The 71,481-nt window shown below is 38.8% G+C and overlaps 5 protein-coding genes and 2 long non-coding RNA genes across 8 annotated transcripts; 3 read left to right on the forward strand and 4 right to left on the reverse strand.

Moving 5' to 3' along the window:
• The first annotated feature begins 4,251 nt into the window (after positions 1-4,251).
• On the forward strand, positions 4,252-6,752 carry LOC133718242 (dynamin-related protein 4C-like). The gene is made up of 2 exons (XM_062145065.1): positions 4,252-4,267; positions 4,532-6,752. The coding sequence occupies exon 2, from the start codon at positions 4,555-4,557 to the stop codon at positions 6,553-6,555; it is 2,001 nt and encodes a 666-aa protein (XP_062001049.1). The 5' UTR covers positions 4,252-4,267; positions 4,532-4,554; the 3' UTR covers positions 6,556-6,752.
• Positions 6,753-6,956: 204 nt separating this feature from the next.
• Positions 6,957-15,962, reverse strand: LOC133718243 (uncharacterized). The gene is made up of 3 exons (XR_009850172.1): positions 15,914-15,962; positions 15,763-15,792; positions 6,957-7,197 (listed from the first exon to the last, which is right to left on the reverse strand). It is a non-coding gene; the product is annotated as an uncharacterized LOC133718243 (long non-coding RNA).
• Positions 15,963-16,017: 55 nt separating this feature from the next.
• On the reverse strand, positions 16,018-16,681 carry LOC133718244 (uncharacterized). Its single transcript, XR_009850173.1, has 3 exons — positions 16,424-16,681; positions 16,275-16,353; positions 16,018-16,191 (listed from the first exon to the last, which is right to left on the reverse strand). It is a non-coding gene; the product is annotated as an uncharacterized LOC133718244 (long non-coding RNA).
• Positions 16,682-34,879: 18,198 nt separating this feature from the next.
• LOC133715254 (dynamin-related protein 4C-like) lies at positions 34,880-48,489 on the forward strand. Its single transcript, XM_062141679.1, has 2 exons — positions 34,880-35,139; positions 46,248-48,489. Exons 1-2 carry the CDS (start codon positions 34,891-34,893, stop codon positions 48,270-48,272), a joined length of 2,274 nt encoding a protein of 757 aa, XP_061997663.1. The 5' UTR covers positions 34,880-34,890; the 3' UTR covers positions 48,273-48,489.
• Positions 48,490-54,834: 6,345 nt separating this feature from the next.
• LOC133716166 (uncharacterized) lies at positions 54,835-60,516 on the forward strand. The gene is made up of 8 exons (XM_062142893.1): positions 54,835-55,769; positions 55,921-55,944; positions 56,031-56,225; positions 56,305-56,379; positions 56,459-56,596; positions 58,680-58,752; positions 59,947-60,154; positions 60,265-60,516. The coding sequence occupies exons 1-7, from the start codon at positions 55,664-55,666 to the stop codon at positions 59,996-59,998; spliced, it is 663 nt and encodes a 220-aa protein (XP_061998877.1). The 5' UTR covers positions 54,835-55,663; the 3' UTR covers positions 59,999-60,154; positions 60,265-60,516.
• Positions 60,517-60,787: 271 nt separating this feature from the next.
• Positions 60,788-67,820, reverse strand: LOC133716165 (110 kDa U5 small nuclear ribonucleoprotein component CLO). 2 transcript variants are annotated; one of them, XM_062142891.1, is made up of 13 exons: positions 67,528-67,820; positions 67,363-67,433; positions 66,881-67,111; positions 65,943-66,692; positions 65,139-65,207; positions 63,833-65,026; positions 63,587-63,685; positions 63,351-63,509; positions 63,097-63,182; positions 62,820-63,018; positions 62,309-62,419; positions 61,674-61,880; positions 60,788-61,133 (listed from the first exon to the last, which is right to left on the reverse strand). In XM_062142891.1, the coding sequence occupies exons 4-13, from the start codon at positions 66,675-66,677 to the stop codon at positions 61,035-61,037; spliced, it is 2,958 nt and encodes a 985-aa protein (XP_061998875.1). In that variant the 5' UTR covers positions 66,678-66,692; positions 66,881-67,111; positions 67,363-67,433; positions 67,528-67,820; the 3' UTR covers positions 60,788-61,034. The 2 variants fall into 2 exon arrangements, with proteins under 2 accessions (XP_061998875.1, XP_061998876.1); XM_062142892.1 differs by having other exon boundaries at positions 66,881-67,125.
• An 871-nt stretch (positions 67,821-68,691) lies between these two features.
• LOC133716207 (uncharacterized) lies at positions 68,692-70,056 on the reverse strand. Its single transcript, XM_062142926.1, has 2 exons — positions 69,952-70,056; positions 68,692-69,228 (listed from the first exon to the last, which is right to left on the reverse strand). Exons 1-2 carry the CDS (start codon positions 70,054-70,056, stop codon positions 68,692-68,694), a joined length of 642 nt encoding a protein of 213 aa, XP_061998910.1.
• Between the last annotated feature and the right edge of the window lie 1,425 nt (positions 70,057-71,481).

Raw genomic sequence — 71,481 nt, forward strand, 5'->3', positions numbered from 1 at the left:
ATCCAAATTAAATTCCGTGGATTTTTTAGAAATGATTTCACGATAGTGGGAGCGAGTACGAGTCTCGGAGAAGTTGTGGAATTAGTTTGAACGATTAATTTTCGAAATCGAACGTTATTTAGGGGCTCGTGGAAATTGACTTTTTATACATACGGAATTTGGGAAAACTTCCTGCATGAAAGTTGTAGGGCTCGTCGATACGATCTCGTGCATATGTAGAACACAATATTCGGAGTTCGTATGAATAAGTTATGAATATTTGAAATTTGGGAATTTTCTATAAATAGGAAAAATTTCTGATTTTTTCATTAAGGACGAAAAAATCTAATTTTTGCTAAACAGTCCCCGAAACCCTCCGTTCTCTCTCCTCTCCCACGCGGCCGAACCGCTCGACCCGACCCGGCCGAACGGCCCTCCTCCGGCGTCCTCCAGCCCCGGACCCGGACACCACCGTGATCGCCGCTCCACGCCTAGACGCCCTCCGGTGTGGTCTTGGCCCGCCGCTGCCCCGAAAGCTGGATCGAAGACACCCAGACGAGCGAAACCGACCCGGCCGGAAAACGTCGACGCCGGCGTTGCACGGGCCGATCCTTCCCATTTTCGTGATCTCCTCTTCCCCCTGATCATCCCCATGTAAGTCTTTCATCACGATTTTGAGTGTAGACCGCTAGATCAAGGTTTGACTTTTTGAACGCCTCTGATTCAATCTAGGATCCGATCGTGCGGCCGAGATTAATCCAACTTCAACGCTTGATCTAGGACGATCTAGGCCGAACCAGGCTTAGCTCCAGGTATGAAAGTTGATCACCCTTTCATTTTGAAGAAGTTTGTAGTTGACGACTTTTGCATCAGAGGTGGTTGACCTTCGTTGACCGCCGCGTTGACCACCGTCTGACCTCCGCTTGTGGCGGCGGGTCGGACCTTATTTTGAGTTTATATTATCTGGACGATGATCTACGCATCCATACGAGCGTTTTGATATATTACAAGGTTATTTTAGAAAATGTGGATAAATAATGGATTTACGTTTTGACGTTACTATTTAACGTTTTTACGGTTTATCTTCGGTTTACGATCTGCGAAGATCTGACCATCGGTTTTACTTCAAATTATAACATGTTGATCGTATGACTGTCCCGATGACTTTGTGTGGTCATGGGCGAAGATCCGACCGTTGGATCTTCGTATAAATGCAAAACAGTGATTAGGGAGGCGATTCGTGAGAATCCGTCCGTCGGATTTTCGTATAAATTTGTGAAGATGTTAGTAAGGACGATTCAGGAAGATCCGACCGTTGGATCTTCGTGATGATTTTTGGAGGGTGATCCTAAAGGCGATCCGTGAGGATCCGACCGTTGGATCATCATTTAATTTCGATCCGACCGTTGGATTGTCGTTTAAGTATGTTTTTGAGTTATTGGCTAAAATAAGGTCATGTGTGATTAGGTGATTGACGGTCTCCCTTGGGTGAACGATTTCGGTGTGTATTGTGTTAAATTGAAGACGCAGCGGGAATATCGAGGTGAGTAAATCGCACATGGTTCATTCACGAACCGAAATTCGGTGATTTTATTTAATTGAGAAATTGTGGAAATTGTTTTATGAAAATAAATATTTGTTTTAAATTATATGGACTTGATCGACTACGGTCCATAGGTAAGTAAAATGTATTTAAACTATAAAAAAATGAATTTCTAGATTTTATTGCATGTGAATTATAGTTGGTATTAGTGGTCACTCTTGTGTGGGTGACTACATATATATATATTTACGTGGAATATATATTGGATGGTGTGATTTACTGAGTTATATTTTGAGCATTACCCTTTGGAATATGTGATTTATCTTAGATGTTGTGTTGTCTATGATAATGGGTAATTGAGTAAAGTGCGATAGTTGAGTCGTTGAGATGAATTAAATGAGGAGTCGAGTGAATTGAGGAAAGCAGTCATTCGTAAGGTGAACCTTGGCCCAGGTGACACTTTACGATACAGTTAGAGCTCTAGTCTGTCTGCTGTCATACTGCTTGGGGGATAAACGAGTTATCATATGCCCTTGGGTATGACATGACATACTGAATGGGGTGATTAATATAATTAATCATAAGCCTGTAAGTATGATATACTGAATGGGGTGATTAATCTAATTAATCATAAGCCTGTAAGTATAATATACTGCATGGGATGATTTATATAAATAAATCATAAGCCTGTGAGTATATATTGAGTAAACAGTTGTTTGTTTTTGAGTAGTCATGTTGAGATGTGAGTTGATTGATGCTTGAAGTGACGTTGTACACTTCAATTATTATGCAAAGAAAATACTTGAGTTGAATTTATGCTTGAGTTGATTTGGTTACTTTAAATCGTGCAATCCTTTCATTTACTCATACGAGCTGTCAAAAGCTTACCGGGTTTGTGTTGTTGCAATCCCGGTACACTATTCAAATTGTGTAGCGGGTAATCCTACAGGTCAGGAAAATCAGGACGGTGATCGTGCGGGTTAGAGAATTTGTTTTAGTTTTACAGCAATTGTAATTGTGAGGTGAGTTATGCTCATTTGAGCCTTACAATATAATTTGGTGAGAGTGTGCTGTAATAAACAAATTTGAGATTTGGTTTATGTAATATCGAGCGATGTGAGGTGTGGTTGTTTTGAGAAAAAAATTCAGGTTGTATTTATGTGAGTTGTATTAATTCATGTTTCGGATTTGGATTTGTTATTCAAAATCCGGGGCGTGACAGCCAGTGATAGGTTTATAAGTTCACTTCACTCGAATATAGAATGGTATTTAAGCAGCGCATGGATTGGCCTGTGATGCTCCTGGCTTAAGGATCAAGAGTTGCAATTTTATTGCACAGAATTGTTCATATCCGAGGTAGAGACTAATCAGTATAATTTGGGACGAGGTCTAACATTGGCCATGTTTTTTGTGACGCTTTAACTAAAATATTTATATCTTTTCAATCTTTTAGGCCTATCTTATGGTCTCAGTGAACTACACAAAGTACAACTCTTGTTGAGGCCAAATTAAATGAAATCAAACAGTAACAAACATCAAATGAAACTCCAAACCATACAAAATCCAAAAGGGTTTTCAGATGCATATCTGTAGTGTTTGCACAAAAGATTTGAAATTGGAGAGAGAGAGAGAAGTAGATATGGTGGCCTCTGGGAAGGTGGCGGGTCGGCAATCGGTGACGTGCCGCTGCAGGTCCTTCAGGAAGCTGGTAAGTTTGGTTCCTCTCAATAAGGTGCATAGAAAAATCTGAGAGAAAATTCAGCCATGTCAGCTTTAATTCCCAAAAGTTTGGGCTCTCTATCTCCTCGAATCCAAATTTCATTTCAATTCATTTTATGAGTTACAAGTAAATTGAAACAAGAAATTTGAAGCTTGAAGAACCAACCTTTTGTAGAAATCGGCGAGGCGCGTAATGTTCGAGGAAGGTTCAGGTCAGTTCAACGTCAGATGTCGAGGTCAGGTCAGTTCGACGTCAAAGGTCGAGGTCAAGTCAGTTCGTCTTCTACCGTTTCAGAATAAGAGAAGTGTCAAAATCTCACCTTTGGAGACTCTTAATAACCAAGTTATATCAGATTCCATGCCTCAAGCATTTTGATACACAATGAATAAGTAATCTGGAAGTAAGTCACTAGATTTTCCGTTGCTTATTCTGCAAGTAAATGGTAAGTTGTTAAATGCCTTATTGAACTAAATGATAATGTCCATTTCAGTCTCACAACTCTAGCATAGAGATCGACACATTAGTTCTGTGCTTGTTCTTATGCATGCTTGATTTCATTATTTGTCAGGTCACTTAGTTTTTTTTTATGCACTAGGATTTCTTTACAACCAGTACGTAACTCCATTCAAAGATGCTGAATCTACAAAAACTAACTCTTTGATTCTGCAAACTCTAATTGCCTTAGGGGCTTCCATCTTTAACTTAACTTAAGTCTTTTCTTATCACAAAAAAAAAAAAAAAAAAAAAAAAACTCATCGGAATGTTAATTAATATGCGTTTGTTTCATAATCAGCTACCTCTTTCATACTTCCATTGATTCTTGTCCTCCTTATTATAGGAAGGAATTCATATGGATCATTTGTTACCTGCACATCACGAATCAATATCACAAGATATATCATATAAGTATCATGATTTTTATTCAAGTCATAACTTATTGGACTATGATGCATTAAATCACAAATTTTGCAGGAACTTCTACAATGTAAAAGATCGAAGATCGTGAAATCCAAACCAGCTGACAGGTTTGATTCTTTTGCTTTACCATTTACTTTTATTTTTACTTTGTTGTACCATGTTGCTTTAACATTTTGTTTCTATGCGGTTCACTTTTTCCTAGCAGAACGTATTCATTTCACATGGACTGGTGGGGCTTCTATGAGATTCAATCATTTCCCCACTGTTCCTAGTCATCTTTATGACTTTTCCAAACAAAGATTAAAGTCTAAAGGTGCCTACATTGTTTTCTGTTTCTCCTCCTCCATCTCACTCTTTTAGTCTTCTTTCAGTCAATACATCAGATTATCAGAAGATGGGAGCAGCAAAGCAAACAGATTTAGCATGCATTTCAGAAGGTGAAGGATCATCATGTGTAGAAAAACATGCCATCCTTGAAGCAGCACCTATTGTGTCATCCTACAATGACAAAATCCGTCCTCTCCTTGACGCCGTTGACAAGCTCAGGAGCCTCATGGTTATGGAGGAAGGCATTCAGCTCCCCACCATTGTTGTTGTAGGTGACCAATCATCTGGCAAGTCAAGCGTCCTTGAATCCCTGGCCGGCATCAGCCTGCCACGTGGACAAGGTATCTGCACCAGGGTACCCCTTATAATGAGGCTTCAACACCACTCTAGTCCTGAACCAGAGTTCCAGTTGGAGTACAATGGCAAAGTTGAGCACACTGATGAGGTCAACATTGCTGATGATATTGTCAATGCCACCAATGCTATTGCTGGGGCAGGTAAGGGAATTTCTAAAACCCCATTGACTTTGTTGGTGAAAAAGGATGGTGTTCCTGATTTGACTATGGTTGATCTCCCTGGAATCACTAGAGTTCCTGTTCATGGTCAGCCTGAGGATATCTATGATCAAATCAAAGATATGATCATGGAGTATATCAAGCCTGAAGAGAGCATCATTCTCAATGTGTTGTCTGCTACTGTTGATTTTACAACTTGTGAATCCATTAGGATGTCACAGAGTGTGGATAGAGCTGGTGATAGGACCCTGGCTGTGGTCACAAAGGTTGATAAGGCGCCCGAAGGACTATTAGAGAAGGTTACAGCAGACGATGTTAGTATTGGTCTTGGTTATGTCTGTGTGAGGAACCGGATTGGAGATGAAACTTATGAGGAGGCAAGGGCAATATCTCAACAACTTTTTCAAACTCATCCTTTGCTGTCCAAGATTGAAAAATCTATGGTTGGAATTCCAGTTCTGGCTCAAAAGTTGGTGCAGATTCAAGCTTCTAGCATAGCTAGAAACTTGCCAGACATTGTCAAGAAGATAAATGACAAGCTGAGTTCTTGTCTTCTGGAGCTGAACAAAATGCCAAAGAAACTGTCATCTGTTGCTGAAGCCATGACTGCGTTTATGCAGATCATCGGATCATCAAAAGAATCTCTTAGGAAAATTCTGGTCAGAGGAGAATTTGATGAATTCCCTGATGACAAGCGCATGCATTGCACTGCTCGGCTTTATGAGATGCTCAGTCAGTACTCAGATCAACTTCACAAGTGTGAAGAAAGTGACCCAAAAAGTAACTTCTTAGTAGAGGAGATCAAGATTTTGGAGGAAGCAAAAGGTATTAATCTACCAAATTTTGTTCCCCGCAATGCTTTTCTTGTTATCTTGCAGGGAAAAGTGAAGGGAATTTCGAGCATACCTATTGGTTTTGTTGAGAAGGTTTGGAGTTATATTGAAGAAGTGGTTATGTCTTTGTTAATGCATAATACAGAAAACTATTATCAGCTTCAGGAATGCACCAGAAGAGCTGGCCGTAATCTTATAACAAGGATGAAAGAAAGGTCAGTTGAGTGGATGATGGAGATAGTGGAAATGGAGAAGCTGACTGATTATACATGTAATCCAGAATATGTATCCGAATGGAGCAGGCTGATGGGTCAACAAGACGCATTTGTACATACGGTGTTATCTAAAAATTACTCTACGATCTCTGTAGAGGGTATTGGGGAAGTTGAAGTTGGAGTCCTTCGGCAGTATAATCATGTTCTGTCTCAGGCTTTCGACTTGAAAATGAGGATGACTGCCTATTGGAAAGTTGTTCTGAGAAGGCTTGTTGATTGTATGGCTTTGCATTTGCAGTTGAGTGTTTCGAAACTTGTGAACCAAGACATGGAGAGTGAGATTGTGAATGAGTTGATGGGACCAAATTGTGGTGGTGGGATTGAGAAAATGCTGGAGGAATCTCCAGCAGTTGCCATCAAGCGTGAGAAGCTGGTAAAGAGTATCAAAAAGCTTAGGGATTCCAAAGAGGTTGTTGCTAAGATCTTGGATGGCGTTGCTACCTAATTGCATAATGGCGTGTGGTCTCTTTCTAGGTAGTATTAAAAATAATGCGTTTTGTTTATCATGTCTGTATGAACTATCTATTTCTGGCAATTAGTAGAGTGGATTTTGCTTTAATTTTGATGCAGCTTATGTTTCTTCTTTCTTCATTTAAGGTTTGATAGTGTTCATGAAATAAAGATAATATGTAATGCTCAATACTCAAGTCAGTACTTGTGAATGAATTATAGTGTTCACTAGAAAAAGGCGCCCGCACGCTGCTGCGGGTTTTATTGTCAATCGATCCAATTATAATAATGCATTCTCGCTAGGTTGTTTTTGATAAAAATAAAAAATAAAAATAAAGACTAAAATGTGTAATATAGTTGTGAAAATATTGATCTACATTACAATTTTGATATATATACTCTTATATTTTAATAACAATTGGAATTGTTTGAAATGAAGAAGTTTAGAACATGAAGAAAGATATAATTAAGGAAGTAACCCAAGGATAGGATCCTTAATCTTACACAATTCAATTAACCCTGCATGGCACTCTCTTGACATTACAAAAGATCTAATGCAAATTCAGAGACAACTCTAGTATGACCTGTACCTTCAATATGCTCTTGATCCTCTCCTACCGCCCATTCCAGAACCCCACTGCAGATTAAGATTGCACAATGTAATATGTTAATAACTGATCTGAATTACAAATAAAAAATTCCATCCTTTAGCTTAAAGAGATTAACCAAAAACAAACCATAATGCTGAACTTAGCAATGAAAAAATCACATACAGCAAACACGAACCTACTCTTTTCGTGAAACTTTTTGTGGTCACTATTTCTCACAAACATGATAGAGCATTAATATTATAAACTACACTGCAATCAACCACTCTGTGGAAACCCTTATTCGATAAATTATCTTATATTCATGAAGAAAGATCTTCCAAACTTATGAAAGCCATCAGGTGAAGTGGTGAACATACTCTAGAATTCATATATTCAAAATCCAGACTTCCATACATCCTGCCATAGGGGTGAATAGGACCACCATACTACATTTAATTCTCCACCAAAAAAAATAAATAAATAAACAAATTTTTTTGTGACAGAACAGCTTCTTTCCAGTTTTGGCCAATGTTCCTTTCCGCAGAAAGAAAAATATGCAATGGTAAATTACATTGATCAATGATCATACATATAACTCTAAGAATTAACAACAGAATTGGGTCCACAACCAAATTATTATGTGTGTACTACTGTACTATGTGCGCAAAAAAATGCAATTTGAAACAGATATAGATAAACAATAAAAAAATAATGTCCAAACACTCAAAAGCTACTTTTTGTTTAAGTATATTGGTATTGAGAGAGAATTGTAGAGAGAAGTGTGTATTATTATTGAGAATAGGAGCCCTATATATAGGGATTACAAAGTACTAGTTCTAATGTTACAAGGAATACCAATCCGTGTAGGATTGGGAAATCTAGAACATTCTCTCCTATTGCTACTCCTAGTTTGATAAGGCACACTAAATCGATATTCCTTCAACACTCCCCCTTGTGCCGCTTCAAACTTGGTGGTGACGCTTCATCCATTGCCTCGTTAAAAACCTTGCCAGGTAACAAAAACCCTGTGGGATAAAAATAACCCTGGTCGAAGGACAAAAAGAGCACAACACGTCCTTCACTCTTCGAGATCGAACATGTAGACATCATAACTCCCCCTGATGTCGATATCTCCCCCTGATTGCTACAATCGTGGGAGTTCGGATAACTTTCTCAATCCGATGCTCTTCACATGTTTCTCGAAGGTGGATTTAGGTAACGACTTAGTGAATAAGTCCGCTACATTATCCTCTGATCGGATTTGATTCACTTCAATCTTTAGAAGTGATTGTTGTTGCTGATTATAAAAGAACTTAGGCGATATATGCTTGGTGTTGTCGCCCTTGATGAAACCTAACTTCATTTGCTCAATACAAGCTGCATTATCCTCATAAATGCATGTAGGTTCATCCGTGGTAGACTTCAAACCACAACTTCCTTGTATATGTCTAATTATAGACCTTAGCCATATACATTCACGAACGGCTTCATGTAGAGCAATAATCTCTGCATGATTCGAGGAAGTAGCAACAATGGTCTGTTTCGTAGACCTCCAAGATATCGCAGTGCTTCCCATGGTAAAGACATAACCAGTTTGGGAGCGACCTTTGTGAGGGTCAGAGAGGTACCCTGCATCAGCAAATCCCATCAAAACATCACTGTCGTTTTGATGGAGGGGGATAGGGTGAGGCCGGCCACCATGGGCGGTGGCGGCGCTGGCGGTGACAACATGGCCGATGGTCATGTTATGGACGGCGGCTCCATGCCTAATGGGGTCCGATCCCATTCTTCCGTCATTCCTTTTCTCTCTGTAGGGATAAAATAGGCCCATATCAATCGTACCTCCTGGGTATCGAAAGATTGTCTTTACACCAATCCAATGGCGGCGTGTTGGCGCAGAGCTATGTCGAGCTAACAAGTTCACTACGAATGAGATATCCGGTCTTGTGCATTGAGCTAAGTACAATAATGCGCCTATTGCACTCAAATAGGGCACTTCGGCCTCTAATGGTTCTTCGTCCTCATCCCTTGGACGAAACGGATCTTTTCCGGGCTCAAAACTACGGCCGATCATGGGAGTACTCGCAGGCTTTGCTTTATCTTCATTAAAGCGTCTTAGGATTTTCTGAGTATATGTAGACTGATGGATCAAAATCCCATCACTACGGTGCTCGAGTTCTAAACCGAGACAAAACCGTGTTTTCCCAAGATCTTTCATCTCAAATTCGGATTTCAAGTAATTAGCAGTTTCCTTTAACTCATCTAGAGTTCCAATTAGGTTCATGTCATCGACATAAACTGCTACGATTGCAAATCCGGAACTTGTTCTTTTAATGAACACGCATGGGCATATTTCATTGTTAATATATCCCTTCCCAATCAAGTAGTCACTTAGACGGTTATACCACATCCGTTCGGATTGTTTTAATCCATATAGTGAGCGTTTTAATCTTATTGAAAACGCGCTCCGTGGTTTAGAGCCACTTGATTTGGGTAATTGAAGTCCATCTGGAACCTTCATATATATCTCTGAATCTAGATCCCCATAGAGATATGCTGTAACCACATCCATAAGCTACATGTCAAGTTTTTCGGAAACTACCAAACTGACAAGGTAGCGGAACGTTATAACGTCCATTACGGGAGAATATGTCTCCTCGTAGTCGATTCCAGGGCGTTGTGAGAAACCTTGCGCCACAAGGCGGGCTTTATATTTTACCACCTCATTTTTCTCATTACGCTTTCTAACAAAGACCCATTTATGGCCAACAGGCTTTACACTTGGGGGTGTCTGCGTTACAGGCCCAAATACCTGTCTCTTTGTTAGTGAATCCAATTCAACCTGGATTGCATCTTTCCATTTAGGCCAATCTGCTCTTTGTTGACATTCTTCAACAGAGCGAGGTTCGATATCATCATATTCTATAATCCCTTTCGCAATATGATATGCAAATGCATCATCAATCGCCATAGAATTTCTATCCATCATCTCATGTACACTAGTGTAATTTATGGAGATCTCTCTATTCTCTGGAGTTGGTTCTGACATTGGAGCGTCCCCCAATGATGTCTCTTGGACATAACCATAATCCGGAATATTCTCATGAGATGGATTATTTACATCGATGATTAATGGATTATTTTGTGCCAAACTCGCTTTCTTTCTTGGGCGAGAATCTATCGAACCTATGGGCCTCCCGCGCTTCCTGGCGGGAGCCGTGGGCCTAGCCATAACGTCACCATCATTGAGAGATGGGACGTTGGCGCCATGCTCATGCATTCTTGAGTTGGCGTCATGTCCTCTACTTTTAGGGACATCAATCCTTGCAGGCACGTTTGCAGCAGGTATGTGTGATCTCGTCACTTTAGCGATATCAGAAAACGCATCAGGCATCGATTCTGCTACGTTCTGAAGATCGAGAATTCTCCGCACTTCAATTCGGACTGTGCGGTTCGGGGATCAAGATGAGACAGAGTGGGGACAGACCACGACAATTCCTGTCGTTCCTGTTGAACATTGATGTTCTTATCTCCCCCTAATGACGGGAAGACTGTCTCATCGAAGTGACAATCCGCAAATCTAGCGGTAAAGAGATCGCCTGTCAAGGGTTCTATGTAGCGGATAATCGTTGGAGAATCATATCCAACATAAATGCCTAATCGTCTTTGAGGACCCATTTTGGTGCGCTGTGGAGGCGCAATTGGCACATAAACTGCACACCCAAATATGCGTAAGTGTGAGACATTAGGCTCATACCCAGTCACGATCTGGGACGCAGAAAAGGGTTGAGTGGCAGTGGGCCTCAAACGAATAAGCACAGCTGCATGCAATATTGCATAGCCCCAAGCAGAAATAGGGAGATTGGTGCGCATTACCAATGCCCTAGCGACCATTTGTAGTCGTTTAATGGCGGCTTCTGCGAGACCATTTTGGGTGTGAACATGAGGAACAGGATGTTCAACATCAATCCCAATGGACATGCAATAATCATCAAAAGTTTTTGATGTAAACTCTCCAGCATTGTCTAATCTTATAGACTTAATAGGATGATCAGGGTGGTGAGCCCTTAACTTAATTATTTGTGCTAGGAGTTTAGCAAATGCAGCGTTCCTTGTGGACAATAGCATGACATGTGACCAGCGTGTCGATGCATCAACCAACACCATAAAATATCGAAATGGTCTGCATGATGGTTGAATAGGTCCACAAATATCACCTTGGATTCTTTGCAAGAATGGTATATTTTCTTTAGTGTCCTTTGCATAGGATGGTCTCGATCCTAATTTTGCTAAAGAGCAGGCTTTGCAGAACGAATGATGGGCTTTAGAAACAACCAATGAGGATTTTGGTTGAGCCACAAAGTCACAAGTGACGTTAGAAGTAAAATTTGGAGACAAAGGAGCCTTGGTGGCGTCAATGCCACCCTGAGGCCGCAGGGGGAAGGCGGCGCCGGCCAAGGATGGCCGGATTTGGGGGGTGAACGGCGCCGTGAGGCGCAGGGCCTCATTCGGTGTCCAAAAACCGAGTTTTACTTCTTTTCGTTCTGAAAAAGGGATGTCCGTGTGAAGTCTTTAATATACGGATCATCATGTCACGACCTGGGTGTCCCAAACGGTCGTGCCAAAGCCTATATGTGTCGGAATCCCATAAATCATCTCTCATGACATGGTTGGATTCAATGACTCGAATTGTGGTTGCATACAACCCACTAGAGTGACACATAAGTTTCTCTAAGACTCGTTTATGTCCGTAGTCATTAGAGGTGATGCAAAGGAACTCTTGTCCATTCTCACAATGTGTTTCCACATGAAAACCATTGGCTCTTATATCTTGTAAGTAATAAAGTTCGAAAAATATGTCCATGACATGAGATAAAATCAATCGATACTTTATTAATAATAGCCAATGATTACATCAGAGTTTCTTGACCGAAATCTAATCCAATATAAAAATCAAACCGTAGACAAATCGTAGTCACTCAATCTGTTCGGTAATTTCAATTTAGTTGTGACCAGGTAAGGTAAGGCGAGATTTTGGTGGAGCGTTTGCTCACTTTTAAAACCGTTCTCTCAGATCAAACCTTGCCTAGACATCACAATTACTCTTGAGTACGCCTAGAGGGAAAGAGTTAATACAATAAGTCATTTGATTGATTTAAGGCATAATTGCCATTACATGATTCTTGGAAATAATAAAGACTATAAAAATCTGCGGCATTTTGTCTTCATCGCCAGATTTAAATTCTTTGTGAACTCGATGTCTTGATCACCATGATGCGACTACCTTCATAGGTACATTGCAAATTCAGGTCCATTGATCAGACGTTCCATATCAGAAATAGACACCATAAAGAGGATTCTCCCTTGATTGAGGCGCATTGGCGCAATATGCATAGTCCCTAGGACTGGTGGCGTTGGAAAGTGGTGCCCATGGCCAACGTTGGCTCCATGGTTTCCAACCCTATTTCCCTCAAAATCACGCCTCCTACGGTCGTGAGATTGTCGCCTTGAGCGATTACCTTCTTGAGCATTTTGATCGTATGGATTATGACGTCTATGGCGACTTTCTCTAGCCATAGGACGATGCTCTTGATAGCTATCTTGAAGCCTATCAAATCTTCTTTTCACAAGTTCATTGCCATGTCTTTCAGTAGTGGCCATAGCTTCAATAAGCTGTTGAAAACTTGTGATCCGTCTTGCATTTACATGAGTCCGGAGTAAGTCAGAGGACCTCATAGCATAGACGGGGAAGGTATTGAGGGTTTTCTCAATCAACTGGTCTTCTGTGATTGTTTTTCCACAAAGACGCATCATTGCTCTGATGCTGAGAGCTTCCGAATAAAATTGCATGACAGTGTCAAATTCAGAGAAGCGAAGATCTTTCCATTCTGCTTCTGTATTCGGAAGTATGGAGTCACGAACAGTGCCATATCGTTCGCGAAGCGCATGCCAAAGCTTTATGGCGCTATCCTCATTTATGAACTCAAACTGTAGGTCACTATCCATGTGACGTTTCATGAAGGCAAGTGCCTTGGAATTATCTTTCTCAGTTTGAGGGTCTGGAGCTGTTTCAATAGGACAAAGCTCTTGGATTGTATGCAATAAATCACGGGCAATAAGGTGGATCTCGACATCAGTGACCCAAATTAAGTACCTTTTGCCTGCATAATCCAATGGAACAAAATCAAGTTTGTTCATGTTTGACATCCTGAAAGATGAAACAAGAACAAGTTAGTTTCGGAGTCAATGCTTCCACGAAAACTAATATAAATAAGATTTCCGAGCTATGCTACCAAGAAATCGATTTCCAAGAATAATTGGATTAGACCGAAACAATGATGTTTGTATGGTCAAAATAGATGCTCACGAACGCTCTTAGTCCGTAGCATACGAACGCTCTTAGTTCGTTAAATCGATGCTTACGGACGCTCTTAGTCCGAAGTCTTACGAACGCTCTTAGTTCGTTAATTGCGTGAATCCCCACGATTCCGCTTTTCAATGATCGAACCCACGTTATAAGAAAGGTGGGATGTAGAAGAAGGGAGGTTTTTAAGTCCCCGAGAAAAAGAAGAAATATTTAAATTTCAAATTCTAGGAACTTCAAAACTTACTCATTTGGATACTTACTTGTATTTGGATCACGCGCGTGTCGATGCAGGCGTGATGGAGCGAAGCAATTCGAGTAGAGTCGTGCAGCGAATGCGGGGCAGCAGGGGCTGCGGTGGTAGTAGTGGTGTAGGAGCAGCGGAGGCAAACTGCAGGGGCAGCAGCAGAGGTGTAGGGCTGCAGGTGCACGGGTGCGTAGGCGGGGCAACAGCGTGCGCAGGTGTGCGCGGGGAAGCAGTAGGCGCACGGGCGCGGGGCTGCAGGGCAGCGAACTGGGCGCAGGGGCGCGCTGGCAGGTAGGCAGGCCGAGAGGGCTGCAGGAGCAGGCGGGCTAGCAAGGGGCTAGGTGCTGCGGCAGTTTTGGTGAAAAAGGTTTTCGGGTTTTTGGTTTTTGCTTTGTGGTTAGAACTCGTGTTGATAACGTGTTTAAGTATATTGGTATTGAGAGAGAATTGTAGAGAGAAGTGTGTATTATTATTGAGAATAGGAGCCCTATATATAGGGATTACAAAGTACTAGTTCTAATGTTACAAGGAATACCAATCCGTGTAGGATTGGGAAATCTAGAACATTCTCTCCTATTGCTACTCCTAGTTTGATAAGGCACACTAAATCGATATTCCTTCAACACTTTTGTAGTTTTTCAAATTACCAGAACACTCTTAAACATATAATGAGGATATAATGACTGCATATATAAGTATCACAATGGAGTTTCAAAAAAGGGCAACAGCTTTGAAAAGCATATGATTATCCACATTATGGATCAAATTCCATAAGAGAAAAGAATTCTATCAAAAACATTAGGCATACAAAATATCCATACTCAACTGCTATAAGCACCCTACCCATCGCTGTTACCACATTCAGTTCTCAACTGGTAGTGTTAAAATCCCAAGCCCCCTACCCCCAAATATATTAAAGTTATATGTGCTCTCCCTTCAGAAGGACATACGTACTGCTATATTCAAACAACAAAGAAAACAATATGCTACTTGTTTCGCGATGATCATGAACTAATAACCATATCAAACATACAAAAATATTTGATCCATTTAATCAAATCTCATCAAAATTGACAAAAATTGATTCTTCAAAGTTAGCCAAACAGTAGATAAAGCATAAGCTTAATTAGTCCCAGATACAAAAACAAACCGTTTAAATTTGTAATAAGTCCAATTTCTCTATTGGTTATGAATTAAGATTAACTGTCAAATAGAATTCAAAGACAGCAAATTGATTTCTAAATCAGTAATAAAACATGGATCTGTTGGACCTCCAAATGTTGAATAATCACCAAATTCATACACTGCAGGTCTTTCTCTATTTCAATTCTTCTACATAAATCAGTTGCCAAAGATTAGCAGAACTCAGAAAATCAAATCAAGAATGAGTATCAGTATACACTTCTTAAGCACATGGTCGCCATTGTGAAGATCTACACATTGCAGCACAGAATTTAGACAAACAAACACAGATGGAGTCATCAAGTTACAGATTCATTTGTAGTCAATGTATTTTCAAAGAAATGGAAACTGAACAAAACAAGGGTGCAGTAAGCTTCAAAGCTTCTATGAATTGGATTAGTAAGTGCTTATGATTCTTTTCTGAATAGATACAAAATCCCATACAGATAACTCTAGAAAATCCGGACTTAATTTAATTAAAATACTTCAAAGGTAAAGATTGATTTGTGAGATCGTCAAACCCATAGAGCAATGACCCTGTTTCATATACCATCTTTTAAGCATAAGAAGAGTTCCTCAACAGCATATAATCTCACACCAGCAGACCAGCTCATTTCAGTTTTCTACTCTACTCTCTGGCCATGGCTTTAAAATTGTACTAAAAAGTTCAAAACTTACAACTTCAAAGAAATTAATCCTCTAGAGTTCTCAGAAAAAGAAACCTTATCAAAAAATTTCTAAAGATTTAAACTTGAGCTTGATTTCTCTGACAATTCTCATGCTAAATTCAACAAAAGTCTAGACAGCAAGAACACTTACCAAATGAGGTCTTCTTTGCCGAATCTATTCCTGCAAAAAAAAATAACATGCATCAAGTAAAAACCCAGAACCCGCCCACCTAATTACCCTAATCAAAAGCAACTGGAGAAAAGGAACAAAAGCAAAGCATCGATGATCTGACCACAATTACCTTGATCAAAATCCAAATTCGCAAATCGCAAGCAACAAAGCTCCATCTGATGCCAAAAAAAAAAAAAATCAAAAAATCAAAAAACCCCCAAAAAAGAAATTGGTGAGAAAGAGCTTGCAATAATACCTGGGTTGCACCATCAAAAACTCCTCCAAACGATGGCTCTATCTCTCGATCATGGAGGAAAACATTGATGTAACAATCGGTTGTAGCTGGGTTGCACCGATACGTACCCTCTCTCTCTCTTTTTCTCTCGGCTGCTTTCTTTCTGCTTCTCACTGTCCGGGAATAAGATCAGAGAGAATGAGAAATTGTGGAGGGACAATCCACTGAATAAGCCAATCAACAATCCAAAACAAACCCGGAGATGAGTTCGCTTGTTCAAAACTGATAGTATAGGGCCACAAAGAGTGAATTCCTAAAGAAATTGTATTGGGTACCTGAAATTAGAGGAGATTATGAGCAGAAAGAAAGAAAGCAAATCCAAATCACAGACGAAAAGCAACGAACCTAACTCTCTCAATGTCGTTTATATGGCTGTAGAAGACACGGAGGAATCAGTAGTGGCACGATTGGGATCAACGATTTGGGTATTTGGGTGTAACAGTAGAGGTCGGTGTAAACAGATGCTTCCCGAAGAAAGAGATACAGTCAAAGGTTGAGGTCGGTGTAAGTAGAGGCTTCCCGAACAACTGAAAACAGATATTTGTAGGACGATGGCAACACCGTAAGTTGAGGGAAAACAGAGGGCAAAAACGTCATTTCTCACCCCCAAGATGAACAGTAAAATAAATAGTTCAGGCGCTTTAGTATATAGTAAATTTCGGAGTGGCTTCACTTTTAATTACTTGGTCAGCAATTGATTACGAAAGGGCACGACAATGGTTTTATTGCTAGTAATTATTTTGGGGAGGCTGAAAGTTTATCATCGGTTTGTATAATTTCTCTTTTGGCATACAACCATGACTCACTGTTTATAACCTACAAACTCTCTCGACTATGGGTTTGTGGACACCATATTTTGAAGCCAATCATATCATTTGCCGGTGAATCAGGGACGTAGTCAGGAATTACAAATGGATTAGGCTAATTTTAGTAATATAAAAATTTTGCGAATTTCTATATATATATATATATATAAATTGATGGTCGGCCAAATTAATGGTCATTAAGGCATTGATAACTGCTTTAAAGTTAGTATGGTTCAGGTTGGATGATTCAGTTCGTCCATTGGTTTAAGCGAGTTAGATACCTTAAATATCATCAATTTCGCTGAAATTTTGCAGAGATGATCTATACTTTTTTTTTTTCCTTTAAAGAGGATCAAAGGATTTCACTCCTACCCCCATGGTGACTCGAACCCAGGACCTAGATCCTAGGTAGTAAGTGCTCTAACCACTGAGCTAACACCACATCGTCGAGATGTGGATATGACACCGAAAAGTGACCATAAACTCTAACCTCGCACTTTAATTTCATAGCAAGGCCTCGCTCTGGATAAATATTTTATATATATATATATATATATATATTTTTTTTTTTTTTTTTTTTTTTTTTGAGGTTTGAAACTCAGTGAGAGACTCATCCTCACGCCTTTATTATTAAAAACATACAACGGGACCAGAATCCCGTAAATTAAAAGTCACAAGTATAAATCTAACTAAATCGTATCCTTCGAGGCCCGCTAACTTCAAACTTAGCAATCACATAATTATTATAAATACAATCGGCAAGTATTTTTTTTCAATGTAGAGAACCATCAAATCGTCAAGAAAGTCATCTTCCATCTTATTTTGAAGTTTGTTCTTTATGAAAGTCAAATGTCTACTCCACACGTCATGTGCTACTTGTGTAGGTTCTTATGGTGGTTCATCAACTTGAACTATCTTATCCTGCTGGTATAAGCTCGGATATGAAGTTTGTTGCTGCTTGACCTTTAATTGATGTCCGAGGTTTATAGTGAATGTCAAATTCCTCTAATTCGATGGCCCATTTTACCAGTCTATCAGAAGTCTCTGGTTTTAGCAATACTTGTCTGAGGGGGTGATTGGTGAACACGGTGATTGAATGTGCCTGGAAATAGTGACTGAGTTTCCTTGCCGAGACTAGGAGTGCTAATGCCAGTGTTTTGATATTTGGGTACTGTGGGGGTGGTCAATTAATTTGACCATGCAATCAAGGCAATTAAAGAAAAGTAATGGCAGTAGTTAGTGCGACAGTTAATGTAGCTGTAAATGCGACGATAAATGCGACATTCAGTATGGCAATCATGGCTGCCAATAAGTGACGATTATTACAGGAGTAAGTGCGGCCTTAATGGCAACTTGCCATCCAAGTTATCGGTATCTTGCCATGCAAGTTTACTTGCAACCCAAGTTGTAAGTCGCCTATAAAAGGAAAGCAGAACCACCAGGAATGGCATCGAACTCTAATTGAGACTTCTATACTTGACTCAGAAAATACTGACTTAGGCATCGGAGGGTTTTCTGTAGGTACGCCCCCTCCTCGAGCCGACGGTCAAACTCCGAGTCACCGCTCGAAGGAAGCTTCTAGATCATTCCGGGTCAGCTCCCTCTCCAGTCTGCATTCATTGGTGAGTCAAACTCCTCTACGGAATTTTTCGTCACCAACAGGTACCTTGTTTCTGCCCCCGTGAATCATTTACCTGCGTAGTACACCAGATACTCTATGTCAGTGTCACATCTGATTAGGGTCGAACTGATGGCATTACCAAAGGCAGCCAAGTAAATGAACAACATTTCCCCGAGGACTGGCTTGGAAGTAGCTGTACGCCGGTACCATAGTAAGGTATGCTTTGATTCCGAAGAATGCTACCTCGTGCTTAGTGGTCCAATTGATGAACTCTACATGCTGTGTCTTTAGTAATTTAAAAAATGGCACGCCCTTATTGGTAAGTCTTGCAACAAATCGTGAAAGAGCCACAATTCTTCCCGTTGAAGATTGAACCTTAATACCAGTATCGGTGAAGTCATATCTAGGATGGCCTGTACCTTCTCTAGGTTGGCCTCGATGCCTCACTGACTAATCACGTACCTAAGGAACTTCCTAACTTCAACCCCAAAGATGCACTTCTACAGGTTGAGTCTCATCTTGTTCTGCAAGATGATGGTGAATACAATAGCTAGGTTGGTTATGTGATCCTCTGCGGTGAGGCATTTGACAAGCATGACGTTGACATAAACCTCCATGCTTGTACTGATGATGTCTGTAAACATTGAATTCATTAATCTCTGATAAGTGGCACCAGCATTCTTAAGGCCAAAAGGCATTATATGGTAGCAGTACAATCCTTTATCGGTGGTGAAAGTGGTGTGCTCTTCATCTGCGGGGTTCATTCGTATTTGATTTTACCCGTTTGTACACATCCATAAAGCTAATTAGCTTGTAGCCAGCAGTCAAGTATATAAGTTGGTCCATCCTTGGGAGTGGGAAGCTGTCCTTGGAACAAGCCCAATTCAAATTTGTGTAGTCAAGGCACATAGGCCAGATTCTCACCTTCTTTAGTACCATAACCGAATAGCTAGCCACCGGGGATACGTTAGTTCCCTGATGAATTCTATAGCCTTCAGCTTTTTTACTTCTACTTATATGGCTCTGTATTTGTCTTCATTAAAAGCTCTGCGCTTCTGCCTCATAGGGACTGTAAAAGGCATGATGCAGGCTGCGAGTAAAAAGCATGACGCAGGCTGTGAGTGGCTACCTCAGTTGAGATACCTATCATATCCTCGTAAGACTATGCCAACATGGATGAATTGGCCTATAGAAACTTGATCAAACCCTCTCGAACATTGGGGGAGAGTTTTGTAGTGATTCATACCCTTTTGTCTGGATAAACCTGTGACAGCACAACTTCCTCGATGTGTTCGACGGTATCAGGCCATTCTTCATCTAAATTGGTATCCTTGCGAGGGTCCTCATCTAAATTGGACGCTGGGATGAGCTAAGGTTTGGGTTTGGAAAACTGTGGTGCTGCTTCTAACCAGCCTATCCTTTCCTTCAAATCCTGCATCCACTGTAGAAGAAGTGTGATTTGAACATTTGTAGATGGGGCTGGTTACTTACTATGTAAGTGGACTACCTCCTCTGAGTCAATCATCTGCTCACCATTGTCCACACGTTTTATAAGGGGAACGACACCCTTGCCCCGAAGTTCCCTTGGGTTAAATGAGTACTCACGGTGGATTACCTTCCGCTAAGATGGATATTGTATTCGGCGTTGTGGGCAGATTGAGTGTTTTCCTTGTTATTGTGTCGTAGGCCATTATATTTCTCCTACAGGTCATTGTATCGGTTGTTGGCTTCTACTTTCTCTGTGAGCATTCAGTTAATATCTTCTCTCATTTGCATCATCTTGTAGGCAGGGTCAGTAGATAAGGCTTATGAAGGCTTGCTTCCGCCGGATGCTAGTAGGTTTGGGTGTATTATTTGATCTTCCGGAGTGAGAAAGAGTCTACATTGATGGTTTGGTTTCTCATTATCTAGCGGGAGAGGGAGAGCGTGAGAATTGACTCGTCCGTCAGCCATAGAGAAACTTTAAATTTTTGTCCAAAATCATACAGACGGCGCCTAACGTTAGTGTGTGGATTTGGATGAGATAGTAATGAAGTGATTCAGTCGAAAGGTGATTCCACTTAAAGGTATTTCCGCTGGGATCTGTAGAAAGAGAGAAACATTGTTAAGAGTAAGTCTGTAGTGATCCAAACTTCGCTTTTCCAATACTTTAGTCAGATACAAGTAAAGCGGAAGCTAACTTGGAAACTGGTGAGGATGAGGAAATCAACGTTACCCCGAGTGTAGAGGCGAGACTCCTTTTATATAGGTGGTGGAATATGCTGGGGTTCATGCCAACTGTCTGCTTCAAAAGATCAAATCCGTACACGTTTCCGGACGCATGTTCCTCTTCGCTAGGTTGTGATCGCACCAGCATAGTTGTACGCTCACTCGGTGGACCAGCTAACAATTGTAAAAAATATGTGACAAAATTCCTATAAAATGAAAACATGAATAATATGGTAATATCTTGGGAAAAAAGAATAACAATATAGATAAGAAATTATGTTAAATTACATTAAAAATGGATATATCTCTCCCATCTCCAAAACCTAGCTATCGGGACTTAGGTTTCCTCCCATGGCAAACAACGCGAGCCTCCCTTCTAAGTGGAAATTTCATCTCCACACTCTATGGTCTATCAACAGCCTTTCAAAGTCGATTCTTTTTTACAAACACTTAACCAAGCCAACTTCCCTGTTGGATTGGATCGTTCAATCCAAAACTTTTGAATTCTCAGCGATATCGATGTGAAGGTCTGGCTGATATTGTGGGGCGGCCATGAAGATGGTGGCATGGCATATGGTAACAACAATATCTACTGATTTGGGTCGGGTCATCGGGTTCGACCACGTAGAGCAACCTATAGAGATTGGCATACAGGGATTGATATACAGGTGGTGTTTGGATTTGGGGTCAAATATGTAGAGGCGGTAGCAATCCGATCTGCAAGCGTGGCGGTAGTCCGATCTGTAGGCGTGGAGGCGAGCGTCCTAGCGGCATGGCAGCTTCGCTCCAAGCCAAAATGAGCTTCCAATGCCCAAAAGATGATGGAGAGTGTCTTGGCGGTTGCAAGTGCAGGTGCGCAGGCGGTGATCGGCGTAGCTGATGACACTGTGCAAGGGGAGGCGGATGCAATAGCCACGAACGGGACAGTTGCAAAAGAGGAAGGCCCAGATCAATTTGGAGACCCAATTCCAATTGGGGGCCCAATCCAGCTTGGGTGCCCATATCAGTTGGGTGGCCCAGATCAGATGGATAGCCCAAATCAATTTGGAGTATTGGGTGTCCAAAATATTTGGGAATGTTTCTTGGATTAGGGCCCAATGTGGACCAAAATAGGGCCCCTAATTCTCTAGGGTTTTGTATTTGGGATCGCGGTGTTTGATCCAACAAACTATGCTCAGCACATGCAGTACTAGCTAGAGTCTTGTGAACTAGTAATGGCTCCAGAAAATTTAAGTTTTGTTCAAACTTAGCCTATTTACTATGTTTTTTTTTCCCATAGTGTATAGGCTCGCTTTTGAAGAAGTGACTATTGATTGTCTAATAGGTGGTGCAAAATGCCACATCCTAGACTTTCCCATAAAGATGACAAGGGCATGTATGTATTAGTGTCATTCTGACTTGAGTTGAATGAGAATTAATTTGTTGATTCAAAAAATATATATAGATAAGAAAATGAAATAAAGTAAGAAAATCTATATATTATATTATTTTTATTTAGGAAAAATTTATCGAATCGAGGCATGCAAGCGCATTATCCTAAGAGAAGATTCATCCCCTACTGCACAAGGTTGAATGACGAACTTCCCCCAAGATACAACAACTCTTCAAGCTCCATCGTGCAACTAAGAAGTTTCATTGAACCTTAATCACTCGCGCACTCAAAACGGTGTATATTTAAAATACATACATCGTATAACATATAAGAGGACTTTAGGTGGATAGGATGTTGCTCTAGAGTAGTTGCATTATGGTAGAGTGCTTTTGCTATCCACGATATCCCTCATATCTATCTGACCATCTCGACCTTTCATATTCGACAATATGTCCAATCATATGCCTTCAAACCACACATCATTCCGACTCTAGCCATGTACCCTTATATAGGTCACACTTACCATGATGCTCATTAGCCTCATTAACCATATAACAGTCTAATAGTAATCATATATTTAAAACATAAAATCGTTAAACCATAAATAGAGGTACAAAATAAAAATAAATTTTGACCTCCAAACATTAGATAATGTATTACATTTACAATTACACACCGTCTCATGTCTCAAACTTCTATCTGCAACCATGGGAAATGGTGTCAATTTAGCTTTGCTGATTGGTTAATAATTGACCAAAATCGTACATAACAATAGTGAATTTGGATAGTCTTCCAAAGGTAGCGGTTCTGTTTTTGACAAATATGTCATACAAAATTGAGTACAACTTCACAACTTGTCAGGTTCAAATTTTTGCTGCAGTAGAAAAGTCATGATTTGGTATAGGTAGAGATATGTACACCATTTTTCTTTGGATGCTGGAAACTGATGCTTCTTATAAGTGGCAAAGTTGCAATATGCAATTATTTGATGATATCAAATGCTTTACAAATAGGTTGTTAAGAATATCTTGTAATTAAATGTTGTGATTTAGGAGATTTACTGTATCTTACTTTTATTCTTAGTTTGTAGGAGTTTGCTTAACGTCCAAGGACTAGTCTGTGTATAGCTCTTCTTTCTTTTTTGCCACACCAATTGCAGCGTAATCATCTTTTGCTTCTACAATATTTCCATGGCTGAAGACAAGGTTATTTCCTTTGTCCTCAGCAGCAGCAGCTCCTCCACTGATGACTCTGCAAATCACATGTTTCTCCACCATTCAGGTCACCATGGTTTGCTCCTTGTCTCAAAGAAATTGACTGGTGATAATTACAACTCTTGGTGTCGTTATACGAAAATATCTTTTAAGTGCCAAAAACAAAACCGGTTTCATCACCGGCAAAATCAAGGAACCATCTACATCCTTGAAACAAGATGAGCATGCCCTTTGGCAACAATGCAACTATATGGTCCTCTCTTGGATCCTCAATTCACTTGAGCTAGACCTTGCCGACTCGGTTCTTTCATGCACTACCTCTCATGCTGTTTGGGAAGATCTATGAGAGAGATTTGCCTTGGGTAACGCTCCGTGCATATTCCAGCTCCTGGGAGACATATACAGAATTGAGCAAGGGCAGATGTCTATTGTTGCTTATTATACAAAGTTGAAGGATCTTTGGGATGAACTTGCCTTACACAACACTTCAGTGACTTGCACTTGCGGAGCTCAGAATGATCACACCAAGCTCATGCAATTTCTTATGGGATTAAATGAGTCCTATGCAGGTACGTGTGGTCAATTTTTATTAATGAATTCATTGCCCTCTGTGTGACAAGCTTATGCCTCTGTCACCCAAGAATAAAAACATCATGAACATACATCTTCTACACTTGTATCATCCGACACTACAGCCATGTCCGTGAGTAACAATAATGCTTCCAAACGCAATAACAGAACCAGGGCAATCAAGGCAACACCTACCGCAATCGGACTCCAATCAAGCAATGCACTTACTATGGTTTGAAATATCACACGAAGGAAGCATGTCACAAGAAGCATGGTTTTCCATCTTACTGAAGACCAATATATTGAAGTTCTTGTAGCTTTAAATCCCAAGCCATCAACTCCCCAAGCTAATGCGGCTTCTGCTTCTGAGTTCGCCTAAGGTTTGTTACCGGTTGATCCCCATTGATGGATTATCGATAGTGGATCAACCAACCATATTATTAATTCACCACAGCTATTCACAAAAAGTTGCAAGAACTCTTCCTCGCCACCAATTTCTTCGCCTAGTGGTGCCAAGGCTAATATCTCCATGAAGGGGTCAATTAAAATTAAGGATTACATACTTGTTGTACTCCTTAAACTTTTCCCTAAAAAACGGTTTAATCCCTCGCCTTTTAAATTAAATTGGATAGTCCGTATTCTCTCTTTCTCACACAACAAGTCCATAACAGGTCCAAAATGACTATTATACCCTCTTGTTTTTTAATTTTTCTCTTCTTTTTTTTCCTGCCTCTCTCTCTCTCTCTACTACTCAGTCGGCGAGGTCCTTGGCCACAGTAGGGTCGCCGTCACCGCTCAAATCACTACTCCATCACTCAAATCATTATTCCACTTTCTTCCACCACCGAACCAAAACGTTTCCAGATTATTCACAAGTTAGAAAATTCACACCCTCACCAGATTATCCAAAATTAATTGGGTCGATGGGGTGACTCTCGTCCCACACTGGATTATCCTTATCGTGATCTGCACTCATCCATCCCTCCCCGTCCTCCCGGTTATTGCCTCCCTCGTCAATTTTTGAATTCGAAATCCAATTCGATCACACTCTCTTCATCGTTACCGCTCACTTCGATTTGATCTTCTTATTTCTAAACTCGAAGCTCCTGTCACCGTTCTGGTTTAGATCATCTATCTCAGTCGAATCGTCACTGTTGACGAGGTTGGTTATCAAATTTTCCTTGAAAGATTTACTAGAGTCCTTTATAAGCGTCCAGGGGTACCTAGCCCTTCGCATGTGTGAGTTGATTGAGACAGTCGCAGTGGACTGGTAGCCGATCTCACCTAATCGGAAGAGTGAACACAAATTGGTAGTCATAGATGGACTTATAGCTCTTTTCAAAAATCCCCTATTCTTGATCGAGAAAACTGAATACCCAGATGGCGATTTTGACTGAAAAGAAGGCGAAATTGAATACCTAAATGATGAATTTGACTGAAAGAAGGCTCGGATTTTGATCGGTTTATTGCTTGGAGAGGGGAAAGAGAGAAAGCTGAGAGAGAGAAGCATAAAAAATAAGAAACAAAAAGAGAAAGAAAAATAAAAAAAATGAGAGAAAAATAGAAAAAAAGATGAAGTGAGGGGCATAATAGACATTTTGGACCTATCGTGTGAGAATTAGAGAGAATGAGGACTAAACTGTTTAATTTAAGTGGTGAATGACTGAACTGTTTTACGGAGCAAAATACAAGGAGTAACAAGTATTTAATCCTAAAATTAATGATGCTGTTTTACGAGATGTTATATGTGTGTCTTCCTTTGATGTCAATCTTTTATCTGTTGGAACAACTATGGATGATTTACATTGTTCGGTATCCTTTTTTCCATCTTGGTGTATTTTGCAGGACTTGGCTTCAAGGATGATGATTGGTGTGGGTAAGCGAGGAGGAGACCTATACTACCTTGTGGCGTTAGCTTCCATCAGTCCTTCCAAACATCCTTTTACCTGTCACCTTACCATCTCTTCCGACCTCTAGCATCGCCACTTGGGACATCCTTCTTCTGCTCGTTTACAGTATCTAGCAAATAAATCGCTTCTTTTTCATTTTGATTCTAGTCATAAGTTTGAGATTTGTCCTTTGGCAAAACAAACTCGCCAACCTTTTCCTTCCAGTTCAATATCAACTTCTAGATGTTTTTCTCTTATACATTGTGATATTTGGGGCGCCATAAGACTCCCTTGCTTAAAGCTCATTAATTTTTAACTATTGTGGATGATTTTTCTCGTTTTACATGGGTTTTCTTGATGCGTCACAAAAGTGAAACACAATCTTTACTTCAAAAATTTTATGCCTATATCAAAAATCAAAACTCATTTTCGAACATATGTTCAACAAATACGCTCTGATAATGGGGCGGAATTTCTCTCTTTGAAATATTTTTTTCTTGAACAAGGGGTAATTTTTCAACATTCTTGCGTTCGCATATCACAACAAAATGGTGTTGTTGAACGCAAATATAGACATCTTCTTGAAACTGCGAGGGCTCTCCGCTTCCAATCTTACCGCTGATTTTTGGGGAAAATATGTTCTTACCGCTGCTTACACAATTAATTGACTTCCTACACCTTTATTGAATAAGAGAACTCTATTGGAAGTCCTTTATCACAAATCCCCTGATTATTCTCGCATGCTCGTTTTCGAATGCATTGCTTTTGCTACTGCTGTTCATCCATCCTCCAAGTTTGCTCCCCGATCTAATAAATGCCATTTTATTGGATATCCAATTGGCCAAAAAGCATACAAGCTTTATGATTTGGAAACAAAAAAATATATATAAATCACAACGTTGTTTTTCTGGAAAATACCTTTCTCCCGTCGCACTCTCCTTCTTCTTCTTCTTCCCAGACCGTGTTCCCCAACACTGTACACAGTATCTCGACCTGCCTTCTCTCTGACCCAGGCTCGGCCAGCGTCGCATCTGACTTCATCCCGGCCGACATCACCTCTGACCCAGTCTCGGCCGCACTCGTCCCACACTCAAACGCGCTACCGTCCTTTACCTCTGCCCGTCAGGCCGCGCCGTCTGATGTTGGAATAATGAGTAGAAAAATATGTGCAAATATGATATCTCCTACTCCCAAGTATAGGAGGTCAAGTTTTAGTAAATGGAAAGTGAGAGTATTGTACCCAAGGGATTGAGTAACTCTACCCTAAGCTAGATTACCGCGAAAATAAATCTAGAAAACACATGTAAAGTCTACCTTTTTACAAGTTCAATAGTTTTGGCCCTTTGGAAGCCTAACTACCAAAAGTGATATTAACAATGGATAGTAGTGAATCGGCTTTTGAATTAATTTGAACTATATTAAAATTAAAGTGCAAATAAAGCAAAATAAACTGACAAAGTGTAAGAGATTTGATCAAATGAGATAAAAGGGGTTGTAAAGCATCACACCTAACCTCCTTTGTGCAAATTCTAAGTAACCAAATCTAACATGCTCATGCCAAGATGGAATCCCCCTCGGTTCTCTTGATTATCGAGTAACCAAGAAACAATTATACTAGAGAATGTATTTAAGCTACCTCGGCCCTTGATTATCGGAAATAACTCTCCTACGAACCTTTTAGTTTCTACCCATTCCTTGATTATCGGATACAAGTAGACCTATGTAGATGCAAGCTAAGTCCCTTGATTATCGGAAACCTTACCCACACCCACATGATAAGCTCAATTGTAAGGAACCCAAACAACCTTATTTGATTATCACAAGATTACCATTTCTTCATTTGCAACATGCTTTAGTTTACTAAGTTTGTCAAGCCTAGCATACTTCCATGAAATTATCAACACTTACCAACCTTAGGTGACAAATCTAAGATGCATAAATGAAGAACAATTAAACTAGCAAAGTAGGAATTCATGGCACATGATTCATATTAAATTTAACTACATAGTTTGTACACAAATTCGGCTAGGGCTAAACCCTAGCCCCAAATTTATTCTACCCACAACTCATCATTACACAAATTGAAGCCATAAACTTGTAAAGCATCATGTAAAGAGAGAAAGGAGTAGAGAAAGGAAGGAATACCCACGGGTTTGGTTCCAAAAAGAACCAAACCGTACCTCTAAGAACACTTTCTACCCTCCAAGATGCAAAACAAAGTGAGAAATGCTTCTTAGTATGGTATTTTTGGTTTCTAATAAGAGAAAAGAACTACAAGAAATCTGGGCTTTTACTGCCTAAAATTTACGGCGCGCATATTATGCGCGCCGTAAAAGACTCCTCTCTGTAGCTTTTTACGGCGTTCTCCAAATGAGCGCCGTAAAAGACTCCTCTTGCTTAGTCTTTTATGGCGTGCTTTTAATGCGCGCCGTAAAAGACTCCTCTCTGTTAGCCTTTTACGGCGTGCTCCAAATGAGCGCCGTAAAAGACTCCTCTTGCTTAGTCTTTTATGGCGTGTTTTGATTGCACGCCGTAAAAAACTTTCTAGTTGGTCTTTCACAGCATGCTTTTAATATGTGCAAAAACACGCCGTAAAAGACTTTTTCTAGTTGGTCTTTCACGGCATGCTTTTAATACGTGCCAAAGCACGCCGTAAAAGACTTTTCTAGTTGGTCTTTCACGGCATGCTTTTAGAGTGTGCCGTAAATAAGTGCCCCACATATTTTGAGAACCCGCCTATTTATTTCGGCTAAAATTCTAATCTCCCACCCAATCGACCTCTTACTAATAAACCCAATCTTCACAAAACAAACGCCAGACCCAAACCCTGACATTATCAGCCATCCCTTCCTCTCTCTCTCTCTCGCCTTTGCATAGTGGGCCGTAAAAGACCATTTTTGGTGTAGTTAACCAAAAACACCATACAATTCCACAAAATCTCTTAGAACAATGATGAACAAGGCTTGAGTATATGAAACTAGAGTTGTGATTGATCAAAAGGTATAGAATCTCCGGTTTTGATTATCAACCAAAGATGCTATACCTCTCTCCCTACACAAAGGCTAACAAAACTACCTAAGCTACCTAGAAGATGAAGAACTAAGAAGAATGGACAGGAAATGGAGAGAGGAAGAAGATGAAATGGATGAAGGAAATTATTTAAAACGTCTAAATGAGGGGAGGGTGCTTTTATAGACCAAAAGTGATGAATGGAGGGTGGAGATCAAAAGAAATGAAGGGCTAGATGTGATTGACAAATGTGTAAGCACAAAATGTGGATCTAGTCTTTAATTCCACATAGAAATGACCTAAAAAGCCCATAAATATTTTGGTAGAGGAGAAAAAGTAAGGGTAGAAGGGTCATTGTGTAGGGGAATAAGGTAATAAATGGGAGACAAATGTGTAAGGTGTAAGAATGTGACCACTTGTCATATTTCAAATTTTGAATTTCAAAATAACCTAGACCTAAAGTCTTCCCACCTAAAGTCTCTAATCCTAGTCAGCTCTTCCTTGTCCGGTCTTGGCCGGCCAACTTGGGCGGAATCCGGCTTTGACCACCGTTGACCCATTTTTTTGTCCGTTTGCTCACTTTCTTCTCCTTTCTTCCTTTAATTTAATCTCCACCGAGAGTTCGGAATTGGCCTTTGACTTCTTCATACCAAATGTTCCTCCATGAGTGTATATTATCCTGGTAACATTTCAGAGCTTAGTTCACCATGGTTTGGCCGAAAATGCTGCCGGAATCCTTACAGGTCCTGTTTTGCAGTTTTCATCTTTTAGTCTGAAACTTGGAGCGATCATTTGAAAGCCTTCCACTCCGAACTAGCTCTTACACTCTTCATACGAAATGATCCTTAGATCTGAAAAGTTTCAACTCATTTGGACTTCATTTGGTCAGTTTGCCGCTCCTCCTTCCTTGCCTAGCTCGGTTTCTCCTGGCCGGAGTAGGAAAATGTGCTAAAGTTGAGTTTTTAGGGCATTTCCAAGCATTTTCAATATTTCCTAGCATGATAAGGAAAACATAATAAATATATATATAAATAAACACAAAGGTTAAGCAAAAGTACAAGATTAGGGGAATAATTACTAGGTAATTATGGACCTAACATCTGACCTCATCTCTCCTGCCTTACTACCGGCGTCCGGTCCCCAGACTCATCCTACAGCTTCTGGCAATTCTTTCTCTGCTACTGTACCTGACCTGACCTTTAAACCGACTTTTGGACCGGAGGCCGGACCGACCTAAACAGGCGGCCGAACCGGCTCCAAAACATGACCATATTTTTCCTCATCCTTTCCCGGTTGAATAGGTTCTAGAATACGTTCCCAATCCTCATCACATTCCTCTTTTTGTCCCTGCACCCCTACTACGCCTGTCTTAGTATTCCCGTGAAACTAATTATATCCATCTCTGTGATTATGTCTACTCGCAGGTGATTCTTCCACCACACAATTTGTCATCTCGTCCGTCAAGTCCTTCACCAGATACGCGTTACCTGCTTTGTAACTTTATCTCTCATCAACAGTACTCACCATCACATCTTTCTTATATTGCCTCCATCAGCAGGGTTGAAGAGCCTTCTTCTTATGCCAATGCAGCTTCTGATCCTAAATGGCAACAAGCAATGGACGATGAAATTGCCGCTCTCATTGCCAACATCACTTGGACACTCATCCCTCTTCCTCCTGGGTAGCGTCTCATTGCTTGCACTTGGGTATATCGAATTAAATATAATGCTGATAGGTCCCTTGAGAGGTATAAAGCTCGCTTTGTTGCCAAGGGTTTTACCCAAACTACTGGGATTGATTACCATATATGATACCTTTTCTCCCACAGCTAAAATAAATATTGTGCGTTGTCTTCTTGCTGTTGCAGCATGTCAAGGGTGGTCTCTTCACCAGCTTGACGTTAATAATGCCTTCCTCAATGGTGATTTGAATGAAGATTTATATATGTCTCCTCCTCCAGGTCTTCGGCGACAGGGAGAGAATTATGTGTGTCGCCTTAACAAATCCTTATATGGTTTGAAGCAAGCTTCTCATCATCGGTTTGCGAAGTTTACAAAAGCAATTGTTGCCGCTCGATTCACTCAATCAAAGGCTGATCAACTAGTCTCTTTTTGTCCAAAAGGTTGATAATTCTCTCATAGTATTGTTAATTTATGTTGATGACATCCTCATTACTGGAAACAACCTGGACTCCATCAAAGCTCTCAAACATTTTCTTCATACTCGTTTTCGCATCAAAGATTTGGGTGACCCTAAGTACTTCCTTGGAATTGAGATTGCTCATTCAAAGAAAGGCATTTATATATCTCAACGTAAGTATGCTCTAGAGATTATCAAAGATACTGGTTTTCTGGGTGCAAAGCCAGTTGATTTTCCCATAGAAAAAGCCAAGTTGTCAGATAAAGGCAAACTACTTAAGGATCTGGCTGCTTATAGACGTCTAGTTGGATGGCTTATATATCTTACAATCACCAGTCCTGACATCACATATTTAATTTGTTCATGTTCTTAGTAGATTTATGCATGAGCCACGTCAACCTCATATTGCTGCTGTACTTCGAGTTGTCAGATACTTAAAATCCTCTTCTGGTCAAGGTTTGCTTTTACGTTCCAATGATAATTTAAATTTGAGAGCATTTTGTGACTCTGATTGGGCGTGTTGTCCTATTACTCATCGGTCTACCACTGGATATTGTTTCTTTCTAGGAGATTCTTTGATCTCATGGCGTACCAAGAGACAAAAGACTGTATCATTGTCTAGCGTGGAAGCCGAGTATAGAGCTATGGCTGGTACATGTTGTGAACTCACTTAATTGATTGCAATACTTATTGGGAAAAATTCACCAACGGTGTCTGGACACTTAGGGGACTTTCAGAATGATACCTGAACTTACAAAGTTATCAATGTGATACCTGGACTCATTTTTTCGTATCAACGTCGTACCTATGACCAATTTCCGTCACGGAGCCGTTACGGAAATTGGTCATAGGTACGATGTTGATACAAAAAAATGAGTCCAGGTATCACATTGATAACTTTTTAAGTTCAGGTATCATTCTGAAAGTCCCCTAAGTGTCCAGACACCGTTGGTGAATTTTTCCCATACTTATTTGCTGATTTACATATACCTATTTCTAGACCTGCCATCTTGCATTGTGATAATCAAGCCCACAAACCCAGCTTTTCATGAGAGAACACGTCATATTGAAATGGATAGTCACTTTATTCAAGATAAGGTATTGGATGGTTCTATCAGCACTTGATATGTTGGTTCTTTGCAGCAATTAGCGGACATATTGACAAAGGCGTTGGGCAAAGACAAATTCAAGGCCTTGTTGTGTAAGTTGGGAGTGCTTGATATTTACTCTCCAACTTGAGGGTGAGTGTTAAGAATAAATTACAAGATAATGTTGTGATTACCTGTACATTTAGGAGATTTACTGTATCTTACTTTTATTCCTAATTTGTAGGAGTTTGCTTAACGTCCAAGGACTAGTCTGTATATAACTCTATTACATCAATGAAACTAGGGTTTTTGTCCATTTACCCCATTTTTAGAGATTTTTTTCCCACTTACCTCATTAAGTTTTTTTAATTCTCTTGTACCCAAAACACTCTAAGGAGGATACCCCATTAAGATTTTTTGTTTTTGTTTTTTTTTTAATACCATTTTACCCTCACCCCTTTGTTATTTAGTAAGAGAGAAAAAAAATGGAAGAGAGAGAAACCATAGGAGACTTCACTAGAGCCCGGTCACCGGCCGTCGGAATCCGGCCAACTTTCGCTGGATTCCTATCACCAGCCGCCGGATTCCGATCACCGGCCACCGGCCACCGCCCACCGAACTTTTCTGAAAACCTCATCAGAAAGGTTTATTGCCCCCAATAAACATCTATTACCCCCAATAGAAGGGCAATAGACATCTATTGCCCTCCAATAGACGTCTATTGCCCCCCAATAGAACTTTCGGTTGCCGGAATGGGAACTAATCTTCTTAAAATTAGACAAATAAAACTTTGATTAAAGAAAAAAAAAACGAAGAGAGTATATCAATTCAAAACGTATATTTTGCCCTCCAATAGACGTCTATTGCCCCCCCCCCCCCAATAGATTCAAAACCTTTTTTTTTCTTTCCTTCTGTCCCATTACTTCAAAAAAAAAAAAAAAAAAAAAAAATTTGATTTGGGCTCCCAAAAATGCTCTGGGCACCCACCTCTTTACTATCTTCGCCGGTTGCTGTTTTGAGGCAAAAACAGAGAAACAGTCGGGGCCGGAGAAAGACCCGGGACCGGAGAAGGACCTTAGTTGCTGTTTTGGGGCAAAAACGACGTCGTTGGCAGAGGAAGAACGTCGAACTCAGAGAGAAAGAGAGCACTGGCTGAGAACCCGAACCCTTCTTCCTCTTTCTTGACTGCGAATCCTCCGATTCCAATTCCAATTCAAACTCCGATTCACTCTTGGCAACGATGACGCTTTGAAGTCTACGAACAACAAGACCCGACTGAACCTAACTGAGCTCGCTCGCAGATTTAAGCTCAGAGAAGGCGAACACCTTCAGATCGGTGATTGTCAGAGTCAAAGTCGGACCGGCGATTGTAGTTGTTGTCGTAGCTGCTGGAGGCCACGCTGAGGGACAGCGCCTACGAGACCTTGGACGGCGCGCGAGAAACAACGCTGGGCTCGGTCTCCTCGTCGTCGCCCCTGTCGCCGGGACAGGTGATCTGTACATACGAAGAGGGAGAGAGAGAGAGAGAGAGAGAGAGAGAGGGGTCTCTGATGTAATTGTTTATTTTGGCTGAGGATAAAATTGTTTTTTATGTTAAATTGGGTTAGTGGGAATAAAAATATGTTGCTGGGGTAAGTGGGATAATTTTAGTTCATTTTGGTGTTTTGGATCAAATACCCATGAAAGTATTATTCAATCTACAATACCTTTTCCTATTTTGGTAAGCACACTAGTCATCTTTGAACTTGTCATTCAGTCAATGTCTTTCTTTTGTAATTTTTGTTCAAGTGGAAACAGAGAGGCCTTGCATGATACGCAGTTTTTTATTGATGGCATCATCTTTAAAGGTTACCCTGATGAAGTCTTTTGCGTCATTAATTGCATTAGGATAATTGGTCATCTATTGACAAAGACAGGCGATAATGGGCATCAGCATAACATTACCTTTGGAACTGATTTCCACCATGAATGGAGACACACCTCTTAAGCTAACAAAAGGGGAGGCTCTTGGACCATTCTCATCTTTTCTTCTAATTTCTTTTTCTCCCAATCACTTGTGGGTTATAGAGACTCCAGAGAGAATTGAGGTGTATTCGAGGCTTGTGTATGAAAACACGTACCTTGTTCTTGTTACAGTACGCAGCAAACTACTCTTCTTGTGGACGTAGGTGTCACTCAGGCATAGAGACCGAGCCACATTAGTTCTGTGCTTGTTCTTGTGCATGCTTGATTTCATTATTTGTCAGGTCACTTAGTTTTTTGTATTCACTAGGATTTCTTTACATTTTTTGTATTCACTAAGATTTCTTTACAACAGTAACTCCATTCAAAGATGGTGTATCTGCAAAAACAAAATCTTTGATTCTGTAAACTCTGGTTGCCTTAGAGACTTCCATCTTTAACTTAATTTAAGTCTTATCTTGCACCAAAAAAAAAAAAACTCATCGGAATGTTAATATATGTTTGTTTCATAATCAGCTATTTCATACCTCCATTGATTCTTGTCCTCCTTATTATAGAAAGGCCTTCATATGGTAATATGGATCATTTTGTTACCTGCACATCACGATTCAATATCACAAGACACATCATATATATAAGTATCATGATTAATATTCAAGTCATAACTTATCACAGTCTATGACTCATGAACTAACAAATTGTGGAGGAAATTCTACAATGTAAAACATCAAAGATCGTGAAATCCAAACCAGCTGACAGGTTCGATTCTTTTGCTTTAATTACCATTTACTTTTATTTTTACTTTGTTGTCTATGTTGCTTTAACATTTTGTTTCTATGCGGTTCACTTTTTCCTAGCAGAACAGATTCAATTCACATAAAATGGTGGGCTTCCATGAGCATCAATCATCTTCCTACTGTTGCTAGTCATCTTTATGGCTTTTCCATTACTCCTCCTCCATCTCTTCCTCCATCTCACTCTTCTAGTCTTCTTTCAGTCAATACATCAGATTATCAAGAAGATGGGAGCAGCAAAGCATACAGATTTAGCATGCATTTCAGAAGGTAAAGGATCATCATGTGTAGAACAACATGCCATCATTGAAGCAGCACCGATTGTGTCATCCTACAATGAAAAAATCCGTCCTCTCCTTGACGCCATTGACAAGCTCAGGAGCCTCATGGTTATGGAGGAAGGCATTCAGCTCCCCACCATTGTTGTTGTAGGTGACCAATCATCTGGCAAGTCCAGCGTCCTTGAATCCCTGGCCGGCATAAGCCTGCCACGTGGACAAGGTATCTACACCAGGGTACCCCTTATAATGAGGCTTCAACACCACTCTAGTCCTGAACCAAAATTCCTGTTGGAGTACAATGGCAAAGTTGAGCACACTGATGAGGTCAACATTGCTGATGATATTGTCAATGCCACCAATGCTATTGCTGGTGGAGGTAAGGGGATTTCTAACACCCCATTGACTTTGTTAGTGAAGAAGAATGGTGTTCCGGATTTGACTATGATTGATCTCCCTGGAATCACTAGAGTTCCTGTTCATGGTCAGCCTGAGGATATCTATGATCAAATCAAAGATATGATCATGCAGTATATCAAGCCTGAAGAGAGCATCATTCTCAATGTGTTGTCTGCTACTGTTGATTTTACAACTTGTGAATCCATCAGGATGTCACAGAGTGTGGATAGAGCTGGTGATAGAACTCTGGCTGTGGTCACAAAGGTTGATAAGGCGCCCGAAGGACTATTAGAGAAGGTTACAGCAGATGATGTTAGTATTGGTCTTGGTTATGTGTGTGTGAGGAACCGGATTGAAGATGAAACTTATGAGGAGGCAAGGGCTATATCTCAACAACTTTTTCAAACTCATCCTTTGCTGTCCAAGATTGACAAATCTATGGTTGGAATTCCAGTTCTGGCTCAAAAGTTGGTGCAGATTCAAGCTTCTAGCATAGCTAGAACCTTGCCAGACATTGTCAAGAAGATAAATGACAAGCTGAATTCTTGCCTTTTGGAGTTGAACAAAATGCCAAAGAGTCTGTCACCTGTTGCTGAAGCCATGACCGCGTTTATGCAGATCATCGGATCATCAAAAGAATCGCTTAGGAAAATTCTGGTGAGAGGAGAATTTGAGGAATTCCCTGATGACGAGCACATGCATTGCACTGCTCGGCTTTATGAGATGCTCAATCAGTACTCAGATCAACTTCACAAGTGTGAAGAAAGTGACCCAAAAAGTAACTTCTTAGTAGAGGAGATCAAGCTTTTGGAGGAAGCAAAAGGTATTAGTCTTCCAAGTGTTGCTCCCCGCAATGCTTTTCTTGTTATCTTGCAGGGAAAAGTGAAGGGAATCTCGAGCATACCTATTGGGTTTGTTGAGAAGGTTTGGAGTTATATTGAAGAAGTGGTTATGTCTGTGTTAATGCATAATACAGAAAACTATTATCAGCTTCAGGTATGCACCAGAAGAGCTGGCCATAATCTTATAACGAGGATGAAAGAAAGGTCAGTTGAGTGGATGATGGAGATAATGGAAATGGAGAAGCTCACTGATTATACATGTAATCCAGAATATGTATCTGAATGGAGTAAGCTGATGGGTCAACAAGACGCATTTATACATTTGGTGTTAACTGAAAATCACTCTACAATCCATGTAGAGGGTATTGGGGAAGTTGAACTTGGAGTCCTTCGGCAGTATCCTCCTCCTCATGTTCTCTCTCAGGCTTTCGACTTGAAAATGAGGATGACTGCGTATTGGAAAGTTGTTCTGAGAAGGCTTGTTGATTGTATGGCTTTGCATTTGCAGTTGAGTGTTTCGAAACTTGTCAACCAAGACATGGAGATTGAGATTGTGAATGAGTTGATGGGACCAAATTGTGGTGGTGAGATTGAAAAAATGCTGGAGGAATCTCCAGCAGTTTCCATCAAGCGCGAGAAGCTGATTAATAGCATCAAAAAGCTTAGGGATTCCAAAGAGGTTGTTGCTAAGATCTTAGATGGTGTTGCTACCTGATGGTGATTAAGTGCTTGCATAATAGCATCAGTATGTGTTCTCTTTCTAGCTAGTACTAAAAATAATGCCGTTGTTTATCATGTTTGTATGAACTATCTATTTCTGGCAATTAATAGAGTGGATTTGCTTTAATTTTGATGCAGCTTAAGTTTCTTGAAGGAATCTTTCTTCATTTAAGGTTTGATGGTGTTTATGAAATAAGATAATATCAGCTATGATGCACGGCTACGTCAATTTGGCGTCGTATCCCGTACCGATCCGGGATACGGGTACGATACGCGCGGATACGTACTTTTGTGATGGATTGTGAATTGTGAATTCGTGATCCATGGCATGGGTTACGGTAGTTGCTTGATAACCAGGGGGTTTAGTTCAATTAATGTGTTGACTCAAGAAAGAAGTCAAGATGAATGTGTTGGCTTTGTGAAGCCTGGGTCAGAAACAATGGAAGCCCGAAGCCATTTTATGAAATTAAGCAAAATACCATTCTATAGTATGAGTATAATTAATGGCTTTTTTTTTTTTTTTGAGTTTTTCTAATTATATATATAAATATATTTAATTCACGTACTCGTATCCTATTACATTTAAGATTTGCCGTATCCACGTATCCAATTGTATCGTATCCAGATACTCGTATCCGTATTGGTGCCTCTTAGATAATATGTAATGCTCAGTCCTCAAGTCAGTACTTGTGGATGATTGTTTGGTAGAACCCACCTAGCCGGCCAAAGCCTAACTGAGTGCTAAATTTGCTGATGCTCACATCCTCGCTCATTCCCTGCAAATTCAACGTAAAACCCATTATGCCTAGATATGGCATTTCTTCCACAGTTTTATCAACAGTAGCAATGCGTTTGGAAGAAACTTAATACTTAAGTTTTGTGGAGGTACAGAAAAAGAAAAAAGTCTTATTTGATGCATCTTTTTTACCAGATGTAAAAGAAAACAGTCTTGACCAAAAGAAGGAAAACAAAAAAAAAAAAGACAGTAGAGACATGAGTCGCGCGCTGTGAAGAAACTTAAGGCTTAAGTTCTTAAGACTTAATTTCTTAAGTTTTGTGGAGGTACAGAAAAAGAAACAAGTCCATTTGATGCATCTTTTTGACCAGATGTAAAGAAAACAGTATTGACCAAAATAAGAAGAAAGAAAACATTACAGACATGAGTCGCACAATGCACAAGACGGGATATCTCATTCGCTGTGAACTTGTTAGCTAGATATAGCTCTGCGCCAACACGCCGTCATTGGACTGGTATAAAGAAAATTTTTCGTTACTTAAAAGGTACGATTGACATGGGCATGTTTTATCCCTACAGAGAGAAAAGGAATGACAAGAAGAATGGGATCGGACCCCATTAGGCTGAAAGCCACCATACACGCCGCCACCGCTGCCGCCACCAAGAGTGGCTGGCGTCCTCCCCTCCATCAAAATGACAGTAATGTTTTGATGGATTTTGCTGATGCAGAGTATCTCTCTAACCCTCACAAAGGTCGCTCTCAAACGGGTTATGTCTTTACCATGGGAAGCACCGCGATATCTTGGAGGTCTACAAAACAGACATTTGTCGCTACTTTCTCAAATCATGCAGAGATTATATTATTGCTCTACATGAAGCTGTATGTGAATGTATATGGTTAAGGTCTGTAATTAGACATATTCGAGGAACTTATGGTTTGAAGTCTACCACAGATGAACCTACATGCATTTATGAGGATAATGCAGCTTGTATTGAACAAATGAAGTTAGGATTCATCAAGGGCGACAACGTCAAACATATATCGCCTAAGTTCTTTTATAATCAGCAACAACAAGCACTTCTAAAGATTGAAGTGAATCAAATCCGATCAGAGGATAATGTAGCAGACTTATTCACTAAGTCGTTACCCAAATCCACCTTCGAGAAACATGTTGCAAGTATTGGATTGAGAAAATTATCCGAACTCCCAAAATTGAAGTAATCAGGGGGAGTTGCCGACATCAGGGGGAGGCATGATGTCTACACGTTCGATCTCGAAGAGTGAAGAATGTGTTGTACTATTTTTCTCCTCCTTGAGGTTGTTTTTGTCCCACAGGGTTTTTCACTCGAGTAAGGTTTTTAATGAGGCAATGATTGAAGTGTCATCAACAAGTTTGAGCAACACAAGGGGGAGTGTTGAAGAATGTTGACTTTAGTGTGCCTTGTCAAACTAGGTTTAGTTCTATGATTGTAATATGAGAGAAGGTTATAGAATTCCTAGTTCTAGTCGGAATAGGTTTCCTTGTATCATATGGCAATATACTTTGTAATCCTTATATATAGGGCTCCTATCATCAATAATGGAACACACAATTCTCTCATCAATCTCTCTCTCAAATCTCATATCCTAAAACAGTAAACCAATTTAACCCTACAATTAAGAAAAGGGGACATTGACCCAAAGCACTAAAATTGGCCAAAATTATCCCACTTACCCCAGCAACAAATTTTTATTCCCACTCACCCAGTTTCAAGCAAAATGACAATTTTACCCTTGACATAATTAATTAATTACATGTGTGTGTCTCTCTCTCTCCTCTGCAAAGCCCCAAGGCCAACTCCAGCTACTACCAGACTCGAGCCGCCCACCACGGCGTCGTCACCAGTGGCTGGCTTGCCCAAGTCCAAGCCGTCATGGGGCGATACCCCAACGAACAGGGGTCGGTTGTCTCCGTCGTCCACCTCGACTGCCATCGAATGCATCTTCGATTTCTATTCCGACCTCGACTGCTTAGTTGCTGTCGTCGTCAACCTCAATTACTCTGCCTCCAAGTCTGATTACGACCTCCTCGGCGAAGACGGCTTCTCCTCCCCCGGGGTTAGGGTTTTCTAGTGGCAGTCTAGATCGAAATCGACCTCGACAACTTGCTGGTCCTAGTCTAGATTCGAAACAAGCAGAACCTGGAAAGAGAGATTTCCATATCCTGATTTTGATTTTGGTGTGCGTTTTGGATTTTCGATATGAATTTGATTGTGATGGAATGAATGTATAGGATGGTGAAATCTGCAAATTCAAGCCTCGAAGAAGGGAGGAGAAGAAGATGTGGGTGCACAATTTTTATTTTATTTTTCTAAATTTTTTTTGGGTAAAATGGGGGCAGAAGATCCAGAAGGAAAGAAAAAAGAAAAAAAAAATTATTAGGGGCAATAGAGGTATGTTAAAGGTCTATTGGGGGGCAATAAAATGTTTTGAATTGATGTAATCTCCTTGTTTTTGTCCTTAATCAAAGTTTTAGGGAGATAAGTTCCCATTCTGGCGACCGAAAGTTCTATTAAGGGATAATAAACCTCTTCATCCCTCTATGAGATCTCCGACAACCTCTTTGAGGACTTCCGGCGAGGTTTCATAAACCTCTATTCCCCCCAGTAGACTTTTATTGGGGGTAATATATAGAGTTTTATTGGGAGGAAATAAAGGTCTATTTGGGGGCAATAAACCTTTCCAACGACCTCTTTGGGGACCTCTGGCAAGGTTTTCAGAGAAATCGAATGGGTAGTGGTCAGTGACCAGAGTCCGGCGAAGTCTCCTATGGCTTCTCTCTCTTTTATTCTCTCTCTCTCTCTCTCTCTCTCTCTCTCTCTCTCTCTATGTAACAAAGCGGTGAGGGTAACATAGTCTCAAAGATAAACAAAAAACTTAATTTGGTACTAAGGAAGACCTTATTAGTCTTTATGGGTAAGGGGGAATTTACAAAAAAAAAAAACTTAATTATGAGGTAAGTGAGATAAATGACCCTAGAAGTAGGGTAAATGGACAAAAACCCTAAAGAAAAATATAAATGTGGAAATGATTGCAGTATTAAGTACGGCAAACATTACACCAGTAAGTGCGGTAATTATTGCGGCAATGATTACAGCCATAAGTGGCGATAATTACAGGAATAAATACGGTATTAATTGTGATTTGCCGCCCAAGTCACCGACGCCTTGCCATGCAAGTTTACTTGCAGCCCAAGCTGTAATACACCTATAAATAGGGGCAAAACGACTAGGAATGACATCGAATTCTAATTAAGTCTACTACATTCAACTCATAAATATACTGACTTAGGCATTGGAGAGCCTTTTGCAGGTACCCCCCCCCCTTCTCGAACCAGCTACGAAGATAATCCTCCACTCCATTATCATCTACGAAAAGAGGTCTTCACTCCGTCATCGTCTAAGTACGAAGCGAAGGGAAGCCTTCGCTCCGTTATCATCAACAGAAAGAGGTCTCCGCTCCGTCATCATCCAAGTACGAAGTGAAGGGAAGCCTTCGCCTCGTTATCATTAGCGAAGGGAAGCCTCCGCTTCGTCAGCCCCAAAGTCAACAATGGAGAGAAGTCTTCGCTTCGTCACCATCAGATCAACGATGAATAGAAGTTTCTCGATTGGTCCCAGTTCAACTCCCGTTCCAGTCCACATTAATTGTTGAGTCAAATTCCTAAACAAAATTTTACTTCACTAACAAGTGGCACCGTATGTGGGAAACACTTTTTCCTAAAAAGTGATGGGTCTTTTCTTATCACAAAAATAAATAAATAAATAAAATAAAATAAAATAAAAACTCTCATCGGAATGTTAATATACATTTGTTTCATAATCAGCTACCTTTTTCATACTTCCATTGATTCCTGTCCTCATTATAGGAAGGCCTTCATAAGGATCATTTTGTTACCACTTACCAGCACAACACGATTCAATATCACAAGACATATCATATAAGTATCATGATTTTTATTCAAGTCATAACTTATTGGACTATGATGCATGAAATAACAAATTTTGCAGGGAATTCTAAAATGTAAAAGATCAAAGATCGTGAAGTCCAAACTAGCTAACCGGTTCGATTCTTTTGCTTTAGAGTGTTTCTATTATGACCTCTAAATCTGCTCACTTGACCTCACACTATTATGAATTATTAAATAACATATATAACCTACTATAAAATGACTATTAAAAACAATAATTTTACCAAAAATATATTATATTTATTTTCTCTAGACTTTCCAATTCAATAATATTATATTGCATTCTTTATTATTTTCCTTATCTATTTTCATTTTTCAATTTCACTACATACTCATTAAAGCTAGGGCTGTCAATGGGTCGTGTCGGGTTGGGTTCATGTCGGGTCAAGATATATGTCGTGTCACAAGAGACAAACTCAAACCCAACCCATTTATTAATGGGAAAAACTCACAAACAGTACCCAACCTATGGCCGACTCCGAATTTCTGTACCCAAGTTTTCAAAACTATCACAATGGTACCCAGATTATTTAACACGACCTAACATTCATACATGCCGTCCACTTCGCCGTTAACGGTGTTAACTTTGCAAGGATAAATCTGTCCTTCCACTTGCAGGAGGAGGAGAAAAAAAAAAAAAAAACAGTACCCATGGTGTGAAGGAGAAGAGAGATGAATAGTGGAATGACAGATTTACCTTTGCAAAGTTAACACCGTTAACGGCAAAGTGGACGGCATGTATGAATGTTAGGTCGTGTTAGATAATATGGGTACCATTGTGATAGTTTTGAAAACTTGGGTACAGAAATTCGGAGTCGGCCATAGATTGAGTACTGTTTGTATTTTTTTTCCTTTATTAATCACGTCAAAAATTTAAACCCAACCTATTTATTAAACGTGTTACCCGTTTCCAACCCGCTTAACTCATTTAATAAATAGGTCGTGTCGTGTTGGACAAAATGACTCATTTAAGGGTTAACACTGCGACCCATTTAACTAAAAAAATGCATAAATTGATTAAATTCACTAAAAACTCCATAAGACGAAGAATATAAATAATTATATATAATTCATAAATAATTAAATTCAATAATGCTGAAGCAAAATATTTCAAATTGTCCAATCCTAGGATCAAATACTCCCAACATCCAAAATTTCAAGAAGAAGTATAACATAATCGGGTTATACGGGTTCACTTCGTGTTGACCGGTTGACCCGCGGCCGACCCGTTTATTAAATGGGTCATGATGGGTTGACCCGCTGCCGACCCGCTTTTTAATCGTGCGGGTTCAACCCGCTTCATTTCGTGCGGGTTTCGAGTTGTGTTATCGGGTCGTGTCAGAATTGACAGCCCTAATTAAAGCATCTTATATATATTTAATAAGAATTAAAACTATGATTAAGATCATGAGACATAAAAATGTATAATATACATGTTGAACACATATTGGTGAAGGCCGACAACAAGAGAAATCCTATAATAACCTAAATCTAAGTTAATCCATTATTTGCAAAAAAAAAAAAAAAAAAGGAAGCTGGCAGTTATGAAAAAAATTAAAAAGCTATTGAAATAAGGGATAATGATCATTTACACAATTTTAGGATAAAAATTTGCCCGCTTATCCAAACACTAAGAGATTGCCCATTTACCCAAACACTCTAAGAGATCATTTCCCTAATACCCAATAATCATATTATTGGCCCCAAATAATCATATTATTGCCTATCAGTAAACATATTATTGCCTCCCAATAATCATATTATTGCCCCTAATAATCATATTAGTGCCCCCCAATAATCATATTATTACCCTTCAATAATCGTATTATTAACCCCAATAATCGTTTTATTTCTACATATCTTCTCATACTTTTCAATGCAAACCAATAATCACATATTCAGATTATGATCCCTTGGCAGAACCCTAATTTGGGTCTCTGTCTCCTCTCATTTGCTCTACTATCTTCCCTCCCTTCCCCAGCAAACTCCCAACATGCATTCTCGACACCACAAGCCTTGTATAAACACGTGTCCCACCACTCCACTGCTGCCGTACTCATCCTCCTCATCGGCGCCGCCGACCTCACTCTCCAGAATCCATTCATGGATCAGAAACAAAGCCTCCTACGCCGGAGAGAACGCCTGGATCCTTCCCTTCTGATCCCCGCCGGAAATCTCAGTAATCTGCTCATGCTCATGCGCGTTGATCCACATGCTGATGTGCTGCCGGATCTACTTGATAATGCTGCCGGAATTCCCAATCGGATCAAATTCCTTCTCCTCCCGAACCCCTTAAACCCCAGCCTTCTCCGATCAAACCCGTCTCCTACGCTCCCAAACCCAAACAACACTCCTCCTCACCCAACCCAGACCCGGCTCCGCAATCATCAGCACAAACACAATCGCCGCCACCGTCGCACACGCCTCCTCACGACTCTCCCGACTCGCTGTAGACCAGAGAACACGCCCGGTTCGTGAAGGACGAGCCTTCCATAAGCCTGGTGTCGTACCCGGCCCGGGTGGCTTCGTTGCCGGAAGATAAGGTCTCTGAGGAAGGCGGAGAGGCGAGGCAGGATGATATGGAGAAGGAGAAGGAGAACCAGCGCCGGTGGCGAGTATCCAGGCCTCCGACGACTGCCTCAGGAAGCAGATGAGAGAGAGAGGCCGTTGTCAGCGTGAAAGAGGAGAGAGAGAGAGTGGCATGCTTTTAATTTTATAATGAAAATTTGTCTAAAATAGTCTTTTTATTTTTAAATGGGTAAGTGGGCACAATAATCTCTTATTGGAGTAAGTGGGCAATTTTAAAGCTGAAATTGGGTAAGTGGTCAAGGCCCCTTGAAATAATTAATCATTAGGTACATAATATAGAAAAAAAAAATATTATGAAAAAATGGTTGCAATTCTTTTTTCTTTTTTTTTCATAGCTAAAATAGAAGAAAAAAAAAAGTTTAAAAAACCGCAGAATAGTTCATGTTAAAACATTTTCTTGTTGATTAGAAATTAATTTTTAAAAATCAATTCCTTGTGCTTTATTTTTTTTTTATGGATAAGAAATTTATGTTGTCTGATTAAGGAATGGACATGAAATTAATATTTATAAATTAATTAAATCATTGAAATGACTAAAAAAAAAAATTTATTTTAAATGGGACTATGTTTTTATTTTAAAATAATAGTTTGTTTGCAAATTATATGAGTGAGGTCATTTCAAGTGAGTAAATTTAGAGATTCCAATAGAAAAACTCTTGGGAGCCTTATCAAGCTGAGCTTCCTAAGCTTTCCACCACAAACTGACACATGTATCTAATGGCTCTTATTCACTCTCACACTGTCTTTACTGTTTTTTCAACCCCTGCGGCTAAAAAAGTGTCAGATTCTCTCTCTCTCTCTCTCTCTCTCTCATCTTTTCTCTGGAACTCCTTCCAATTACTTTGATTCCCCCGTCTCTCTCACAATTGAAATTAAGCTCTACTATGACCATGATTTTAGAGGAAGATGATGAGGGGTTGAAAAACCCTGGATTTGAACTTGAAGAAGACGAAGAAGCAGTTCTCTTTTTGAAAGCATATACAGAATTTTCAATTTGATCACCACGAAGAACCTCCCCCAGATTTTCTGCACTTTTTATAATCTCTTTGTGTTACAATAACTTAAGTAGTAGTAGTAGTAGTAGTAGTCATATGTGTGTTGTGTCATAGTAGATGACAATTTGTTCACTTCGATAGAAAGGGGATCTCCAGTGGCAGTGTGGAAATCACGGGGAGCAACGCCGGGAAGAGAGAAGTTGTGGGCTGCGGAGGAGATGAGGAGGAGCACGGTGATTCCGCCGACCCATCTTCGTCTTCCTCTTGTGGTTCGATTGTAAAACACTCCCTAAAACAAAGAATTGAAGAAACCATTTTTTTTTTCAAGACTCACATGAGAAGGAGAGATGAGACATGGGAGGTGTTTACTGAGATAAGACTCAAATGTGTATCAGAGCTATTCTATTTCCACCTCTTCATTGATCAACTGACGGAGCAGTACTTGGTCAGAGAAAGGATTGAAAGAATAAAAGACTAGAACTGTTAGATGCCTCTTAATAGTGTGAGAGTGAATAACAGCCATTAGATGTAATATACACACGTGTCAGTTTGTGGTAGAAAGCTTAGGAAGCTCAGCTAGATAAAGAGATTAGGAGAGGATTCTCTCCCAAAACTCTTTGCTTTATCACTTACTTTCTTGTACTATGTTGCTTTACCATTTCCTTTTATTTTTACTTTGTTGTACCATGTTTCTTTAACATTTTGTTTGTGTACGTTTTACATATTTTTTTTCCTGGCAGAAATAAAGGTCCCTAGTCATCTATGAGCTTTAACAATCTTCCTAGTGTTCTTAGCCATCTTTATGGCTTTTCCAAACAAAGAATAAAGTCTAAAGGCCCCTACTTTGTTTACACCTTACTTTGTATTCTGTTATTTATTACTCTCATCCCATCTCTTCCTCCATATCACTCTTCTAGTCTTCTTTCAGTCAATACATCAGATTATCAAGAAGATGGGAGCAGCAAAGCAAATAGATTTAGCATGCATTTCAGAAGGTGAAGGATCATCAAGTGTAGAACAACATGCCATCATTGAAGCCGCACCGATTGTGTCATCCTACAATGACAAAATCCGTCCTCTCCTTGACGCCGTTGACAAGCTCAGGAGCCTCATGGTTATGGAGGAAGGCATTCAGCTCCCCACCATTGTTGTTGTAGGTGACCAATCATCTGGCAAGTCAAGCGTCCTTGAATCCTTGGCCGGCATCAGCCTGCCACGTGGACAAGGTATCTGCACCAGGGTACCCCTTATAATGAGGCTTCAACACCACTCTAGTCCTGAACCAGAGTTCCGGTTGGAGTACAATGGCAAATTTGAGCACACTGATGAGGTCAACATTGCTGATGATATTGTCAATGCCACCAATGTTATTGCTGGTGGAGGTAAGGGAATTTCTAACACCCCATTGACTCTGTTGGTGAAAAAGAATGGTGTTCCTGATTTGACTATGGTTGATCTCCCTGGAATCACTAGAGTTCCTGTTCATGGTCAGCCTGAGGATATCTATGATCAAATCAAAGATATGATCATGGAGTATATCAAGCCTGAAGAGAGCATCATTCTCAATGTGCTGTCTGCTACTGTTGATTTTACAACATGTGAATCGATCAGGATGTCACAGAGTGTGGATAGAGCTGGTGATAGGACGCTGGCTGTGGTCACAAAGGCTGATAAGGCGCCAGAAGGACTATTAGAGAAGGTTACAGCAGATGATGTTAGTATTGGTCTTGGTTATGTTTGTGTGAGGAACCGGATTGGAGATGAAACTTATGAGGAGGCAAGGGCTATATCTCAACAACTTTTTCAAACTCATCCTTTGCTGTCCAAGATTGATAAATCTATGGTTGGAATTCCAGTTCTGGCTCAAAAGTTGGTGCAAATTCAAGCTTCTAGCATAGCTAGAAACTTGCCAGACATCGTCAAGAAGATAAATGACAAGCTGAGTTCTTGTCTTTTGGAGTTGAACAAGATGCCAAAGAAACTGTCATCTGTTAGTGAAGCCATGACCACGTTTATGCAGATCATCGGATCATCAAAAGAATCACTTAGGAAAATTCTGGTGAGAGGAGAATTTGATGAATTCCCTGATGACAAGCGCATGCATTGCACTGCTCGGCTTTATGAGATGCTCAATCAGTACTCAGATCAACTTCAAAAGTGTGAAGAAAGTGACCCGAAAAAGAACTTCTTAGTAGAGGAGATCAAGATTTTGGAGGAAGCAAAAGGTATTAGTCTTCCGAACTATGTTCCCCGCAATGCTTTTCTTGTTATCTTGCAGGGAAAAGTGAAGGGAATTTCGAGCATACCTATTGGGTTTGTTGAGAAGGTTTGGAGTTATATTGAAGAAGTGGTTATGTCTGTGTTAATGCATAATACAGAAAACTATTATCAGCTTCAGGTATGCACCAGAAGAGCTGGCCGTAATCTTATAACAAGGATGAAAGAAAGGTCAGTTCAGTGGATGATGGAGATAGTGGAAATGGAGAACCTGACTGATTATACATGTAATCCAGAATATGTATCCGAATGTAGTAGGCTTATGGGTCAACAAGGCACATTTATACATTTGGTGTTAAATGAAAACCACTCTAGGATCGATGTAGAGGGTATTGGGGAAGTTGAAGTTGGAGTCCTTCGGCAGTATCCTCAAGTTCTCTCTCAGGCTTTCGACTTGAAAATGAGGATGACTGCCTATTGGAAAGTTGTTCTGAGAAGGCTTGTTGATTGTATGGCTTTGCATTTGCAGTTGAGTGTTTCGAAACTTGTGAACCAAGAGATGGAGAGTGAGATTGTGAATGAGTTGATGGGACCAAATTGTGGTGGTGGGATTGAGAAAATGCTGGAGGAATCTCCAGCAGTTGCCATCAAGCGCGAGAAGCTGATTAAGAGCATCAAAAAGCTCAGGGATTCCAAAGAGGTTGTTGCTAAGATCTTGGATGGTGTTGCTACCTAATGGTCTATTTCTAGCTAGTACTAAAAATAGTGTGGTTTGTTTATCATGTTATGTTTGTATGAACTATCTATTTCTGTCAATCAGTAGTGTATTTGCTTTAATTTTGATGCAGCTTAAGTTTCTAGCTAGTACTAAGAGTAATTCGGTTTGTTTATCATGTTTGTATGTAACTATGTACTATCTATTTCTGGCAATTAGTAGAGTGGATTTGCTTTAATTTTGAAGGAATCATTCTTCATTCTTCATTTAAGGTTTGATAGTGTTCATTAAATAAGATAATATGTAATGCTCGGTACTCAATTCAGTACTTGTTGATGATTGTTTAGTAGAACCCACCTAGCCGGCCAAAGACTAACTGAGTGCTAAATTTGCTAATCCAGGACCAGAAGAAAATGTTTTTTTTTTTTTAGGTTTAATCTAAACAAATAGCTCCATTAAAAGAGTTTCGGAGTGGCTTCATTTTTAATTACTGGGTTAGCAAATTGATTAGGAAAGGCACGACAATGGTTTTATTTCTAGCAATTATTTTGGGGAGGCTGAGAGTTTATCCTCGGTTTTTTTACTAGTTTCTATATAGGTAGGCACAGAGTGTTGGTGTAGTACATCTTCTGGTCTATTCTACTTTAGCTCTAGGGTCAAGCCTTTTTTACTAGTTTCCACTGTTCATCGAGTGTAGTTATCAAGCTCTGACATGAACAGGCGTGGCTGTCCGGTCCGATACAACTGAGACGCAAGTTGTATCGACCGGATCGATCACGTACAAAGGTGGCCTGGAAACGAGTAGGACAGGTTTGGGTATCATTTTCAGCAGGAAAAGAGGAGGTGAGTGTTTGGTTTGGGTTGTTTGAAATTGTGGTTTTGATTATGAAACCTATCTGTAGTTGTTGTTTGCTTTACAATCTCACTATTTGTTCCTGCGAATTCAATTCATATTAGAGATCGATCGATCGATTTTTGTTTGAAATATGGGTTGAAATTTCAAGCTAGGCTTTTCTATTTCATTGATTGCGATGGTTTTATCATGTGGGTGGGTGGGTTGGTTGGTTAGAGTAGACTGGTATGGGGAATTGTCAATACCAAACAAAGTTTTACATAGTGAACTGGGTTAGGGCAGTTTGTATCTTTGAGTGTTGATGAATCACCTCACCTGAAGATATATATATATGTTCTATTCCACAGCTGCTCCCTTTAAAACAGCCACAAAATGATAACCAAGGAAAGGGATTTCTCAAGTGTATGCGAAAATTTGAACAGCAATTGGTATATGTATTAGTTTGTGCACATGGTGAAACCCAAAATTCTGTCAAAGGGTGTAAACTCTTTACCAATTCTTAGACTAATTAATTAGCGCGAGGGAAATAATAATTTACATGTTAAAGCTAGCAAGACAAATTAGCAATGTATTAGAGTATGTGATTGAAATTGTTTATCCTTGATAAGTTCTATGCTCGGCAACAAAACTTTGCATTCTAAGGTTGTTCTGTTGGGTTGGAGTCTTTGGAGGGAATTGTTTGTGATTGCAGTGGAATCAAAGTCTGGGAATAAGGAGTGATTATTGATAGAGACATTTAACAATTCCCCTTATACTAAAGTCTTCTTTGGTCCAATCAAGGCGTGTAAATGAGGGTTTTCTCTACATGTCTCGATCGAGCCAAAGAAGACTTTGGTATAGGTTGTAGTAAAATCATTTACTAGAGTATGATTCTTTTCTAATGCAGGTTCTGGTGTGTGTCTTGGACTATTTGGTTTTGGTCAAAGGAGTTTTGTGATAAGCAAATTATAATTTGAAAACAGGTAAGAACATTGCTCTATTTGTCATTTTTGTAGATCAATTCTAATCGTTAAGTAATTTTTTATTTCTTTTGATTGACTGATAGTATTAGGTAGGAACATGACTTGCAGGGTCTTCAAAGTTTGTTAGCATAAATTGGTATTTAGCTTTCTGTCAGTTTTTGAGTTCAAGTTAGAATTTTTAACAATATGATATAATGGTTTGAGTTTCATAACGAAATTGTTTCAGTTGTCTTTATTGAATTTTGCCCATTGATAATATATTAAGAATGCAGCAACAATCATAGCAGTAATCGAATTGAGATTCAACTCTCAAATGTTCTTATTCTTTGTCTGAATAATTTTCTCTTTTCTTCTTTATTATATATTCTTTGAAAAAATAGTTACATGATCTTTTTAAATAGATAGGTTGTTGTGTTTAGATTCATTAAGTGTAGGTTCTTTTGGAGTGAAACAGAGCCAGCTAAGCCCTTAACACAGTTAATAGAACTTTGTTTTGAAGTTGGAGAAAACTTCAGCAAGCTTGAAGTTAACAGTGATGCAATCAATGTCATCAAAGTAATTGAGAATCATAATTAGGATCTAAGTCAACAAGGTCCAATCTTTGATAACATCTAATTAACAGCAACCAAAAAGGCCATAAATAGTAAAGATTCAGTATTTTATAAAGAAACTCACGTAGCGTAGCTAGAAAATTTTAAACCAAAAATGGGTAGTCACCAGTGGTAAAAGTTACTGAACACTTTTTGTCAGTAACTGATCTAATCATGTTGAACTCTGAGAGACGCCTTCCAATCTCAGCAGAAATTTCAGCTCTACTTCAACAATTTTCAAGAAATTTAATTTACAGCATAAACCTTTCATTTAGGGTGATATGGGTATGTATTTGAAATTTGCATTTTAGTTTTCTCCATGCCTTCCAAAATGAAAGAATATGTGCTTTACCCAGTTGAGCTAACACAAGAATTCCATTCCTTGGTTCCCTCCATACCTTTCTTCAACTTTGCTCTCTGATTTGGTGTTCTATTATATACAGTCCGCATAATGTGAAGGATTGAATCCACTCAGTATTTCAAAGCTTTACTCTTTTCATGGTTCCTCAACAACAGTGTCTTTGACTGAAAGGCTATCCAGGACATCACTTTCCAAATCAACCTGAAGCTCTTTAAACATAGCCATAACCTGAATCATTACATTATCAGAAAATGTTAGTTTCTTATAAAGCTTTCAGATAGAGCAGCAAATAGATCAGTTTAACTGCATTTAAGTTTGGTCAGATGAATATAGTTTGTTTTTTCTTCCCTTGAATCGTAATCTAATATACCTTCATGATTTACATAGTGAATAAGCATGAGAAATATGCGTGAAGAAAAATTTGTTTACCTTTTTCACACTCACAACCTGCATCAGAAAACCTAAAGTAACATATTTATTCTCTAATGTTGTAAATTTCTAAAGGATTTTCTGTTTGCTTACAGCAAAGATATTCTCTGCACACCATAAAATAAAAAAAAACAGAAAAAAAAAAAAACTTTGCTGGCCAAAACAGAATTCCCAGGAGGCTACCTGAAACTAATCGATCCAAGTCTTGAGGGTAAGTAAAACTCTCAAAACAATATTACATATACTTTTCATGTTTTTCACAGTTTAATACTCCTTTAAGCAAGAGGAGTATTAATTTTGAGGTCTTCAGTGTAATTTCATTCATGCTTGAGATATTTTTTTCTTTAATTTCTGATTTTTTATTTTTATAAATTGATGATCAAGTAGAAAGGTATGTATCATGTAATGTAACCACTTGGACTTTAGTTATGCATATATCTTTATCATATATTTTTACAAAGTCAGATATCACCAGATATTTGAGGGATTGGGAATATGAAAAAAACTTAGTCCTCTGCTGCGTCTTCTTCTGCTTTACCAAGCCTTTTCTCTAATCTTTTCCCAGCTTGCCATCACCTGGGTATATATCTTCCACTATAAAGAATTGCTCTACAGGCAACTGGACCTTTATTTTAAAATTTCATTTCTATTTTAAAATTATGTCCACATTAAGAAAGGGGGAGTTCTAAGAGAGAAAATATTGATTACTGTTATTCTTCATTGATATGATTGCCCTCTTATTTGTGGTTTCTGCTTCAGACCAGTTTTCCGTATACTTTCAACTGAATTCATATACCCTTTTTTGCATGTTCATGATCTTCGTAGCTATAGTTTGTGTTTGATACGAATTATATGATGAATTTCTATTCTTAAAAGCTGTATGCTTAATTTTTCTCTTTGTCAATTGCATCATTTATTCTTCTTTGTATATATGAACTCCTTATTCCTACTTTTTATTGCATTGCAGGTCTGTTAGCAAGAAGAAATAGGTGAGATTTCATCTTTGTGTGACTCAACTCCTACTCATGAAAGGGGAAAAAAAAAAATTTAAGCGTGATTTGTTACAAATCGCCTATAGTATTTGATACCATTTGCATTGGTTCACATATCATTGTGGTGCTCTAATCCATCTAAAGAAGGAAAAAAATTGCATGTCTTAATCTTCATTTATTTGTTTGTTTGATTACATTTCTTTTTCCTTCCATGTCTTAATCAGGTGTGTTCAGTGTGCAAACGTTTGAAGGTTCTTGCAATACATACAGTGAGTAGTACGTATACACCCTGGTACTTCCTTAGATCACCGAATTCAAGGGTAAAGGTCAACTCCAATATATTAAAATAGGCACCCACTGGTAAATCATTCTGGTATCCTCCGCATTTTGTTGATCCAATATGAATTAGTTCCATTTGAGTTCCCTTTTTCTCTGTCAATGATTACAATTGCCGTTTATCACAATTTGTATCACTCAATGAGTTACTGAGTATAGAAGGAAACTGTTCATAAATTGTGAGATAAGTTTTACTCCCTAAAATCCACAGATGTTGAGCCCATCAACTAATCAAAACCCAAACCTCAGTAAAATATTCAGACTAACACAATAACACACGTGAACTAACTAGAAGTGATAGATGACCTTTGTTTCCTAAGTGATATACATCAAGGATAACTCAGAACATATTTAGCTTATTGTCTGATTCAGTTGTCCATCATGATTCATTGACAATTAATCTGAGCATGGCAAAGAACTTATTGCAGTGAATTTCAAGTGAAATTTGGAGTCATTTTATTAACCCGATAACCGTCGGGTTTGGAACTCAGCCACTTAGATCAAGATCAAAAAAAAGCAAAAGACGGAAAAGAAGAATAGAAAAGAGGACAAGATCTCGCCGAGAGAAGAGAGGAATAGAAGAGACGAAAGCAGAAGATCTGTGAGCTCTGGAAAGAAGAGAGAAGAAAGAAAAGACCGGTTGCAAGGTATTTGATTTGTGGTTTGAATCGATCTGTGGTGTTTGTTGTTGGATTTTTTCTTCTTTTGTTAGATGTTTTTGAGGGGGATGATACTTTTGTTGGGGGTTTTGTCGGTTCATTGAATTGGGGGTTTTCTTGGTTCATTGAAGTTGATTCTAAGTTGTAGGGTCTATTCCTTTCGATTTGATCTAAGCTGGTCGAAGAGGTTGCTGGGTTTTGGAAGAGGTGTGTGTTTGATTTGGGTATATGTTTGGTATAATCTCCTTTCATTGCCATTGCTCTTATGAATATTGTATATTAGACAGAAGATGGGTTAGAGACGGTAAGTGTTCACCATCTATGCTTTTGATTTTAAAGGTGGTTTGTGTAAACGATTTTGTTAGTTTTCAAATTGCTATTATAATGGCTACTTCGGGTGTTTACTACATGCTTCGATTAAGTGAAAAAAAGACCTTAGTATCTGAGGAATGGTTATCTCCATGGACTATTCACTATTATTAGGCTTTGATTCCGCTATGGCTATAAACAAATCTCTGTAAAAATTTCAAACGTGGGAAGTATTGTCTTTGAATTTGGTGCAATTTGAGGTCTGAGTCTTTTGTTTTCTTGCATGTTATGCATGACTATAGTTGTTTTTTGAATTATACTTGCCTATGAGCTGCATACCCTGGAGTATGGATTCTGTCAATTCCTTTCGCCCTATTTCAATCTTGGGGTGTACCTCTCAGCGCAGCTTTTAAGATATTGTGGTTGCTTTCTTGAGCTGAAATATTTCAATCCATGGCAGCAAATCACCAAACAAGGAAGATCCGAAATGAAAAATATGCAACTAATATGAAAGTTTTTTATTGGAAAATGAAAAGTCTCTCTGGTATATTGTTGTGTGAGTTTTATATATAACTGTGAAGAAGAAAAAGGAAGAGTTATCAATAAGAGAAAATTTATAATAAAAATAAGTTGAAGAATAGTGAAAAAAAGTGTTACTGTTTTTGGGTGATCAGGTTTTACTGGAAGTAAAAGAATGTTGTTGTGTTTAAAGGGATTTATTGAGTTGAGTTCAGTTCAGCAACTAATAAAAATAAAGATTTTAATTCTAAGAGGGACCCCTGCATCTTTGAACGAATGATGGTACAAGTATGGGAAGACCAAGTGTGCCTTCTTCTAATCTCCTATCTTCGTTTGATTTTCTTTTCTCATTTTTTTATCATTATTCTGATCTCTTTTTCTCTTAATCGTACATCCTAAAATATGAAGCATTTGGTGATTTGCTGCCATGGATTGAAATATTTCAGCTCAAGAAAGCAACCACAATATCTTAAAAGCTGCGCTGAGAGGTACACCCCAAGATTGAAATAGGGCGAAAGGAATTGACAGAATCCATACTCCAGGGTATGCAGCTCATAGGCAAGTATAATTCAAAACACTTACCTTGACTTTTTATTACACAGAAGGCACTCCACACCTAAATTGGTCCAATTGAATACACAGGTGCTGCAAGTAAAACCAAAAGCAACAAAAGATCAAGAGTTTTTCATGTTCATTTTTTTATCATTATTATGATCTCTTTTTCTCTTAATCGTACATTAACTGTTATAATTGTCTGTTGGATTATTGTATGGAATTGATCAAAGGTCTTTTGCTGTTATTAGCTGAGTTGTTTCTGTTTTGCTGAAGATGGCTATTGACCGGTTGTTTGTTTCATCTGCATTCTTTGTTACCTGAAAAAGAAAGAACTTTGCTTGCACTTTGTTAATTGAAACCTTTTTTGTCTTATGCATAGGTTAATTAAACTATCAGAACGTTCTTTTTTTTTTTTGCTTTATTTTGCTTTATCAGGAAAAAGATCTTTCTTTTTCTTTTTCTTTTTTCTAAAGTGGATATTGAGAGACTTTTGGTCCGGTCTCCTAATTCTAAACTCCATGGTTAGCTTGGAAGAGTACCAACAGTTCAAATGAATCCAATTTGGCCGCTGAACTTAGTTTTCTTCTTCTTCTTTTTTTTTCCTAGGTCGTTCCAGTTTTATAAAAGTTCAAAGAAAGCAACAATGAATATTTAAAGCCTAACTGTATGAGCGTGGTTGTTTACGTACTTTCATCAAATTGAAATAAGAATTTGTTGTTGTAAGAAAAATTCTTCTCCTTTATTTTTGTAATTTTCTTTTTCTTTTGTTTTTGGTTTGGTTTAACAAATATTGTATTGGCATTTTTTTCTGTAGTTATATAATTAATTTGATAATTATGTTACAGTTATGTTTGCTTTTTACAAAATTTATGCAAAAGAGTCTACATATCTATGGCTGCCACTGTTCCTTGGTCTACTGTTTAACGTTGTCTGCAACTTTCATTCTTATTCAGGTATGAACTTTGAATTTTTGTTTGCTCAGTTAGTGGCTTTGTTTGCTTTCATTGTGTGCTGTTTTTGTACAAAATACATTATATAACTATGTTTGTCCGAGTAACTATGTTGCATTTTGTAATTGGTTTTTCCTTTCTGTTCATTTTGCAGAGCTTTGGGACAGTGTGCACTCAGGTTGTTTTAATGTTTCGCATTGAGGTTTGATTATAAAAGTGGTTTTAAGTCATTTTTTATTTTAATTCCCTTCCTTTTCAATGTAGTTATGGCATCGGATATCAGGCACAGAAGAGGAAAAAGATTGTTGGAACAAAATGATAGTGAAGGTCTCAATCGTGATGCAGAGATAGAAACAAGAAACAACAGTGAGAATTTTTATACCATGAGAGCCCAAATTGATACTGGGGGTTTTAATACAGAGGGAATGCATCAAAGAAGATCAAGAAGGCCAAGACGTGGTATGTATATATAAAAATTGAATGTATTCTGTTCTTCATCAATTCAAATTCAGTAACATTGTCTGAATGTTTTTTATAGTTCCTGAACCTGCAATAACAGAGAAAAATTACACCTCTGAACACTTGAATAGAGGATCAAGAAGGCGAAGACGTGGTATGTATATATTAAAATTGAATGTATTTTGTTCTTCATCAATTCAAATTCTGTAACATTGTCTGCATGTTTTTTATAGTTGCTGAACCTGCAATAACAGAGATAAATGACACCTCTGAACACTTGAATTTAAGAGTTGAACCTACCGAACAAAACAACAGTCTGTTGTTGAATCAAACTTCTGTTAACAGTGAAGATTCGCATGTTAGTCATACAGGTATAATGGATGAGTTTGCATCAGTTTTTAAAAACAAAAACATTTGATGATATGTTTATGACATTATTCAATCATTTTGATTTTCCTTTCATCTAAATAAATACAACCTAATGGAATAAAAGGTATAATTTTTTCTTCATTCATCATGACTTCATATTTACAGTGTGAGTAATTTTTATCATCATTGCCATCATTGTTATTAATTTATGTCATATTTTACATTCAGGTCATTGTTCGCTCTCATTCGGTCAGGCATCATATCAGAAAAGTAGAGAAGGTTATTTGTCAAATTTTAGTCTCTGTATCAATCAAATATGCATATGCATTTGCTTACCAAATGTAATATTACTGTTGTAGGATTTATTATGAGATATGAAGATTCGGGTGATAATATTCATGAATGCAATTATTGCAATGCGAAATGACAACTTTGCTTGCACTTTTGGGCTATGAATTAAAGGTTTCAATAGGTATGGATTTCAATTGCTATTGTTTTTGGTGTTGAAGAAAGAGAAGTTGGTTTGTATCAATTGTGGCGGACTTTGTGATTCTGGACACCACAAGTATAACAATGTATTTTCATGACTTCTTTAATTCATCCGGAATGAATTTGTTCATAGTTTTCTGTCCTGAAGCTTATTGATTTATGTATCTACTATGATTCTCATATTAGTAGGGTGATTTCGTACTTTGCACAAAGTGTTTTAAAAATGGGAACTATGGGAAGAACAAATTGAGTTAGATTTCAAGTATAACGAGCAGTTGAAAAGAGTGGTAATACTGGAGTTGAGTGGACTGAATCAGAAATTTCTTTTAACTCCTAAAAAACTTCACTTTTGTTCCTAAGAGAAGTACTGTTGATAAGGGGAGCTGAGGTTTAGAATAGAAAATTTGTGTGCGATATTATTTGCTTTCTTGGACGTATTCAGAAAACCCTAGAATTGGAATTTGAAATTTTTTGATTGATGGTGTTCCCTTGGGGTTCAGTTGCTCGGAATTTTGGATCCCACACCTAAATTGAAGAAATTTTTACATTCATCATTTCCTTTATGGCATTGATATTCGAGTAATTGTTGATTTGCTTTTTGTGTTGTTTCTGGGAATTCTGATTAGTTTGTTTTTGTTTAGGGTTTGATCTTGGAATTTCAAGATGCTGGCCAGTTTTGTTCATAGAATGAATGGACCAACACTTTGTGGAGCTCAGTTCGTAGAAGATGTGCAGACCTATCTCACCTAGCTCTGCCGTTGAATTTCTCCAAGCAAGGTATGCTCATTAAGATATACTTCTTTCTCAAAGCCCAAGTCTCTTTCATGTTGATCATTGCGGTTTTGACTCCAGTAGTTCTAATCGATTTCCCAAGTTTGAAACTTTGCACAGGTGACTTGCTAAAACTTAATTGGGATTGAAATGAATGAATATATGAATCCAACCTCAAAGATAGCCTTTTTTTTTTTTTCTCTCTCTCTCGCTCTCTCAAATCCTGGTTGGATTATACTTCAATTCAAATTAGTTGATCATCTCATACACTGCAAAATATTTTCTCCATTAGATGAGGAAGCCTGGATTTGACGGATTTGACGGTAGTCTTTTATCATACAATCAAATTCATTTTGTCATTCTGAAGCTAAATGGATTGGATTTTAATTTGTTTAAATGCACAGTAGGGAAAAGGATTTATAGTTTTGAGTTCCGATTATGTGAGATCGACATGGGGGGCCAAGGCTTTAAACTCATACCATGCTGCGGAGTTTTGTATTCTGTTTTAGTTGATGATTTTATTGTTAAAAAGAAGATTACAGATCTCTATGGCTACTAATTTGTATAGCTTTTGTAATTTGTTTCTTTTTATGATTTTTGACTTTGGTTTTGTTGTTTTTTAGATAGAGTACTCGAATCCTAAAACCAATTATGTCTAGGGTTGGACTTTGTTTGCAGACTTGCATTTAAAGAATGAATTTTTCATGAAGTAAGTCTATTATCAACATTCCTCCCATTATTATTAAGAGCTTAGAGAAGAACACAAACAATATGTTTTGTGGATATCGTACTCCACCGTACTAACGAGGTCCTCTATTTCATCAGTCAAGGACGGGATGCTTCAAAATTTAATCCAGCATTACCTGCTGTTCCATTGTGTTAAATACTTCAAATGCAGGTAGTTTTCTTTCTAGCTTGGTTTGTTATGTTCCTGTTATGTAGACCAGTTGTTATCTGTTGTTCAATAGTTCAAATTTAGTCCAGCATTAGCTGTTGTTCAATAACAGTTGTTATCTTTGAATCTCTTATTATTTTTTATGAGAATCTGTATTCAATATTTACATTATGACTTGCTTATGATTCAGCTTGCATTGGGTGAGGTTTTTGGAGTAGACCAATCTGTTGCATTGAAACTACTGGGATGTGAAAGATCATTCGAACCTCTTAAAGGTAAGGTTCTTACACAGTCATTTAAATCATAACTCTAAAAAGTTGATGCTGATGTTGTGAAAATAAGTAAAAGAAAGGAGTACTGCATATAAAAAAGACTACATGCTCTGACTGAGGAATTGAATATGTGGAGGAAACAAATGCATCTCTCTGACCTGCCAGTAAGTAACGGAATTACAAGGCATAAAATCTTCACAGTGCTCTCAAGATTTTGATTCATCACAGGGATATTACATGTTTATTAAGCTATAGTTGACTCCGGGACGGAATTACAAGACACTTTCAAGTGTGCATAAAATCTTCACAGTGCTCTTAAGATTTTGATTCATCACAGGGATATTACATGTTTATTAAGCTATAATTGACTCTGGGAAGCTCAAATCATTTATGCCTTCAGTGTAACAAACATAATACAATTAAACTTGCCTTCATTCTCACCTTTTTGTATTGTGTTTCTTGCACTGAATATAATGATCTGAATTAGAAATGAAACTCTTGCTGCCATGTGGGTTTCTGGTTTGATTTATTGTGAAAGTTACTGTAACCTGCACTGATTATTTTGATCAAAAGCTATTGCAACCTACCCTTTCTGAAAAAAATAAAAATATTCTACTTGGTTCTTAACTGTACGAGTCCAAACTTTTTAGAATTACATTGCTTGGCAGGCTCTATTGCTATCAAAACAAAGAAATGTATTATATGGATTGCAACTTTGGTCAATAATATAGCATCTCTAACCCATTTAAGAGCAGGGGGAGATATCAGAAATCATATCAAACGTTTAAAATATAAAGAATGCAGATGCTGTTACAATTAAATGAAAGAATGGCTCAGCATAACTAGACTATAAAAGTACCACCGTGTCTTAATTTGGATTTTCATTTCCCTGATCCTAACTATAATTGACAATTTTTAAATATAGTTATGGCTTTGAAGACCAGGGCGACGAGGAAAAAAAGGTTCTTAGAAAGTGATTGTAGTGCCACTAATTTGTATTGTGCTGAAAGTCATGATAAAAGCTTATCAAGTCGGGGGACTGTGACACGAGCAATGATTAGACTTTGGTTGCCGCTATAGCTGAAAGTTCTTTTTCTTATAGAGACACAATCATCAAATCATTGCTAGAACAGGTAGTTAAAAATTGTTAGTTTCATTAAATCTATAGTTTGAGCAAAATTTATATTCTACTTACAAATTCAATGTAATTTACGTTGTGTAAGTTCCGTTTGCATTGATGCAGCCAACAACAAAAAGGAAACGAATGGTGAAGGACCAGAAGATTTGTACAGTTTTGAATATGAAAATGTAGAAGGATTGGTAGTGCTTTGTAAACTCAAAACAATTTTATTGGCAGGAGTAATCAACAAAAAACAAAATGCCAATATCACTGCATTATATATGACTGATCTTCATTGCTTTGTAAACTCAAAACAATTTTATAGGCAGGAAACTCTCTTATTTTATCACAATCAAGCCATTTTAATTCATATCAGTCATTATTGTAAACTGTCCTGCAACAAAGAGGGGGTACCATTGCTATTCAGTTCTGTGCTGCTTGGTTTACATAAACGTTCTGCTATGTAATATTATAAAATCAGCAATAATATTGTCTACACAAGCAATTACTTTCTTCAACAATCTGCTAAATCCCGCAGCAAAGCGCGGGTATACTCATCATAAGGTGGAAACAAAAAGTTGTGTTCAATTGATCCTTCCTAGTCCAATATCTGAAAATAAATGAAAGATAATGATGAAATAGGGTCTGCACAAAAAATAATAATGATTTTCACGGATCCGTAGCAAATAGTAGCAAATAGCACAATACAGCATCTTTGCATTAGTAGGTCACATCATTTTTCCAACAAAATTAGAAAGCGCTGCGACAGCCGGAAGTTACAACTGTATAATTTCTCTTTTGGCATACGAGCTCAATGTTTCTGTTCCATCCTATTAAAATTGCCTACAACCTCTCTCGACTATGGATTTGTGGACACCATATCATTAAGCCAGTCATATCATTTGCTGGTGAATATCAGCTTCCTGCTGAGCCAGTTCCACCATCATGGCCTCATCGAAAAATTTGCTGATGCTCACATCCTCGCTCATTCCCTGCAAATTCAATATAAAACCCATTATGCCTAGATATGGCATTTCTTCCACAGTTTGCGAATTATCTATAGTAGTAATGTAATGCATGCGGAAGAAACTTGATACTTGAGTTTTGTGGAGGTACAGAAAGTCTTATTTGATGCATCTTTTTGACCAGATGTAAAAGAAAACAGTATTGACCAAAAGAGGAAAAAAAAAGACAGTAGAGACATGAGTCGCTGTGAAGAAACTTAAGACTTAAGTTCTTAAGTTTTGTGGAGGTACAAAGAAAGATACAAGTCCATTTGATGCATCTTTTTGACCAGCTGTAAGACAAAACAGTATTGACCGAAAGAAGGAAAAAAAAAACAGTAGATACATGAGTCGCTGTGAAGAAACTTAAGTTCTTAAGTTTTGGGGAGGTACAGAAAAAGAAACAAGTCCATTTGGTGCATCTTTTCGACCAGATGTAAAGAAAACAGTATTGACCAAAAGAAGAAGAAAAAAAAAACAGTAGAGACATGAGTCACTGTGAAAGAGAAAGGACGGGGATGCTTATACCTTTCTACGCCTTGTCTTGACCATAAATTCACGAGCCAGGTGCTGAATCGGTGCGGGTTCAAGTGGTCGCAGAACAATACTCTTGTCAAGAGGATCCCCAGGAACTATAGCCCAATGATCAAAGACTGAGAGGCAAAAAGCCTGTCCTTGAGTATGGTACCTCAAGTCCGTCTCAAAACCAAACGATTCTATGACGGGTAAAAATGCCTGAATTACAAGGAAAAGGAAAAAGGGAATGAAAATAAACACACATACATATATACTAGGAACACAGACAAAATTACAACATGACAATGACAATTAAGTTTCATGAATTTTCCATGAGAGTCAGATTAGGTAGGTACTCTATTACTGACCAAAAAAGATCGGGTGTTACTGACTTGAATTATAACTGACAATGTATTACAGTCTGTGATTTTTGAAATCACAATATCTATGACGCAGTATGGAAGCATGGCTTTATGTCGTTTATTGACCAAACTAAAAAAAAAAATGTTTTGAGGTTCAATCCCTCATTCAGTAAAAACCCAAATCATCCAAATGGACATACTTATCAGCAATAATCACATCACAATAAAACCCAGGACCAGTAAAATGTAACTCGAATATTGCACAACGAAGTTCAACCACTGTACCTTAACGATGTAAGCTGGGGTCCCGGGTTGAGGAACGTCGGCTGTAACATGTCCACGCCTGCGAGATAAAACAGTGTAGATTGCAGATATACAGTCGATTGGCGTTTGTATCTGAAACAACAGCACCAAATTTATCAGACAACAAAAGTACACTGCTTATCTAAGTGTCTGGATATGCATATGTTAAACAATTTTGGTTCCTCAGGATCTCTATTTAAAAGGAAATTATTAAATGACTGTAGCTTGACACAGAACATAACAAGAAAATATTAATCTAATGTAGAAAGAAATAAAGAGGAAAGCAACAAGATGTACCCTGGTTTAGTTTGACATTATGCTTTGACTTCAAATAGCATAAATGGCTAAGTCTAATAGAATTATTGCTACTAAGACTGAGCAGCTTGTTACCACCATTTTGTTCCACATTTACACCAAAAAAGAAACAAGCTATGTTAATAATCGATTTCTGAGAACCAAATCTTATCGTCGTATGGACTTGAGGATTATTTACCTCCACATAATATACTGGCTCCATGAGCCGTGGGGTTGCCATTAGGAAAGATGAATAGGCCACACGTCGAGATGTGGGAATGATTTGACCAGATCCACGATGCAACGGCTCAGGTGCAATCCTTGCATCAACTATCTTGAACTTAACATTTCTGATGGGTTCATCACACAGAGGTCCTTCTCGAGCACCCCACTGAAACCTGTCAACAGTAACAACATGGTGAGTAATAATTAAACCACACTATCGGGGCAAAAACAAACAATGATTTATTCATTACCCTTGCACAATGGAGTCTTTCACAGCATTCAGCAAGCTCTTGTCAACTTCGCTTGAAAGTGTGTCATCAAGTAGTATGTTGGGTCCCTAAAACATACAACCCTTTGTCAATAAAAGCATATAAAGACATGAAATGTATGACTACTAGGTAAGGAAAGGGGATGAATAAAACAAAATTTTCATAAAGACATACTTATAATTATAAAATAACTATTACGATTTAGAACCATAAATTTGTTCTATTTAGATTATTACCTGCTTATCAGGACCGAATGCCCATATGGACCGTGCAGCAAGAACATCCCACTCATACCTAGTCTGGAAGAAATTACCTATATCTCTCCTAGACCAATCAATGCTTACAACACCTTTCTCAATGTCCTCCGCAAGTCCTCTCTCTAATGGCTCTGCAATCTACAAATCAAAGGTTTTTAGCTGGTCATAATGTGAAATTGATTCACATAATTTCTGAAAATTAGATTGGTTCTTACCATAGTAATTTTATTCTTCTTGTTTGGTGTTTCAGCAAAACACTTCATTGATGAAGATTCCACAACTGTTTCGCAGAATGAAACAACAGGATCTGCAACCTACATTGTAAGTGAAGCTTAAAAACTACACTATAAAATATCAACCAAAAAACTCAGCACTGAAAATAAGTCAACAGGTGAATTTGATATTTTTGCCATGACACATGAGAAAAGTGAAGAAGTGATGCAAGTGTGAGCAGAAAATACCTTGACTTCTACTTCGGAGTAGAGCTCTCTGAGGTCCTTCATGATGGAATCCAAGTACAGTTCTCCTGTACCTAAGATTGTGTGCTCCCCAGACTCCTCAACTTTGGTGATGGCAAGAGGATAACTCTTGCTGATCTTTCTAAGACCCTCCACCATTTTTGGCAACTCACTGGGATTTAGAGGCTCAGTTGCCGTTTTCACCACTGGCAGTGTATTGAACTGAAGAGGACGGAATATGTATACATCCTCGTCATAACTCTCATTACACAGAGTGGCAGTTTTCATTATGGAAGCATCCACACCTTCGATGAGAACCCAAGTACCAGGAGGAGCTTCAGCTATAGGTATCCTATCTCGCGCTTGGTAAAGCCATAGCTTCGTTACTTCTTTGACTGTCATGTCCTCCTCATCGTCAGGTGAATACCCTTCTCCCAATACTCGTACTGACTGTCCTGTCTGAATCTTGCCACTGTATACCCTACCAAATGCATCGAACACACTACAATCGGACTTGGGATACAGCTTGGTAACATTTACCATCAACGGGCCATTGGGATCACAAGTTTTCATGGCTTTGTAAATCAAAGAGTCTTTTGGTCCAGTATATGTGTGGTCGACTTTCCTTGTTGCAGCATCTTTAGGAGAAGGAATATGTTGCACAAGCATATCAGTGAAGCCCGAGGCAGATCCAAAAACCGAGCTACAAGCCAACCTCAGTAGAGGCCTAACATTCAATTTGTAAGCTGCATTGCTAAGGGTGACACCAAGTTCAGCAAGAGTTGCCTCAACACTCTTTTTATGTTCTCCAATCACCTGGCTATATATTTTATACAGGGGTTCAAGCACAAACTGGACAAACGACCTTTCTCCTCCACTTGCAGGGGGTTTTCTCCTGAAAGCCCTGTCCTCAGGATGATAGTACATATCTCCCCATAGACGAGAAGCAAACTGATCCGCGTCAAAAGCGATCCCATGAAGCTTAACATATAGCTTCGCAAATGATTGCAACGTGAACGACCATCCTGCAGTAGCGCTTGCAAAGCATACATTTCCAGCAACAGGATCAATAACTTGTACATGACCAGCAGTTGAAGAGGCAGCCGTTATGTGGTTATTAATCACTTCCAGAGTATGCCTAAGCTTGAAGTAAGCATCCCTTGGGGGCAATTTAAGTTCTGTTATCAACCTGTCAACCTTTGAAATGAAAATGCAGCCCATAAGAATAATAGTATAGTCAATGGAAGTACACCGCTTTATAGAATGATCAAAGAGCAATAGAACAGCCTGTGAAAAAAAGAAAATCTACCTTGTTGATTACAACCACAATTGGTAGGCGCTCTTGGATTGCATGGCGTATAGCCCTCTCAGTATTTACCTGTTGATCAAAATCATAAAATTTTATAACCATGCTGAGTATGAATGCCACACAACTAATACATAAATAATAATTTCAGAAGTTAAAACTGTAAATGCATTAAAAAGAATAGAAAACTATGTTTCAAATAGGCTACAATGGTCAGAACAAAAGTAAAAAGCTACAATATCTTGGGTATAAGATATTAATGTATGTAGTGAAGATGCCTCTCACACTCACGAGCTTGTGTAGAGACTGTATTGGAAATCATTGTAAATTTAAGAAATTACAGCAATTGAATTGAATGTTTAAAGTGAATTACAATATCTACAATAAGGCACTCACAGGAATATGAGAATTAAACAATTAACTTCTTTTAAATCTCAGGAATATATAGGGAAAGAATTTTGCAACAGCAAGCATGCAGGAAGGCTAGTTCTTCTAAAGCTGAGGCAGTGATATATGGTAGCCATGTTATGTTGAAACATGTTATAAGCTTTTTAAGCAAGTATATCCTGCAACTGGCACCGGATATACCAAACCACTTTCTAAGTTTTGCTTACATGAAGGTAGGTTTCTCATTGGATTAGGGTTTCAAACTTCCGCTGATAAGTTGAAATAATCCAGTTCTAATTTAGAAAATGATAGCATGACCGAGGACTCTCGTCACATAGACAATGAACCATTACGTTTTCACTATCTATGGAATAATAATAATAATAATAATAATAATAATAGAAAGATAAAGTTAATTACCATCATCCCTTCTGCAGCATCAACAATGAGGACAGCACCATCAGCGAGCCTAAGTGAAGCAGTCATTTCATCAGAGAAATTGACATGACCAGGAGTATCCATGACATTGCACAGGTACGACTTTGAATTGCTATCCTCAAGTACAAGGGACATGGGAACAGCCTTAATAGATATCCTCCTCTCTTGTTCATCAATCCTCGTATCAGTGTACCTCATGTGCTTATCACTATTTGCATCAAAAGTAGACATATGATGAGTCTGTTCCACCAACATATCCATAAACACCGTCTTCCCATGCTGCAAGTGCCCCACCAGCGCCACATTCCGAACCAGAGCAGGGTTCGACATAAGACCAACAAGAAACTGCGTCGACACATACGTCGAGGAGTCCTTGACACCAACCTCAAACTTAATATTCCGAACCGGCTTGATAATCGGCTGTTCAAGGGGCTGTGCATCTTCATCCATGACCAACGTCTCGACATCTTCACCGTACACCTCCTCCGCTGTAGGATAATACTTCTTATCCTCAGCAAGAACAACCTGGTTGTCCATATCTACATCATTGGAGGCAGTCAGCCACCCATTCGGAGCATCATCACCGTCAGACGCCGCACCTCTATCTTCTAACCTATCCGGAAGCTCCTCATCTTCTTCCTCCCTATCACTCTCCTGGTCAGACTCAATTTCGGGTCCTATATAGTTCCCGAACTCGTCGTATAGACTATCATCCATCTTAACAACTCAAATCTGCTATTCCACACAGCTAATTAGTTCGATTATCGCCACAAGTTTGATATCGAACAAGTTAGGGCTCTAAACTCTCGAAATTTAATGCAGAAATCAGATAGGTTTTCGACTTAGGAACTAGAATTTCAATGTGAGCATACAAAAGAATAGATAAACGAAAGTGTGAAGCAAGCAAAGAGATTACGTACCTGGAAATCGGAGGTTTCTAGGGCAAAGAGCGCAGAGTCTTCACCGCCAGTGTTGAGAGAGAGAGAGAGAGAGGGTTTATACAGGGGACACTGTATTTGGAGCTGGAGCGCTAATTTGAGAGCTTTTATAGACGGACCCTGAGCGGCGTCGTTTTGTATCTGAGGTAATGTTATTTTCTAGGCCTGGGCTCGGTGCAGATCGGGTCGGTTTGAAGATATCCCTTCCATAATCTGCTTGATAAACACTATCCCAGCTATTAAAATTCAACAATATAATCGATGAAATTTAAAATCATAACCCAACAGATACAAAGATACATGATTAAACGCAATTCCAAACAATCATACCCCAACAGATCGGAGTTTGATAAACACTATCTCAAACAATCAAGGAAAGCCCAAAAGATAGTATCGAATATCGATTCAAGGAAAGCCCAAGAGATAGTATCGAATATCGATTCAAGGAAAGCCCAAGAGATTACCGATTCAAGGAAAGCCACGGCGGCTTTGCGAGCGTCGGGAGTGGAGCTCCAGTCGAGAGAGACGGCAATGGCTTTCATCAAAACAAGAGAATAATCAATGGAAAGAAAGCAGAACAAGCATCAATCTCAGAGAGAGAGAGAGAGAGACTCAGTGAGATGGCATACCTGGCCGGCTGGCCCTGTTTTAGTATTTTAGATGCTTCGACCGACAACAGAAGAAGAAAGAGGCGGAACCGAGCACGGCGGCCGACGCCCCACGGTGAGAAACTGAGAATCGTCACCGTCTGACAGATCGAAGACGACGAAGACTCGAAGAGAGTGAGAGTGGCCGTCTGAGACTGAGAGAGAGCGAAACGAGGTGTGCGGCCAAGCTAGAAAAAAGACCCCCACTCGAGCATTAGGGATTTCAACAGCAATTTGATCAACTAATTTGGACCCAAAGGTTTAGGGTTTAAGGCTTTGTTGGTATCCTACATGCCTACACTTAAAAGTCTAAAATCGTAAACCATTAATAATATGCCAATTGCCAAATTTTTAGGGTATATGTAACTAAAAAGGTTAAATGTTAATTTATTAAGTTTTTTTTTTTTTTTTTTTTATTCAAACTGATAATTTCATTCACTGATGCCAAAAGCAAAAAGGGTAATAGCAGCACATAGATGCCTCTGCCCCCAAACTTATTACATAGTATTTTTCTCCACGAGATCTTGTAGCCAAATAGGACCTATTTCCTTGCAAAACATACACCCAAATACCTATCTGGAAACCGGCGGCTCGAGGTCAATGGAAGCTTAATGTTGATGGAAGCTTCGTACCCCAAATACCTCATGGAGGTGTTGGTGGCATACTGAGAGATGATACAGGGAAGTTCAAAGCTGCTTTCGCATTCCCTATTCAATCAGTTGCCTCAGCAAAGCAGGTAGAACTTTGTGCCATCACGAAGGGCCTTGAAATGGTGAAAGCCTTACAGATTAGTAACCTTGCCCTGCTGTTCAATGTCATTGTGCAGCATACCCCCAGATTGTGTAATCGAGTAGCTCACCGTCTAGCCAATGTTGCCTATGAGGCCAGTATGGGTGAATCATGGTTTGATCATCCTCCCGACTATATTCTGGAAGTACTAAAGCATGATTATAAGAAGCTGGGGTCAGATTGCCCTCCACATTAACTTTATATATATATATATATGCTTTATTTCAAAAAAAAAAAAAATATGACCTATTTCCTTGCAAAACATACACCCAGTCATAGCCAAAGCTGACCGGGCTAAAGCATGAGCAAGCTGATTGTACTTTTTCCTAACATGCTTCCACTTAACCATCTCCATCTCTACCATCCATGTTTAACATCCTCAATAATAGCCCCAATCTCATTCAAGTCAAAGCCATTACAGTCTAAAGCCTTCAACACATTCAAGGCATCACCTTCAATCTCCACTCTAGTAAAACCCAACTCTTTACAATAAAGGACTCCATACCTTAAAGCTACAGCTTCTGTTGCCAACGGACTAAGTGTCCCATCAACAGGAACAGCCAATGCACCCTGCATCCTTCCAAATTCATCAAGAACTACTGCACCCATACCAACCCTTCCATTTTTTACATCACCTGCACCGTCAAAATGAAGCTTCACCCAACTAGGAGGAGGAGCCTCCCAAATTAACGAACCTGCATCATTGTCACTAGATTGCAAAGGCTGCTGGTCCTTTACATTTGCATTGGACCATTCCTCTATCCACTCTACTGCTTTGTGGAACAACTCAGAAGCTTGCAGCTCCTTACCCCTATGAAAAGCATTATTTCTATCATGCCAAATCCACCAAGCTATTCCTACAAACAATTCTATCTCCCTAACCTCTTGAAGTTTCTACACAATTAATTTAGCGTACTTATCTATGGTCAGAAGGCATGTACATCATAAGTTGTCTCATACTAAAAGTTCTAGATGACACAAGCCGCCGAACAAATGACAAGTAACCCTCATTGTAAACAAATGCGCACAATTAGACAAGCGACAAACAAGAGAAAATCGCAACCTAGTGGAAGATACATGACTCGAAGAAAATGAACAACAAGTAAGTTCGCCTAGAGACCTCAACTGGTGTACGAAAATACTAGTAGATTGCAAAGAGGTGATTATTCACACATTTTTGGTGTACGCTATGTTACTAGTAGAGACATTTTTGGTGCATGCAAAGAGGGGATTATTCACATATTTTTGCAAAGAGGTGATTATACTATTATAGACCTCAATTGGTGTACGCTATGTTACTTGTGAAATAATAAAGGAGGTGATTATCACACATTTTTCTCTTTTTGGTTGACAAGATTCACCATATGAATTTCAACGAGCAGTGCAATACTGATTTGTTCGTAAGGGCCGTAGAAAAAGTCATTACATAGAAAGTTAGTGTACACAACTAGCACATCCAAAAACGAGTATACTACAAAGTACACTCATAGCAGACCTACCTTTTATAAAATAAGCGCAAAAACAAAAACAAAAAAAACATAACTCCTCAAGCGAAAACAAATAAAATAAATACGAAGCTACTTATTTCTTATCAATGTTTTCTCCTCAAGCGAAAACATAAGCCTCTGAATTAGCATCAATTGAGGTAGTCATTTCCTCAACCGGATTCGGCACCATGTCCAGTGAAGATTCCACTTCACTAGCCTCACCCAAGACCTCCATTGCATCCTTTTGTTCCTCTGAATTCCCCAACGCTTCAACCAAAGCTTTTTACCTGTTTTTTATTTTAAAAAATTTTTATGAAATAAAATAAAATAAATTAAACTAAGTTGTAAAAACAAAGAGTTGGAATTGAATTATGGTGAGAGCATCTCCAGAATGTTATTAGAACTATTTTTGAAGTCCTCTAACTTCTAAAATGTGTTAAAGAGTAGATAAGTTGTCTAGAAGTTTGTATCATGTTGTTTTATGTTGTTAATCGTAAATTGATCATACTTCTGAATGATTTTATCGTTTTTTCAATAGGTTTGCGTACTACGATGGTAGTTCTTTACTAAATTGAACTCATGAGTGTAATTGATTCAGTTTCAATATGTTTGTAGTAAAACAATGTCTATTTTTGATTTCGCAATTTGTGCTATGGAAGCAAAAAAATTGTGATAGCAATGACGTGACCATATTAACTGACAGGGTCATTGGGCGGGTAGTTCCCATATGAAATTTTGGTCTTCCAAGCACACATAAAACAATGTGAGGGAAAAAAAAAATTAACTTGTTTCAAAACGGCTACGTTTTGGCTTTGTACTTGTTGGTGTACTAACAGAATCTCTCATCTCTCGAGGCACTTAGCCACCTACCGTTTATATTGAGAGGGGAGAGAGAGAGAGAGAAAGAGAGAAAGGAGAAGAAGAAGACTAGGAGAGAAAGCTTGGAACGAAGCAAACAATAATGGCAGCAAGAGTATGCGTTCGCCTCTTTCAATTTTGTTGATTTAATCAAATTTGATTCGCTCTTATCGTTTGTATACGTATCTTTTAATCCTATTGTATATTTTCGATAATATTTAGCTCTGACGTTAAATTATAGGTTTACCCTCGATCCCTGGTTTGAACGATCCATGCTTAACTTATACTACAATCTTCTAGAGGGTTTAAGTTGAACACTCATTTTGAGTGTATCAATTTTGGATCTAGTTATCTTCGCTGTTCTTAATTTTTCTAGTTCAGGTTCTATGTATTTTCATATTCCGTGTTTAACTTTTCTGAATCTCTTGGGATCTACGTTATTTGGGCATGTTCGTTATTCCTGCATTATCTTTCAATATTGTTTTCTTGAATTTGTTGTTGATTTATGTACAGTTGGAAGAAATGTTGGGCCTCTTTGATAACTCAATTGTCTATGAACACTATGATGAGTGATGACACACTCATTTTTCCCAGCGAACATGAGAAGGAAATGCATGAGAGAGATGTATCCGTTCATGTTTGTAGTAATAATAACAATACAATAGGAACACAACTTTGTGTTCTAATATTGTTTCATAATGATTTATGTGTTAGTATCTAATGAGAGTGATTCTAGAAAACAACTTCCGCGGGTGTTTGCTTTTTAGGCATGTTGTTTAATGATTTCATTATAAGAATTAAG

Source organism: Rosa rugosa, chromosome 6 (assembly GCF_958449725.1).
Source record: "Rosa rugosa chromosome 6, drRosRugo1.1, whole genome shotgun sequence".
In the NCBI taxonomy this organism is placed as follows: domain Eukaryota; kingdom Viridiplantae; phylum Streptophyta; class Magnoliopsida; order Rosales; family Rosaceae; genus Rosa; species Rosa rugosa.

Coding starts and splice junctions, on each gene's coding strand:
- LOC133715254 (XM_062141679.1), top strand. CDS start 34,891: ATGGCTTTTCCATTACTCCTCCTCCATCTCTTCCTCCATCTCACTCTT. Junction 35,140..46,247: donor ACAAGCTCAGGAGCCTCATG/GTTATGGAGGAA, acceptor GTCTTCTTTCAG/TCAATACATCAGATTATCAA.
- LOC133716207 (XM_062142926.1), bottom strand. CDS start 70,056: ATGGAGGTCTTGGGTGAGGCTAGTGAAGTGGAATCTTCACTGGACATG. Junction 69,229..69,951: donor ATGCTAATTCAGAGGCTTAT/GTTTTCGCTTGA, acceptor TTAATTGTGTAG/AAACTTCAAGAGGTTAGGGA.
- LOC133716166 (XM_062142893.1), top strand. CDS start 55,664: ATGTTTGCTTTTTACAAAATTTATGCAAAAGAGTCTACATATCTATGG. Junction 56,597..58,679: donor TTCGCATGTTAGTCATACAG/GTATAATGGATG, acceptor CTATTTCATCAG/TCAAGGACGGGATGCTTCAA. Junction 58,753..59,946: donor GTTAAATACTTCAAATGCAG/GTAGTTTTCTTT, acceptor TTTTAAATATAG/TTATGGCTTTGAAGACCAGG.
- LOC133716165 (XM_062142891.1), bottom strand. CDS start 66,677: ATGGATGATAGTCTATACGACGAGTTCGGGAACTATATAGGACCCGAA. Junction 63,686..63,832: donor ACTCCGAAGTAGAAGTCAAG/GTATTTTCTGCT, acceptor CTTACAATGTAG/GTTGCAGATCCTGTTGTTTC. Junction 63,019..63,096: donor AAAGACTCCATTGTGCAAGG/GTAATGAATAAA, acceptor TACTGTTGACAG/GTTTCAGTGGGGTGCTCGAG.
- LOC133718242 (XM_062145065.1), top strand. CDS start 4,555: ATGGGAGCAGCAAAGCAAACAGATTTAGCATGCATTTCAGAAGGTGAA.